Consider the following 60948-nt stretch of genomic DNA (forward strand, 5'->3'; position numbering starts at 1 on the left):
CCCCCCAGGGCCAGATCCTCACCCCAGGGGAGGCTACAGCAGCTCTGGGGTCTTTGCCGCCGCAGCACCCCCGAGTCCGCAGCCAAAAAGATTCCGCCGGCCAGACATGGTGCCAAGGCTACCCACCCCTGCCAGAACCCTCCGAGCTCCGCAGCCAGCCCTGTCCCCAAGGAAGGTGGCACAGGAGCGATCCCCTCAAACGCGACGCTCCCCTCCCTCAGGGCCCGCAGCTTTGCCTGCTCAGCAAAGGGTTAATCTTTCCTGGATTTAAACCCAGTCCTGCTGTGTCGGAGCTTAGAGCCCTCTCCTCAGCCTTGTTCTTTTGATTTTCATGGGGACGAGGGACTCTAAAGGGCTGGGGAGGGTGTGGAAGATGAGCCCCCAAATTCCTCCAGCACTCCAAGGCCGGCTCTTGCCCCCCAAAACCCCCAAGCAGCCCCGCTGTGTCCAAACCACTCCAGGAGAAGGAGCCCGGCACACCCAGGACTCCAGCCCTCTCCCGGGTGGGTATTTTATTGGGTGAGGCTGCCGGGCGGCGCAGAGGCCACCTGCAGAAAATGATGGCACAGCCCGGGGGTAAACATTTCATTAACCCGAGCAGGAAGAGGCACAAATGTCGGGAGTCAGCCCCAATATGCAGGTTCCGAGGAGCTTTGCCTCGAGAGAGGCAGCGCTGCCCTAGGGAGGAGGTTACGAACCTGGCAGGTCTGCGGGAGACTTTTAATATGCAAAGCAAAACAAAACAAAACAAAAGTTTATTTTAAGGTTTGATTTTTTTTTTTCCTTTTACTTTGGCTCCGGGGGAAAGTGGGAATATTTCAGCTTTGCTCAGTAAAACGCATCAGGTGGAAATCTTCCACCACGCACATCTTCTGACATCCTCCTCGGATCGCTTTTTGTTGTTTGTTTGTTTAAATATATATAACCCAAGAAACACCTTAAGCCTCAAGTTATCCCGGGGACAAAATTAAAATAGATGCTCTAAAACCTCTCTGGCGGCTCCAGTGGGGTGGCTGTGGGGAGGAAAGTAATAGGGGGGGTAGGGAATAAAAAAGGTGGGGGAAAAATAACAAAGGTAGGGGGGGAAAAAAAAACAACACACAACCAAAACCCTTCCATTTTCTGTGCGGTTTTAAATATCCCCAGCTGTTTCCCAAAGCTTCTCCCCCGCTCCTAGGAAGGTGCTTTGGTGTATCCACCCCACATCCCTCTCCCTTCCTTCTCGTTTTTCTCTCTCTCCTTCTTCTTCTTCTTTTTTTTTTTTTAATATCGGAGCTCTCCCTCCTTTTTAACATTTAAGAGGAAACAAGTTTAATATTCATGGCTGTTAATAGAGAAGGGCCATTATCGCCGCCCCATTGTTCTGAGCCCCGCACAATGCCGCTCGTATTTTCATGTGTATATTCCCAAAGTTCCTTCTGAGCGTTTAGTGAGCACTTTAATATTCATGGGTGTTAATAGAGAAGCCCTCAGTATATTGGCATATTGTTGGGAGGTGTACATATTGGTCTGACTTTGAATAGCCACAGTCCTCTTTTCTTTTGCTCTGTTTTGCAGGGTTGATGGGCCAGGAGTAAATGGGCATTTTTTCCCCCCCGTCTCCCCCTTACAGAGAGAACATCTTTATTCCAGTCCCAGACTTTCTGGTTTCCCATTCAGGACCCTCAGAAATAATGTCAGGCAGAAGAAAAGTGGAGCAAATCAATCTTTCATGGTCTTTTTGAGACCAATTTGACATCCATGGACTCTTCTTTTCTTTCACAGCCTACAAGGGGATGGTCAGGATCTGGACAAGGTTGGGGTCTGATGAGGGGAGACATGGGATCATAATGCAGCAAAGAGAGAAAAGAAAAGCAAAACAAGAAAAGATTGCAGGGATGGGGTGATGGAGGAAAAATGAGGGTGAATGACAGTGCAAGAAAGGAGATTAGAGCCCAGCAGCTGCTTTTTGGGGGGCGGGGGGGAGGGGGGGAGCTCTCTCCCCTCTTCCAGCCCTTCCCATGAATAGGATTTGAACAGAGCGGAGATTGATTTATAGTTATTGCAGTTGAACATTTATTGCTCTTAAAGAGTGGCGGGGAGAAAAGAGAGAAAAGGGGTTTGAAAAGCTCCTTTCTGTATTAAAGAGGTATCAAATGAAGACTGCTGAGATAATATACAGTGGCCAATGGGAATTTGATTTGCTTTAAAATTTAACTCTTGTGGGGCCGCCGCCGACGGACGGGGCTGGGAATGGGACTGGGAACGGGGCTGGGAACGGGGCCGGGCGCTGCCATCCGAAACATCCGACGTTCGTTTCTGTACCGCTGCAAACTGCCCGGTTCCACCGGAAAGATCCTCCCGGGCGCAGCTGCTGCCGCAGAATAATAAAAATAATTATTATTATTTCTGCCTTATTACGGGGTTTATTATTTATTTATTTATTTACTTATTTATTTTCTTTAAGGGGGGTCTAGGCAGGCGGGAAGTGGAGCTACGAAACAACCTGCTCGGGGAAGAGCCCTTTTCGGAGCTGAATTTTCCTGCCTATACACGGAGGTTTCTCCTCTCCGGCAGCAGAAACGCGATCGCAGCCGAGTCCCCCCAGGGCGCAGAAAGGAGCCCATTGTTAAGTGGGGTTCTAGAAATACATTTTTAGCGGTGATTGAAAGCTCCCTTCTCGTTTGAACTCGAGAAGAAAGTCCCTGGCAGGGAAGAGCATCCTCTCACCCCCCCACCCCCCCGCCTCCCTCTGCCCCAACATCTGTTTGGAGCAATCCAGGCTCTAGGGCAGAGCCGGGCTTTGCCCCCTCCCAAAGTCATTAAAAAGATATTAGTTGAGCTGAGAAAAGTCCAGCGCAGCCCCCCGGACCCGCCGTGGTGTGTGTGTCATTAAAGGCGATTTGGGATTTGCCAGAGCTAATACCAGGCGAAGGGACGCGCGGGGTCCGAGTTGAAAAGCTCCGCGTTGCCGGCCGCCCCCCGCCTGCTGCCCTGGAGCCCGAGGCCGGCGAGGCGCTGCCGGTCCGACCTCATCACCTGCCCCGAGCGCCCTGCCGAGCGCCGCGGGAAGGAAGGGGCAGCGGCGGCCGGAGCCGGGCTGCGGGCAGAGCCTCTCAGCTGCTGCGGCCGCAGCCCCCCGCACCTCCACGCCGGCTGCAAATGCCCCGGGACCCGGAGGGAAGGCGGGGATGGGAGGGGGGGGAGCGGGCAGGAGGGATCATGGCAGCCCCGCGGGTGCCGGGGAGCCGGGGCAGGAGGGATCATTGCACCCCTGCGGCTGCTGCAGGAGCCAGGCGCCTCCGAAGTTGCTAAATGTGTCATTTATTAAAGCATTCAGGGGGCTTTTCTTTGGCGTTTGCTTGCAAACTCACAAAGGCCGAGCTGCTGTTTGGGGGTCTTTTCTGATGGAAAAAGGGCTCGGAGACCCCCGGCACAAAAGAAATCCTGGCAGTGCTTTCAATGGCCGGGACTCAATGAGGGGGACCCTGTGCGCAGCGGGCGGGGGCGAGGGGCCGCCCGGTGCTGCCTGAAAGGCAGGCCTGAATGTAATGGGGAGATCTGCGTTTATTTGTTGGGATCACATTTAATTAGCTTAGTACAACCCTTGAAAGACAAAGGGACCTCAATCTGGATCCAATCTGAAGCTCGTTTGGAGAGCGAGGGCTCCTGGAAAAGTCAAAAGAGAGAAAGGAGAAAGAAAGGGGAGGCTGGGAGAGAAAGGGGCTGGGGGCCCAGCCAGGTGACTGGCACGCGTGAAACAAGGGGGCCTTTTGGGCACAAGGCAGGGCTCAAAAGGGAGGGAGGAAAATAGCCTCTTCCTCAGGTTTTACCTACTTAAACCCCCTGAAGGGGACGGAGCTGAAAAGCCTCAATGGGGGCTAAGGAGGCTACAAAGCAAACAGTGGAGCTGGAGAGGGGGCTCCGGCCCTGCCGCCGCCGCAGTTGGCAGCACTTGGTTATGGGAATGTCCCCAAATGTTACCTGCGCCCGCGAACGCTCCCGCAGGAGCAGGAGGCGTGAGGGGGACAAGGTGATGATGCTCCTGGACTGGGGAGTTCCCACCCTAACACAAGGTCCCCATGTTCCCTCCATAGAGTGAGACCCCCCCCCCCCCCCCTCCCACTGCCCCGAGCCTCCACCCAGCCGTTTGTGCCCCACACAGCACCTCTGTCCTATTGCTAGGGGTCCTGGATGGCCTGGAGCACTGAGAAGAGGTCCCCATGGGTGCATCCCCCAGTCTAGGGTAGCCCCTGGGTTCCCTGTTCCAACACAGGGCACACACAAGTGGGTGGCACGGAGGATGCGCTGCCACCTCTCCAGGGACAAAAAGGACAGAGGCTGTCCCCAAGCTGCCACATCCCCAGGATGGAGCTGAAGGCATCCTTACCCTCCCTCCAAAGCTCTGTCTGTCCCTGCTTTCCCCTGAGGGTCTGGGGACAGCAGGGGAGGGTTTGGGGTGCCCCTGAGCAGTGCTGACCCCTCGGTGGGTGCGCAGCAGCTCCGGGCAAGGGGGGGTTTGGCGTGGGGGAGCTGTGACCCTCCCCGTGAGCGCCGCAGCCCCTCGGAACCCGGCAGAATGACTGCGCAGCTCGCAGAGGATCTCCGGGGCTTTATTTGCCTCCATTTCACTCTGCGGGAGGCCCCGGAACGAGCAGAGATACTGAGTGCTCTCCCCTCTCCTCTCCCTCCCCTTCTTGCCTTTTTTTTTTTTTTTTCCTTCCTTCCCCCCCCCCCCCCCCCCCCGCCCCATTTTTAAAAACCATCACCTTCCCTGCTGCATCCGACTGCTTCAAACTGCATCCAACTGCTTGGCAGGGCTCAGGAGGCCCCCAAATGCACCCTGGTTGTGGCAAATCCTAGTGGTTTCTCCTTGGCCGCCTCTGTGGTGCTGCAGCTTGGCCAGTAGGGCCGGTGGCAGCGGCCAGCTGGATGCCAGCACCCACCGAGGCATCGCTGGCACCGCGGGGCCCTCGCTGAGCTGCTGGGAAATGCTGAGGGTAAAGCAACCTCCCAGGAGGTTCCCTGCCCGTGACCAGAAGTGATGGCTGGGGGTGAGCAACCTCCTTGGAGCAGTGGGGTGCTCCCAGGGGTCCTGGTGAGGATGGGCTGAGGGGCCATGCTCAGGCCCTTCTTGCTCTCCCTCAGCTCTGAGGTGTCTAGAGCCCAGGCCAGATGCCAAAGGTGATTCCCATGATACAGGATCCTCCTCGAGCACACAGAGCAGGAGGCAGCGAGGGGGAATTTGGACTGGAGAATCAGGAAAACCTCTGCCCCTTTTCCTGTCCTCTGGCAGTGAGCTGGGGATAGCACAGTTGTGTCCCACAACCACCTCCTGCATTCCACCACTCTCTCCAGCACCTTACCACTGTCACTTCTGTATCCCACCACCACCTCTCCCACATCCCACCACCACCTCTTCTGCAGCAGCAGATCCAGCTGCCAGACTGGGACCCATGCTGGTGAATGCTCTGAGGCACAGCCTAGAGAAGGACAGCAGCCAGGGCAGGGAGAGCTGCCAGTGAGCACCACTGCTCCCTCCTGCCCCTCTCTCTGCTCCCCATGCTGGCTGTGCTGCTCCGTGGGCTGACTGCCACAGGGGGACTGCAGGAGCCAACCTCAGGAGGTGGCAGCTAAGGCTGGGCAGAGCTGGGTCCAAGTGTCCAGCCACAGCCTCCATGGAGCACAGCTGGGCACAGCCCAGCAGTGGCAGCAGTGGTGGGTTTGGAGGAGCAGCAGCACGGGTGAGACCTCACAACCATCTATCTGTGTGTGTTCAGAAGCTACATATTCCATCTCACAAGACCTCCCTCCAACCACACTGCCTGGCACCCAGCTTACAGTAACTATTCTGCTGCTTTGATGCAATTAAATATTTAAGACTTGGAGAATTAAACCCAAGCCCCACGCCTGCTTGTCTCTTTCAATAATCGTTTTGGTTTAACTCTCCATGTCCATAATGTGCTTCGTGCTCAAAGCATGGACAATTAAAGTATTTTTGACTGTCTTAAAGTCTCTCCTCTGCTCCCAGAAGAGCCTTTGCCTGCTCAAGACACACTGAGTCCAGAGCACAGGAGAGCACCGAGGGCATGGTGAGCCCAGTCAGGTGTTTTAAGGGCTGGGGCTTTTCAGGTTGCTGCTCAGAAATAGTTTGCAGAAGGACCGCGACAAAGGTCTGCTTGGCAATGAGTCTCTGTGCCTGAAGGGTGAGGTAGGTGCCACCCAGAATGGGGGGACAGAGGTGCTCATACCCTGCCATGAAAGATGCACCACAGGACAGAACTGTGCTGTGTGGGGAGCGAAGCTGTTGTGTGCCTGAGCCAAGGCAGCAGAAGGATGGTGCTGGAAAGAAGGAATTTGGTTTGCAGAAGACAGGAAAGAGCTGGAGCCCAGGAGCCGGGGCTGGGGACCTTCTGCCAGGGCACTCAGCTGAGATGGGCTTGTCGTGATGCAGAGGCAGAGCCTTCCCTCTCCTCTGCGAGCTCCTCGCTGGCCTCTTGGGCATGGCCCCGTGCTGGGAGCTGGTCCCCTGCAAGGAGAAGGCTGCACTGTCCCCACCACCATTCATGGACCCCAAAGCCCCAGACATGCCCCAAACCATACCAGCACCTTGGGGACCTGCCCTGCTCCTTGCAATGTGCAGTTCCTGCCCTAGGGCAGATGAAATCTCCCTGCCACAAAAACTCAGTCAGTGCCTCCTGCTCCTGACTGGGGATGAAACTTGCCCTGAGCTGAGCAGGAGCCTTGGTTCCTCTTGAAGACCACAGACTTGGCTTGAAGGTACCACAGCAGCTTCGGGGACAGAAGACACAAGGAGCTGCCTACAGACCTGAGAGAGAAAGGTGAGGTGCTCTGGGGAGGGATTGACCACCACAGCAGCCCCCAGGACCCCCTGGACAGCCAGAGGCAAGGCTGGAGCAGGGTTTGGAGGACCCCAGAGCTCACCAGCTCCTTGTGAGGTGCCAAGGTGTCTCTTCACCTCCTGCCCTGCCCCTCTCCAGCCCACCACGGACTCGCATCAGAAGTAGTTTAATGGCTGTGGCCCCTCCACCCCAAGCAGGCAGCAGTAATGGAGAGCAAATTGCTGAACTTGGGAATGTTTCAAGCACTTTATCCTTGCAGGCCACCAGACTGCTGCTGAAACCCCAGCTCTGCAGGCACCATCTTAATGACAGGCCAAATTTCCAAAGGCTTGCAAACTATTTTCTTCTGCTGCCCCACCCCCACCCCCCCAATAAAAGGTTGCATCAGAAAGAGATATTTCCATAATTTATAGTGGGGGGAATCTCACAGGGGAGAGTCTCTCATCTGTACTTACAGATACATTTAAGGAAATGCATCCTCCCCCAGCCCCGCGCCATTTACGACCACTGGCACGAGCTGTAATGCTCAGAGTCTTCAATTAAGGGACACCTTTGGGTTCATTATCACACAATTGCTCCCTGTGAACCATGCCAAATGCTGTTTTGGCACAGAGCTTGGGAGATGAATTAGAAGGAAGTCTTCTCGGTAATGCCCTCTCCCAATTCCCATCAGCAGCCTTTATGCCCTCCTCAAGCCATTCTTTTTTTTTCCCCCCCTCTCCCCTCTTTCCAAGTGGCTTTTACTATCCCATCTTTCACTGTCTCTCTTGATTCTCTGGAGGTATATTTAGAGATGCTGCATCTCCTTTTCTTCCGGCTCTCAACAAGCCTCCAGCCCTCGGCTTTGCAGATGGGATCCTCTGCTCCCTCCTCCCCACCCCATCTGTGAGCCCCTGCAGCTGGCTGGGCAGCAGGCAATGGAGCAGTTTTAGGGTGGAGGAGCACAAACCTCACATTTCATCAGGAAAAGGAGCTCTGAAGGAGCTAGAGCCATAGAATCAGTGAATGATTTGGGCTGGAAGGGATCTTGACGATCAGCCAGTTCCAAGCCCCTGCCATGGGCAGGGACACCTCCCACCAGCCCAGGTTGCTCCAGGCCTCATCCAGTCTGGCCTCAAACACCTCCAGGGAGGGGACATCCACAACCTCCCTGGGCAACCTGTCTTCCCCTCCTCACTGCAAGATCTTCATCTCCAAACTTGGGCTGGCTACAACTAGAAGTTACTGCTCCAGAACAGATCTAAGGATGAGGATGGTCACAGCCACCTCTCCCACACCCTGCTCCCTGCCCTGGGCCAGTGCTGCTGCAGGGACCCTGAGAGGGGGCTGCAGGGTAGGAGGCAAATCCTGGATGTGTTCAGCCCCAAAGCTGTAGAAAAGCAACAGGTTCAGAGGATTGAATCCCCATGGCTGGAGGGGTGTCCAAGAGGCAGAGATGGGGTGCTGAGGGCTATGGCTTAGCTCCAGCCTTGGTAGAGTTAGATCATGGTTGGACTGGAGGATCCAGTTGGCTTTTCCAACTGAAACAAGCTAGAGATTCTGTGATTAAAATCAAGGACTCTGGGTCATAGATCCTCCTGGTCCCAAAAGCCACCATTCCAGCAGCTTCCTGCTGCAATCTTCCCTGCCAGGGTGCCAAGAGACACTGGGATGGGACTAGACTGGATCTCAGGAAAGAGTTCTTCACTGAAGGGTTCTCAAACATTGGAATGGTCTGCCAAGGGCAGCAGTGGAGTCCCTGTCCCTGGGGATATTCAAGGAGCCTGTGGACCTGGTGCTTAGGGCCATGGTTTAGTGGTGACCCTCCTGGGCTGAGGGTTGGACTGGATGATCTTGGAGATCTCTTCCAAGCAGATCTATTCTGTGACGTTCCCCAGGGTTTCACTAGAAGTAAGGCTCAAGCTGACTTGGTTGACCACCCTGGGTGAGAGCATCACAGAAGTGTTTTGCTTGGAAGAGAGCTTTAAGATCACTGAGTCCAAGCATGGAGCCAGCACGATCAACTCTGGTGCTGAACCATGGCCCCAGCACCATATCTACACACATGGGGACTCCACTACTGCCACAGGCAGCCTGCTCCAAGCCTTGACCACTGTCTCAGGGAAGAAACTGTTCCTCATGCCCAACCTAAACCTCCCCTGATGCAATTTGAGGCCATTTCCTCTTGCCCTACCTCTTGTTACCTGGGAGAAGAGACCCACTCCTAGCTGGGTGCAGGCTGCTTTCAGGGAGCTGTAGAGAGCAAGGAGGTCTCCCCTCAGCCTGATCATAGAATCAGTCAGGGATGGAAGGGACCACAAGGATCATCTAGCTCCAAGCCCCCTGCCATGGGCAGGGACACCTCCACACTGAACCACCCCAGCTCCCTCAGCTGCTCCTCTCCAGCCCTGTTCTCCAGACCCTTCCCCAGCCTTGCAGACCTTCTCTGGACCTGCTCCTGGTGCCAAAGGGACGAAGCTGAGCGAAGTGACCAGGAGAGGGGGGCAGAAAAGGGGCTGGCACAGGTGGGAGGTGGTGGGCAGGGAGAGAGGAACGAAGGGAGCAAAAGCAGGCAAGGACATTCTTCAGCCACAAGACAACCTTGTGGGAGTTTTATTTATACAGAGTGTAAAATGCAGCTGTCAGTCCAACACAAACACCACTGCCTGTTGGCTTGGTCATCAAACACCCTCCGCTCGCTCCTCTTGCTCTGAGACACTTCAAGCATCAAGGAAAACCAAAAGAAAAAAAAAAAACACAACAACAACAACAAAAAAAACAACAACCCAAAAGAACCTTGCCAATAAAAAACAGGAAATCTTCAGCACATTTCCAGTAGGAATGAAAAGGGGAAAAAAAAAAAAAGCTTTGATTCTGTTTTGTTTTTTTTTTTTGTCTTATTTTTTTTTCCTTTAAAAAATACATTTGGGTTATCTGTACAAGAAACAACTAAACATTGGAACAACAACCACCAACAAACAACAGCTCCCTCCCTCCAGAAAAAAATCATAAAATCATCTTATCCCTTTTATTAAATCCAAATCCTTGCATGGTTAATACTAGAAATCAGCTCTCTAAGGTCATTTGACAAATATTAGATAAGAAAACAAACAAACAAAATATGTATTTTAAATGAAATTCCTCCCTCCCCACCCACCCCCCCAAAAAAAAAAAAAAAAAAGCAAAAACAAAACCAACAGCAACACCACCTTGGAATTAAAAAATAGTTCCTAGCTTTGCTTTTTTTCCCCTCCCCCCTCTGGTTTGATTCTGTTCCACAGTGAATTTTTTTTTTTTTTTGTTAAAGGTTCATTTTAATATTAAAAAATAACAAGATTTCTATTTCTGAGAGGAGAGGACCAAAAATAAAAGTGTTTTTTTTTTTTTTTCTTTTTTCATTTTTTTTTAAACAAGCTCAGAGGTCTCAGAACCCAAAAATCCAATTGGGGAGAAAAAAAAAAACAAAACACCTTGTTAAAAAAAGTCAACATTTTTGTTGCTTTTCTCTTTTTCTTCTCTTTGTTATAGACTCTAAGAAATGATACAAACCCTACAAAATAGTTGTGTGTGTCCTGTCCCTCCCTCCCTTACCTCCCACCCCCAAACCTCTTTTTTTGTCCCCCCCTGTCCCCACCCCACAGCTCCCCAGGTCTGCAGCCCTGGGGGAGTGCAGGACTGACAAAGGTTCATCAGGACAACAGCAGAGCTTTGAAAGATTAAAACCAAAATACAAACAAAAAAAGGCAATAAAAACTAAAAAAGGAAAAATCAAAAAGACAGCCAAAGGTACAAGAAATTAGCAGTAAAACATTTAATGAATTTACATATTTAAGAATATTTAAATACTGTTTTAAATCTTTTTTTCCTCTTTATTTTTCCTCTCTTTAATTCCTCTTCCCCCCCCTTATTTTCTCCTTTTATTTTCCTTCTATCTTTTTTAGCTTCTCTTTTTTTTTTTTATCCTCCTCTTGGTTTTTTCCATCCTCTTTTTTCATCCTCCTCTTGATTTTTTCCTCCTTTTTTTTCTCCTTTTTTTTATTCTCCTCTTGGTTTTTAGCTCCTCTTGGTTTTTTTTCCTCCTCTTTTTCCCTCCTCGTTTTTTCCCTTTTTTTTTTCTCCTCCTGTTTTTTTCTCCTTTTATTTTCCTCCTGTTTTTTTCCTCCTTTTCCCCCCTCCTCTTGTTTTTTTCCTTCTCATTGTTTCCTCTTTTTTTATTTCCTCCTGGATTTTTCCCTCCTTCCACACCCCCCCCCCCTTTTTCCCCCCCACTCTTATTTAATTTTAAGATTTGTTACCTACCACCTAAGGCTTTCCAAGCCTCTCTTTCTGTTGTCACAGAACAAATTGGAGAAAAAAAAAATTGAAAGGATTAAAAACCCCCAACAAAACAATAACAAAACCCTCACCAAAACACCAACCAGACAGACAGAGGAGAAAAGATAAAACCAAACCACCAACCAAATGAAAATACCCAAACCCCAGGTGCTGAAATGTCACAGCTCTGGAGGTGCCTTTTGGTGCCTGGGAGAAAAAAAAATTCTCTGTTTTCATTTCCAAACAACAACAATGAAAAAAACCCCAAACAACAACAACAACAAAAGAATCCTGGAGGGTTTTTTTTTAAGTTTTTTTTTTTTTTAACCAAATTTGGAAAGCAAATGCCCAACGTGTCCAGCAGTTTAGTAGGTTACTAATTGCTCCTGATCCTTAGCAAAGTTCAGTAGGGATTATTCCTAGGGGTAGTGTTTCACCAACAAACAAGGGGGGAAAAAGAAAAAGTCTTCAGCAAAACGTAGCAAATCTAGAAACCTCTGTTACAAAAAAGGTTTTTCTTTTTTTCTTCCATGATGATTCCAAGGGAAAACAAAAAAAACCAAAATAAAAACGAAACAATCAAAGAAATTGCCACGAGGATCTTGTTCTACTGCTCCTGGAGAAGGGAAAAAGGAGAAGTTACGGAGAGGCTGCAGAGCCCCAGCGCTGCCTCCTCGCTCCTGCCCGGCCCAGCTTCACCTCCAAGGATGCTCCAGGCTGCTAGGGAGGACCCTGGCACCCTGAGCTCGCCTTCCAGCAGCTCCTGCCTCTCCCCACACACAGTCCCTCTTCTCCAGAAGGCCAGGCTGGCAGGCAGGGCTGCAGAAGACTCCCTTTTATCCCCTGCTTGCAGGTCACACTCGGGCAGCGCCCGAGGCAAGCACCGCTGCCCGCGCCCGGCTCGATCTCGGCAGCAGGGAGGCTGCAGCTGCCTGAGGATGCTGCTGGCTGCTCTCAGCACCTGCACCCGCAGCAGTCCTGCTCCCAGCGCTGAGCCTGACCCCACAGAGCTCCAGCATCTGCTCTGCACCTACTGCTGGCCAAGCACTGAGGCGCTGGCTCTGTGCACCCCGTGCCGGGAGATCCCTGCAGGTACCATCAGGATAAAGCCTCCTCAGCCCTCCGTGATCCGAGTGCCAGGTGAGGTTGGGTTTCCCTTGGCAGCTAGGCACTCCCATCTGCTCCAGCAGCTTTCTGTTGCCTTTGGGGACAGGCTGCTCCCTCCCCAGGCAAGGGCACAGCTCCTGTCCCAGCACTGAGCTCAGAGGAGAAAAGGCAAAGCCGGCAAGGGTGGCCCTGGGCTGCCTGATGTGCCAGGGCTGTGCCACCTCCCCAGCCTGGCACTCCTGCTACTTTAACTCCACAAACCAGCCTGGGGGTTATAAGCAAACAACCTCCCAGCCCTCTCCCAAAACCCCTGTGCAGAGAAGGCTCTGAGGTCAGGACAAGCCCTCTGTGATCACTACCCCAGCAGCTCTCTGCTTCACCACCTCAACCCAAGGCAGACCCAGGACAATGCCAACGTACCAGAATTCCCAAGGGAAGGTGCAGAGGGGTTCAGGGAACAGGGATACAGACCTGGCTGTGGGCCTGAGCCTGCCCCAGGGTCTGCCCGTAGTAGGCAGCCTGCTGTCTGTAATACTCTGCCCACGCCATGGTGTAGTCGGGCTGGGAACTGGCCTGGGAAGCAGCACTGGCAGCATGACCTGCAGCAGGAGAGGGGAGAAGGGAGAGATCAGCAGGGTGGTGACAGCAAGCCCAGGCTTAGAACCTCCTGGGGTACAGCTGAGACAGGAGCCAGCCCCCTTCCAACAGCTGCAGACAGCTCCAAGAGGGACCCTGCCTCTGCTGCCCACCTCAGAGGGGGACCCTGCCTCTGCTGTGTGGCCAGGACAGGCTCTGAGCAGGCCTGCAAGTGACAAGCTGAGAGCAGCCAGAAGGTGCTGGGACAGCACTGCCCAGCTGCAGTGGCCAAACTGCCACTGGCTGCAGAGCCCTCAGGGCTGGAGGGGACTGGAGGCCCTGCACAAAGCACAGCCAGCTCCACACATCACCCAGAGAGGCTTCCACAGCAGCCTGCTGGCAGCCACAGCTGGCTCTGGGGGACACTCTCCAGCCTCCCACACTGCATGAGGGTTAGGTGGTGCTGGTGAAACCCAACATCCACTGCAGGAGAGCAGCACCAACCTCAAGCTGAGTTGGCTCTGGGGGTCCAAGAGAACACTACTAAGCTCATTGAAGCTCAGTTTGAAGCCTACTTGCAAGAAGGCCTGAAGAGAGTCTTGCACAACTACCATGGCCCTCAAATCTCAGACCCCACTCCTGTGGCCTTCACTTCTCACAGGTTCCCCTTTCTGCAGGCACTAAAACACCTTCACTCCAGCACATCCAAGTGCTGGGGCAGGGGAGAGTCCAAGCCTTCTGGGTGCAGAGCTGGGATGTCCACACCTCCCTCAGCCACAGCCAAGGACACAAAGAACAGAAACCACAGTGATAAAAACACTGCAGAGAGAGAGAGAGATGGGCAGAGGGAGCAGGAGCCACCACTGGCAGGGACATGGGGATGGGGAGCAGACCTGTGGAGGAGAATCAGAGAATGTCAGGGGTTGGAAGGGACCTCCAGAGATCATCCAGTCCAACCCCCCTGGCAGAGCAGGGTCACCCAGGGCAGGGCACACAGGAACACATCCAGGTGGGGTTGGAAGCTCTCCAGAGGAGGAGACTCCACAACCTCTCTGGGCAGCCTGCTCCAGCACCCTACCAGCAAGGAAGTTTCTCCTCAGGTGGAGGTAGAACCTGCTGTGCTCCAGCTCCCACTCACTGCTCCTTATCCTACTGCTCAAAGAAAGCTCTTCCCAGCCCCACAGCACAGCCTGGGGGGGGGGGGGCTTTGATGTGGGGGGGAAATAATGCAGTGCAAGTGTGAAGTGGGTGGAGGGGCCAGGGCAGCAGTGTCCTGTCCAGGGGCACAGCAGAGGGTTAAAAGACTTTGACCAATGCTACAAGTCAAGACCTTTGCTGGCAGAGGTCAAGGCTGCCTCAACTGTCCACCTGCTAATGCCAACAAAGGGCCTCCCTCAATGCCTTTTCTTCTGGGAGAATTACAGTGCACAGCAGGCTGAAAGGACACACAGCTAAATGCACTGCACAGCAAAATGTTTCCCCAGCCAGTTCATTTCTTTGAGATGGGGAAGTAATTAAAACCTAAAGACATGTGTAGGGGGTGGGGGGCTGCCACTCCTCCCCTCCAGGAGGGCACTCTCTGTCCCTAGGAGGGCTGACTGCTGGGAGAAGGACTCAGGCAGCTCTGTGACAGCAGAGCTGGGAACAAACAGGCTGCAGGGGAAAGATCCTGCATGGGACTGTGTGCAAATGAAGATTCAAGTGCCAGAGCAGGCACTGCCCCAGGGATCCTCACACACCTTGGTGAGTTCCACCTGGCCTGTCTGGGCAGCACTGTGCTCAGGGAACCACAGAATGGGTTGGGTTGGAAGGGACCTCCAAGATCATCCAGGCCAACCTTCAACCCAGTACCACCATGGCCACCAAACCCTGGCCCCAAGTGCCATGGCCACAGGGGTCTGGAACAGCTGCAGGGATGGGGACTGCACCACCTCCCTGGGCAGCCTGTGCCAGTGCCTGACCACTGCCACTGCAAAGAAACTTCTCATCTCCAACCTTACCCTTCCCTGGCACCATTTCAGGCCGCTTCCTCTCCTTTTGTCACCTGATAACAGGGCAAAGAGACCAGAGTGGCACATCCAGAGTGCAAGTGCCCTGCAACACTTCCATTTCTGGACTCAGTGCTGGCAGCTTGAAGCCCAGCAGCAGCAGCAGGGCTGATCTGGGCTCAGTTCTGCCCTCCTGGGTGGCTGGGGTGGTTTACTCTTGATTTCAGAGCTGGTTACCCTGCTGGCCTCACACTGAGCACCTGGCAGCTCCCAAGAGGAGACACAGGACACTCCAGGCAGTGTGGGTGAAGCAGGGGAGCAGCCCTGCCCAGCCTTTCCTCCATGTGCTGCAGCTCCTTTCCCAGTCCCAGTCAGCCTGGGAGCTGAGCAGTGAGAGGAGCCCACAAGGAACATTTCAAAATGAAAATAAGAACAAAGAGATGGGAGGGCTCCCCCCAGACATGGCTGGCCATGGGCTTGGCAAGTGCTTGCCTGGAGCATCCTGGCAGAAGGGAGCCCAAGGCAGAAATGTTTTTGTTAGAGAAGGGGAAGCAAGGATCAAGTTTCTACACAGAAAGAGCAGAAACAGGCAGCAAAGAGCACACGAAGCATCCCAGTTTCCAGCAGCCTCCATGCTTCAAACAGCTTCTGCTGAGCTCCAACCACCACAGGACCCCAGACTGCCAGGCTGGAGGGCAGCCCAAGGACCACCTGGTGCAGCCTCTCCAGGTGATGGGGAGCTGAGCTGGCCCTGCACCCTGGCAAGCTGTCCAGTGTAGGGCAGTCCTCTGCTTGCCCTGGGAGATGATTCAGAGAGCTCCCCCCCAGGCTCCTCAGGAAGCTGCTGTGCAGTTCTGGGGTGAAGCTGTGCCCTGCAGGCAAAGCAGCAGAGGCAACACCAACCTTCCCCTCACTTACTTGGGACTTGCTGTCCAGGCTGCTGCCACGTCTGGTAGGTACTGCCCCAGCCCTGGGGCATGAAGGCCTGGGGACCACTGCAGGGGACAAGAGGGCAGAGGTTGGAGCAGACAACACCACACTTGGCAGGCTGTGTGTGAGAAGGTGGCCAGAGGAGCCCAGCTGCTGCTCATGGTGGGGAAGCCAAGGTGAGGACTCGCCACACTGCCCAGCACCGTGTGCAGCTCAGGCTTCCCTCCATGCTCACTGCACTGCAGACAGCAATTCTGGAGATGCCAATACCTGCCTGGTTTACAACTGCAGAGCTAAAATCCTTCCTGTAGTCAGGCTTAAAGGATTCAGCTTGCCCCTGGCTTCTAAATGCTCCCTCTTCAAAAGGCTCCACTGAACCACCACCTCTCCAGGGCCCTCCACCCTCCTCCCAGTGCCTTTATAGCTCCCAGCCACTCACTCCCCACAGCCCCCCCAGGAGCAGCTTACTTTTGATGAGGTGTGGCAGGTGCTTGGCTGAAGGGACTTTGGCCAAATCCTCCAGGTCCACCCATGCTGGTACCCTGCCACAGAACCCACAAATACTTCATGTCAGCTCTAAAGACAGGGTGGAGGCAGCCAGAGTGAGCAGTGAGAAAGGGGAGAAGACAGCCTTAGAGGACTGAACCCCAGCACCTGGAAGAAGTGACTGAACTGAAGTGCTCAGCACTGGCAGCACTCTGCAGCAGCTCAGCTTCCAAAGCAGCTCTGGGCAGCCCCCACAGAGGCTAGCAGGACTGTGGCACAGCTGGAGGCTTTCTTTGAGCAGCTGGGTGCTGAGGTTGGTACCAAGCCTTCTCCTCTCAGGCCCTTCAGCACAGAGGTTGCTTTGCAGCTTTCCCATGCTCCAGTTCAGTGCTTTCTGTACTTCATTTGCCCAGCAGTGCTCCAGGCTGACACTGTCAAGCTCCAACACCACAGCACTGCGCTAACTGGAAGATAAAAGCTACCCTGGATGGACTGCAGCAAGGAGCTGAGTGCTGCTTTCAGGATGATGATGATGCCAGGGTTGGGTCACCCTCTCCCAGTGGCATTATTGTCCTCACAGCATCTCCTCTGATGGCCTTCCCGTGCCTCAGTATTGCTGTTCTGCCCTCTCAGGCAGCTGCTCACTACCCTCATGTCAGCAGTCAGAACCTTCTGGGACCACAGCACAACAGAGTCCAAACCACAGAATCAGTGAATGGTTTGGGTTGGAAGGGACCTCAAAGCTCATCCAGTTCCAACCCCCTGTCATGGGCAGGGACAGCTCCCACCAGCCCAGGCTGCTCAAGGCCTCATCCAGCCTGGCCTTGAACAACCTCCCTGGGCAACCGGTCCCAGTGTCTCCCCACCCTCACTGTTAAGAAACTCTTCCTAATCCCCAGTCTCAGTCTGTCCTCCTCCAGCTTCACTCCATTCCCTTTCCTCCTATCACAGCAAACCCTTGTGAAAAGGATGCTGGAGGGCCACCAAAGCTGCAGGCAGCTGCCCCCAGCCAGCTGGTTTTGAAGCTGAGTACTGAGTGGGTCTGTTCTGTGCCATGCTCCAAGCCCAGGCCTACCTCTACCTAAAAGAGTAGAAACACCACACCTGAGAGAGAGAAGAGCAGGAGGGGTGGAACTTACCCCAACTTTCTCATCTATGAGGTGCCTGGCAAGCTCAATCTGCTGGGGAATGCCTCTGATTGTAAATATTCTTACTCCAGGGTCTGTGTTGGGAGGAGGGTTCCTCTGCAGCTCCACATGGGCTCCTGACTGCTGATTTATGCTCTTGATGTTCTCACCCCCTGCAGAGAAGGGGAATGGACAGAAGGAAGGATTTTCAGCACCTCTTTCCATACAAACCTCTCCAAGCCAGGCTGTGGGCATGGAATTTAGTTTCAGCTACCTTGTGTGCCCCTCGAGGGAGTGGGTGAGGATGGCAGCAGCCTAAGAACCCAACCAGCACCTGAGCTCATGCTGCTGCTCTGAACAGCCTCAAAAAGCAGGAGCTGAAGCTGTGAGCTGCTGCAGTGGGTTTGGGGGTCAGGGGTGGTGCTAAGAGTACAGAGAGTCCCTCTGTGGGCTCCCATCAAAATGCAGCGTGGCTGAGACACCTTCTTGACAAAGCAGATCTGAGTCCTGGGGGGTTGCAGAGCTGTTCACAGCCCTCCAGGCCAGAGAGTCACTTTCTGCCCTTCTTTTTCCCCCCCTTCCATGAGGCTTTCCCCACCCACCCCACCACCAGACATTTCATTCCACTGGGACACCAAAGCCACGAGCCACATACCTTGGAGCTTAAAGCCAAAACTCTCTCACCACCATGTGCTGTCTGAGAGCTTAGTCCCTTAGAGAAGCCTCCCCTCAGCCCAGCACAGCCAACCCTCCACACAGCTGCAGCAGTGCAGCACTCCAGGCCTTCTCTGCTGTCCCAGAGCCAGCTGTGCATGCAGTGACCATTTCTGGCTAGTTTGCCATCTGGCCAGAGCAGAGCACAGGAGTGCTTCGAGCAGGGCCAGCCACAGATCTGATTTCCTCCAGGCCTGCTGGGTCCGAGGTCTCTTAATGAAATTTGCTTAACAAAAGCCTCAGCCAGGGCTACAATGCTTCAATTCTTCTGCTGGGAGCTCACACAACTTCCAGACCAGCTCCACTCGACTGGAGAAATTCAAGGCTGGGAGCTAGGAAGGAGTTTTTACGACTTGGAAATCACAAAGCAAGAAAAAGAAACAGCAGCCAAAAGGACAGGAAGGGGAGCAAAGGAAACTGAGCAGGGAGTTCCTCCCAAGGCAAACCTCCTCCAGTTTGCTGCCATTTCCATCTCTATACACCCAGCACAACTCCAAGACAAGCTGTGGACCTTGCAGACACTTGTTGGTTTCATTGTGCTGGACTCGTGACCTCTTTAACATTTTAAAGCCTTCTCAGGGAAGGGAGGAGGAGGAGAAGTTGCCAAAGGGCAATTAACTCTTTCTAAATGAATTTTTGAAGATGGCTTGAACAAAAGCTGATCGTGTCACAGCCCTGGGCAGACAACAGGGATTGGCACTGTGCAGCCAAAAGCCAGGCCACTTATTTTCAGTCAAGCATGGGAAAGGGGTAAGATGAAGTTCCAAACCCTCAGAGCTTTGGGTTGGGTTTTTTTTTCTCTCTCCCCCCCTTGCAATGCTTTTGTCTGCTGCAGACTTGTGTGAAGCTCTGGTTTTTACAGATGGAGGTGAGCAGTGAAGCCAAAGTTTCCTAAGCAGAAACACAGGATCCTTTCAGCCAGCACACTCTGGATCAGAAGGGCTGGCAGAACCTCTGTGCTGGGTGAGAGAGGTGCACAGCCATAGGGTGCAGACTGGGCTTCTCTGTTTCCAAGAGGGGATTAAAACTTGAAGCAGTCTCATCAAACAAGTGACGAGAGACAGCCTTCAAGCCATTTCCCCACTCAGCACTAAGCTGGGGCTGCTTCCATATCAGCTCCTCCCAGACCACCTTTGCTGCAGGACCAAGTTGGCTCTCCAGGTTTGGTCAGAGGCTGCAAGCTCCCTACCTCCTGTACCAGGGCTCGGTGCCCTTGCTCCTCCTTCCCCTCCAGTCTGGCACACACTCCCAAGTGCTCCCCCCCATGCCAGCACTCCCAACCGAGCCTCAGAGCATGCAAATGAAGTGAGGCAGCCCCCAGGATGCTGCAGGGTGCCCGGAAGGAGTCCTCTGTCCCCCACTGTGAGGTGACCTGCTCGGCACATGGTGGCTGTCTCCAGAGGCATTCAGCAGCCTGCTCCATTCTTCTACCTGATGGGGGGCAGGAGTGATCCAAGAGTGGCCCCCCAGCTGGAGGTGAAATTGTAAAGCAATTAATCAAAGCTGCTAAAAGGCAGAGCTGACAAGAGCCAGGCCAGCCACGGGGGCTGGCACTGCTGCTGTGTTTATCATGGAAATCCAGCGGGGGCCCAGAGCCTGCCGTTTGTCTCCAAGCACCACCAAACACAGAAAGCTCTTGACATGTCTATGCTGCTCATCCCCACCCTGCCTCCAGCCTTTCAGAGAAGAAAAGCTGCACCCACCCACCCACCCCTCCAGAGCAAAAAGCCACCCAGAGGATTTGCAGGGAGCCCAGCACCACTCAGCAGCTGACACAGGCGCAGGCTCCCGAGCTGAGCTGTGGTGCCCACGAGAGAAGGCTTCCAGATCTTGTGCCACACAGAAACTGAGCTGAGAAACCTCCACATCTCCCTCTTTTCTCCACCTTCAGGGGCAACCCGGAGCTGGAAGCACAGCAGCAGTTACCTGGCCACATCACACAGACTACACCTGGGGGCCCAAGACACCCTTTGCTTGGGTGCTAGCCTCAGAGACGAAGCTCCACGTGGTTCCAGCACCCAGTCAGGTTTGACAGGCAAGGCTAAAAGCCAAGTCCTGTACCACAGGGAGCAGGAGGGGGGAAGGGGCAAAACTAAGCTGAAAACTGCTCAGAAACTAAAAAGGGGGAGAGAAGAGTCTACAATTGGTCACTGTTGAGAGAACCCCACTGACATCCGCTCTCCCCTGCTTGCCCCACAGGCAGCAGGAGAGGAAATGAGAAGAATCAGGTCTTGCATGAAGCCACAGAGAGCACAGCACCTCCACCCCGGGCCAGGCCCCAAAAGGCAAGGCTGCAGCCATCACTCACTTGACAAAAGTGAAGGCTGCAATAGCCTAAGAGCACAGGCACTGCAAGAACACCCATTACCAGGTGGCATTACAAAGCTGCAAGCACTCACATCACCATACAACCAGCAATTAGCCCCTCCAGAAAGCTCCTGATCTGGCTGGGCAAGGATCTTTATTTTGCTGTTGTGGAAACAAAGGTAAAAAGCTGCCCTGCACCCCCATGGTGCCAGGCCTTGCACTTGACTGCCAGGACATCCAACTCTGCTCCCTGCATTTATCTTTTCAGCACACCTTGAGTTCTGCAGTCACAAATGCTCCACTTGACTGCACTCTGAACAACAAGTGACCTTTTCTGATCCTTTATTAAGGATGACTAATGGATACAGCAATAAAGTTTCATTAGAATTGGATTTTTTTTTTTATCCCCATACACACAACTCTCACTTCTGGGCTTCAGATTTGCTTGGTTTGATTTTATTTTTTTTTTCCCTCCTTCCCCCAAAAGGACCTTCCAGTGAGCTCTAGCAGTCTGTGTGTGATGGGAAGGCTTCAAACTGAAACAAGAGTTCAGGTTTGTGGCCACGTTCCTGGCAAAGGACACCTGGAAGTGATTCAGCTACCCTGCTGGCATGCTTGTGTCCTGCTTCTGTGTCCCTTGCCACCCACCAAGGAGTTCAGGGTGCTACAAGGGCCAGACATGTGGAAGGAAGAGGGGAAAGAGGCCACAACATGTTTCATCTCCAGCCCACCTGTGCCCAGCAGGACTGCAGGAAAGTGGCTGCCACTGAAGCGTGGCACAAAGCCCTCCAGGCTCTGCCTCCTTCACCCCTGGAGCTAGGCTGTCCCTGTTCCTGCCACCTCACCTCTGCTGTGGTCACTTCAGCACCAGTGAAGGCATACAGCAATGCTCCTGCAATGAGCCAGGACGGAACAGGGCTCTCGTGACAGCTCAGGACATTAACTGAGAGGCATCAGAAGAGCTCAGGGCAACAGAGCAACTCTGCTCCTGGCTCTGCATCACCCCACATGCAGCTCATGCTCTGTGGCTAGCTGAGACTGCTGCTGCTGCTCTGGTTTCACAACTGTGCTGGGGCTGTACTGGTTCTTGAGAGGAAAGCCAGAGGACTCCTTGGCCATCTCCTCAGCATGGAGAGATTCAACAGCCTGGGGCTCCATGGCAGCAGCCTGTCTGTGCCAGGCTCAGAGGCAAGCTCAGATACAGCCCAACCCTGCTGCTTCTCTTGATTCATCAACACTTCAGGGGGGTGGCTGGAAGCAGCTTACTGTTGTTAGCATGTTGGGAGACATTCCATTTGCCCAGGTGGCACTGAGGAAATGCAGCAGGATGGGATGAGTGTTCTGCCTGTCCCTGCTAAACTGTCCTCTAAATGAATTCTCTATCAAAAGACTCCACCAAGGAACCTGCCCTTTCTCAACCAGCTGCTTGTTATAAGCTTTCCTTGACAGCTCTGCATCAAGAGCCTCTCTCACAGAGTGCCAACAAGGGCCTGGAGAGGACAATTATGAGTGAGAGCATCACAAAGCAGCCCAGCCCAGCTCCTTCCTACGCTGCATTCAGCAGCCACTACATCCCTGCAATTACAGCAAACTCCAGAGCCTGGCTGCCAGGCAGCAAGACTGTGACCATCCTGAGAGGGGAGGACTGCAGGCTCTAGCATTTAGTGTCACCAGACCCACCTTTGCCTATGACAAGGCCACACTTGTCAGCTGGCACTGTGTAGGTGATCTCCTGCATGCCCCCAGGGGCTCCAACACTCCAGTCCCCACGGCCACGACCTCTGCCTCTGGCCACAGCCAAGCTCCCGAAGCCATCTCGCTCCTTGGAAGGCAAAAAGATTTGTGTCAGAGGTTTTGCTGCTGGCCCCCATCCACAGCAGAACATTAAAAGCAGAAGAAAGCAAGGGAAGTTAAACTGCCCTGCAATCAATGGCATTGAACGAGGAAACTCTTGGGCTCCAGCTTCACTTTGAGGGTTCTGAAGCACTTTAAGGAGCTGCCAAGTGAGGTGGGTCACAGCTGCCTTCCTGACTCAGGAAGATGTTTCTGGTTTTTCAGTGCAAGCCTTTCTAGCTCCTGAAATAAACCTGGAAACAAGCAGCAACTGCTAAAGGACTTCTGATTTGTGATGGGAGCTTTCCTGAGAGCAACCAATAGATCCTGGCACTGACACACACTCAGAAGCTGCTGCTGAAGCCTTTCAAGTGCTGCTGGAATTACTCAGCTGATATGTACATTCCCCCAGACTTCCAGAAGGAACCTCTGAAGTTCAAAGGCATTCCAAGGTCATCTCTTTTGGCTAGCTGGCTTCTCAAAATCAAAGGCCATGGGCAGAGTCCATCAGGGGAGGCCTCATAAAAAATATGAAATCAAATCTTCCAACCAGACCTCAGGGCAAGGAGAGATGAAGACCTACCCCTGATGGACATCTTCTGCTCAGGTATCTGGTCTGGAATGGGCCAACATCTTCACCCCTCATCAGACAAATGGAATACAGAACCTCCCTCCTGAGCCTGCCTTGCTGCTTCACACAGCTGCTCCCTGCCCTTGCCCCATGCCATATGCTGGTGTCCTGCTCAGAGTATCACACATGTGAGCATTCATGGCCTTCCCCTGCCACTCATGGCCACTAGACCAGAGGGCTGGAGGGTGAAGAAGCATCACTGAGCACTGCTCATGCCCTGCTGTCTCAGTGTTCCTCAGTCCCCCTGAACAGAGTCACTGTGCTGTTATTGCTGGGCTCCACCCCACCAGCTCACCATTTCCAAGTAACAGCTGAACACAAGAGGCAAACATGGAGCTACCAGGAAGCCTCAAAACACTGCCTGAGCAGAGCAGCTCTTCCCACAGCTCAGCCAGCCCACATCACTTCAAAAAAAAACCAACAAAAAACCCCCAAGCCTAGCAGCAATGTCCTGGGCATTGTGTGGCCTAGCAGAGGGCAGATGCAGCGATGCTGCTCTTTGGATAGTGGCAGCCATCTGGGCAGCTGCCTGCACGCTGCCTCAGCGCCTTGTGAGCAGCACTTTGCTCCCCCAGGCCCCAGAGCCCACCTGTGCTGTGAGGATGAGCTCACTGATGATGTGTGCTGCGTGCTGACACCGATCCGGGAGCCCCATCACCTGCGCCACTCGCTCCGAGCTGATCCCATCATCTGTGGGGAGAGGTGCCAGAGCCTCAGGTGCAAGGAGCAAACATCCACCCCCCACCAAATCCTCCTGCCAGCACCACCACTGCTAGCAGCACTTCCACACAGCTACCCCAGGAGCTGCCCCTCTTCCCTCCACCTTCGGCCCCCTCTTCTGTGGGCTCAAAGGAGACAAACCGCAGCCCCCGCTGCAGAGGGAACAACATTCAAGAGGTGACACTTTGAAATGTCCAAAGAGCCATAACAGAGCCTGGAATCATTTTAAGAGGACAAAGGCAGCTTTGAGAGGTGATCAGACAGCCAAGGACCCAGAGAAAGTTAATTGGAATTAATCAACTCCTGATCCCCAAAGGCTTTAAGGTCCTGAAGGAGAATTCTTCCAGAGGAAAACAGAAAGGTGTTGTTATTCTGGTGTTGATCCACTATGTTACCACTCCAGACACGTTTTCATCTTTGCTGTGTGCAGTTTTACTCTCCGAAAACCAGAAAAGTGCCCAAGGAGGCAGCACCTCAGATTTAAACAGGTTTCAGAAAGAGACACAAAGCAGCTTTATCCGAGGGGAGCCTTGCTGCTGGAGCCTCAGCTCAAATTCCCTTTAGCCATCCCAAAGTGGAGCACTGGGCAGACAGGAAGAGCTCTCCATCCTCACACAAACCTGGTTTAAATTGAATCCTAACTCCAGCATCATTCTGAATCTTTTTGATCATTTCTCCATTTCTTCCTATCACAATTCCAACAGCAAACCTGGGCACAGAGACCTGATGGGAAAGGCAAAGCAGTGTGAAAGCTCAGAGAACTGGACTGGGTTCCTGGGATGTCCCAAGGAGATGCTCTCAGCTGAGGACAGGCCATCTTAGGCAGCTCCAGGCTACAGAACCAAACCAAACAGGTGGCCACCAAGTCCCTTCCCCACTCAGTGAAGTCTGCACTGCAAGAGTGCAGCTTAGAGACACTCAGAGAAGCGCCAGCGGGGAGTCCAGCAGAACTCCTCCTCTCTGCTGGCAAAAGAACACAAAATGCATTTAGAAATCAGCTGGCAGGTTACAGTTTGATGCCTTCCCCCCACTGCCCATCCCACAGGGAGGTTAGCAGGGTACTGGTGAAGGAACACATACCTCTATGCTGCCTCCTCCCATCCTAGCACTGAAATCACTGCGTACGCCTCGGAAGTCTGCCTGCTCTTTCTCTCGGATGATCTCCAGAACCATTTCCCTTGCTTGCTACATGGGGAAAGAAGTTACAGTTAGCTTCAAAGTCTCCTGCTGGCCAGCTTGGAGGTAGGGCCTCAATGGTGCCTCGTGGTCAGGCTTCCCCAAGTGATCTCCACCTGCACAAGGGAAGCGGTGCTCTGACTGAGATCCTTCTCTCACACTCACTGGGGAGCTCTTCGTGGTGGCATCTTCCAGGGCTGGCAAACCTGCCAGGGCTGTCAGGTGGCAGCTCCCTCTGTGCAACTCCTCAGAGCTGCACTGCAGTATCTGAAGGGGACCTACAGGAAGGCTGGGGAGGGGCTTTTGAGAAGGGGCTGTGGGGATAGGATGAGAGGCAATGGTTTGAAACTGGAGCAGGGCTTTAGGTTTAGGTTGGGCATCAGGAAGATGCTCTGCACAGTGAAACACTGGAACAGGCTGCCCAGAGGTGGTACAGGCCCTGGGGACATCCAAGGACAAACTTGGTGGGGACCTGAGCAACCTGTTCTAGTTGGAGGTATCCCTGCTGACTGCAGGGGAGTTGGATAAGATGACCTTTGAGGGTCCCTTCCAACCTGATGCATTCTCTGATTCCTTCAGTTTTTCTTCAGGCCCTTTAGCATTTCCAGCACCTTGAATTTGTGCAGGTTTTCAGTTAAAGCTGGTGAGGGCCCTTTCCTACTGGGCAGAATTGAAACCAACAGTAAGGTAGAAGCTGTGGTGGCACAGCAGAGCTGGTGTCTGCCAAGAGGACCTACCAAGGAAGTAGGTGGGCAGTGGGGAGCTTATTGCCACTCAAAGAAGTGAAGGCCAAGTCTGCAGCAATCCAGCAAGGTTTGCTGAGACAAATGAATGTTCTTCCTACCAACTTGCAGCCCTCAAGGCCATGCACAAGCTTCCACATAGCTCAGCTAGTGAAGGTGTAGCCTGGAAACAAGCCAACAGCTGCCACCTTTCACAGAAACCCTGCCCCTCAAACCCAGAGCCTCTGTTTCTGGCTATTACCAGCCAAGCATCTGACACTTTGGCTCCACCTCCAAGCTGGAGGGACTCCTTGCATTTTTTTTAAACACACTTTCCATGCCCCTGTTGTATTTTTTACAGAAAGAAACAACTGGAGACATTTCAGAGCTGCCAGAACAGAAATAAGGGCAATGAAGAGATTTCACAGAATCGTAAAGGCTGGAAAAGACCTCTCAGATCATCAGGTCCAACCATCAACCCAAGACCACCACAGCCACTAAACCATTTTGTTGGGATGTTAAACACTGCTGCAGCATCCAGAGAATCCCAAACCCAAGGATCCACCAAGTTCCTTCAGTGCTTTCTCAGTGATCTCAAAGATCTTGTGCAGTCTCCAGGACAGCTTGGCAGGGCTCATGGCACAGAAGATGGGACAACAGCACATCTTGCATGGCAGATGCCACCTGAGAAGCAGCAGCCCTTGAAGTATGACTGGATTAAGAGTTGCAATACTGCCACTGAAGTCCTTTTTGCACATCCACACCTCCACAGCAAGTAGAAGACTCATGGAAAAAAAAATTCTATCCAAAGGCCTTCTTGCAATTAGAGGCCTGAAAAGCACAACCCAGCCCTGAGCACCATCAGCTGCTGCAGCAATTTCTGATCAGGGAGACCTTCTGAAACAGAACTATTTTTATTAGCCAGGAATGCTAAGCTCCATTTAAGTGCTTAGCAAGGTATGAGAAGCACTTGCTGAGAAGTGGAACGTGCCAGAGCTCAGCTTTAATTCCCTGCAATCTCCCAGGCCCCAGCTGCTGCTGGGTTTTGTTTTTGTTCTTTTTTTTTTTTTTTTTTTTTTGCTTTGAGGAGCAGGCAGGAGCAGATGAGTGGAAGCCTGCCCCAGGGAGGCTGAGGTGCCAGTCACTAAGCAAACCCCTTGGTTTCAGGAGTTGTTGTGGCATTTGGTTTTCAATGCCCTGCGTCAGTTGGCTGTCTGAGGTAGGGAACCTTCCCCAGCACCTTCTCAGAGGTGTGATGAAGTGAAGGATGTTTTGCTATACAGACTGCAAAGAGTTTTCAAAGCTACTTTCTCCAAACCCTCCCTCCTCAGCTCTTGTCCTACCATGTCTAAAATCCATGTGGACCGAGCTCCTGGCTTACACTGCCAACAAGCCACCACTTGCTCTCCTCTGGTGTTTCAACTCCCTCTGCTCACACAGAACAAAAACCCAGCAAGGCCCAGGACGTGGAGAGTCGGAACTGCCTCTATCAGGTGCTCAAGCTTCAGTGTTTATCTCAGCTCTCTGGGGCAGCTGCCTGTGTTTGTTACATACCTGCACTTTAAAGGCATCTCCAGTGATCCGGAGAGGTTTGTCTGCTCCAGTAGGCAAAGGACCATCCTGGATCATGATCATTTTCACTCCTGTTCGCTCCTGAAGGGAAAGCACAGAGCACTTGGCTGACCTTCAGACAAGGGACCAGCTTTTTGTTACTCAGCATCACCTAGGGCACAGAAGCAGCTTTACAGAACTCTGCTTGAGCACATACTGACTGCCAGTGAAGGACTGCCCAGAAGTCTGCTGCTGCTGAAGCTCTCAAGTGGCTGAACCTCTTGCAAAGAGAACCCCTCTACCTCAGCAGCTGCTTCTTCAGCCCTTTCCACAATCTGTACCTGTCTGAAGTGATCAGCTTTAAAACTGTGGCATTAAGTTCTGAAGTGACCAACCTTAAAGCTATGGCATTGAGTTCTGAGGTGACCAACCTTAAAGCTATGGCATTGAGTTCTGAGGTGACCAACCTTAAAGCTATGGCATTGAGTTCTGAGGTGACCAACCTTAAAGCTATGGCATTGAATTCTGAGGTGACCAACCTTAAAGTTATGGCATTGAGTTCTAAAGGGATCAGCCTTAAAACTGTGGCATTGAGTTCTGAACTGACCAGCCTTAAAGCTATTGGATGATAGAGGCCTAGTCAGGGCACTTAAATCCCTACACGTTTAGCCCTGACCCCTCTACTCTTTAAGAAAAATCTTGTACCAGATGAAGGAATCAAGAATGTTTTGGAGCACAGATCTATACACAACACTTGCAAGTGGAAAGGGGTGGGATGGGTTAAAAAACAAACAAACAAAAGGCAGAGGCCAGCTTTAGCAGAGAGCAGCAACAAAAAGAGAAGCAGAGGACTCTACAACAGCAGGGCTGGCATGAAAACTTAGACCAGACTCAGCCTTGTCTTGGCTACAGGGATCACCTCCTGAAGAGCAGGCACCAAAGGACAGCTAAAGCTAACTCCAGTACCGGAGGTTCCACCTCAACATGAGGAGGAATTTCTTCACTGTGAGGGTCACAGAGCCCTGAAGCAGGCTCCCCAGAACGGTTGTGGAGTCTCCTTCTCTGGAGACTTTCAAGCCCCATCTGGATGCCTTCCTGCGTGACCTGCGCTGGATTCTATGCTCCTGCTCTGGCAGGGGGGTTGGACTCGAAGATCTCCAGAGGTCCCTTCCAACCCCTTATATCCTGTGATGGCAACAGGAGTTCCTTTCCCAGTCCTGCCACGACTCTGCCACACAGCCCAGGGGGGAAGTTGTTTGACCAGCAGGTTGGAGTCCGGCGCTCCGAAGGCAGAAGGGTGGAGCCCCTGCTGGAGGAGGGGAGAGCGCCGGAGGCTCCGGGTGCTGCGGGGAAGAGAGCCCTGAGGGGATGCCTCTTGCGCACCTGCAGCTGTTTAATTGTTTCACCTCCTTTGCCGATGACCAGCCCCACTTTGGACGCCGGGATCAAGAGCTCCTGCACGGTGCTGTTGCCATCGACGTCGTTGTGGAAGCCAGGTCCGTTCCGGCAGCGATCTACAATCTGCCCCAGCAGCCGCTTGGCTTGGCTTGGGAAAAGAACCAGGGGGAAACAACTATTAGACAACACTGCCCCGTGGGAGCCAGAGACCAGGAACCATCGGAATGGGAGAGGAGAAGAAGTGGAAAGATGGAGGAAACCAGAGTTAGCACAATGGTTGCGTTTTGGTGTGGGTTTTTTTTTTTTCTGTTTTAAAACTCTTGGAGATTTTCTCCCCTCTCCCCTAAGAGTGGGGAGGCACTGGAACAGGTTGCCCAGGGAGGTTGAGGATGTCCCCTCCCTGGAGGCGGTTCAAGGCCAGGTTGGATGAGGCCCTTCAGCAACCTGCTCTAGTAGGAGGTGTCCCTGCCCATGGCAGGGGGGTTGGAACTGGGTGATCTTTAAGGTCCCTTCCAACCCAAACCATTATGTGACTCTATGATTGCTTCTAAGCAGTTTGACTTTTGGAAAGGGAAGAGAGAAGGAAGAGCAGCAGCAGGCTCTGACCTCTTTGGAAGGCTGAGCTACAGCATCCAGGGTGCTCATTCTGCATGAAGATGCTCTAGGTCCTCCACTTTAACATCCATAGAACCTGGGGTAAAACTCAAGCTCTGCTCTCTTTCCTGCTCAGGACTAAACCCCCACTGCTCTGAGACTAACACAGCACAGGGCTTAACCTTGCTCTGCTCTGCCTGCTCTTACCAGCAGCACCAGGACACTGTTCTAACACAGCCTCTGCCCCAAGCAGTAGGTGCTGGAGCTACACCGCAAAGCGAGGCAAGGATACTGCAGCAGCAACCAGTGAGAGACTGAGGTCTTCTACTCCTGGTGAGAAGAGACACACAAAGAAGCATTTGGGAGATTAAAGATCCCTTCTCTAAAATCTTTAGTACATCAGAGGTAACTGGCAGGCTTTCCCTTCATCTTGATGATTCCTGTTAGCAACACAGCCCTTTCCTGCCCTTCTCAGAGGAGGTGGAAAAAAGCCACCAGCTCCCTGTTTACTCTAAAGCAGCACTTTCCCCTCTCTTCACACCAAGCCGCACCAGGCACCCCAAGAGGGCTGACCTCTCTCTGGTGACCTGATGGAGCAATGCAAAGTCATCCCTTGTCAGCAGCTCCAGGGCTGGAGATCTGAGGGGGCACACAGGTCAGGGCACTGCTTTCTCCCAAAGCTCCCACTGCTCCCAAAGCAAGTCAAAGGTGGAGTTTCCGGAAGCCCTCTTTGAATATTCTGTGAGAGCTTGCACAGGGGTTTGTCTGCTCTGCTCCCACAGGGGCTGCTCATCTACCTTTATAATTTGCATGAAGTTATTTTAGTGACAGTACAGAGACCACACCAGTTAATACACAACATCTTTCAGAGAAGGGAATGAAGCCTATCAGGTTGCCATTGGATAGAAGTAAGGGAAACCCTGCTCACAAAACCCTTCACAAAGGAGTCTGACATCTGGACTGGTTTCCTTAATTCATTTTCTTTTTTTTTTTTTCCCCTACAAGGAGCCTGAAACAAACTGTTCAAACAAGAAACTTGACAAGCAGAAAAATACACCAAATTTCCCCTAATTTTCCATGTCCTCAACACCCTGTTCTGCTTCACAAATATTCTCACTTAAAGAAAAAAAAAATACATATCAAAAAAGGAAGCTATTTATTTACATTGTCTTTCAAGGCAGCTTTGGATATGACTACATTTAAGTGCTTATTGCAGAAGGATGAAGTCTTAACTACACCTCTCCCCCATTTTCCCCCAACTCCACCTCACCAGGTCTCCCAGCTTTTGATTGTTTTGCTCCTGTGCTGAAATATCCTTTGCTAAAGAGGGGGGGGGGGGAAGCACTTCAGTATCAGCAAGAAGTCAGTGCCTGCCCTGTAATGTGAGCTTGCCAATTACATTTATTCTGGCTCACTGCTTGCAGCGTTATGGTAGAAATCAGGAGATCTAAGCACCCTTAAATCTCTTTAGGGATGGAAGGATGATGAGTGCCTTCTCTTTAGAGAGACAAATCTTTGTGCCCATGTATTTTTATGTATTTTTTGTTTTTCCACTAGCAAATGCAACTCAAAGATTTCCAGATGGATTTTAAAAAACCCACCTACCCAAAGGCTGGGGAGAGAAAGAGCAGCTCCATATGTTAAGTGTGTTCCTGTAAGCCTGAGGATCCTGGATCCAGTTCCAGCAGGAGGTCCTCAACTGGTTTGTGAGAGTCTCAAACTCAGCTCCTGGGAAGGGGGAGGGAGGAAACACTGTCCCTAAAGTTTCTATAGGTCTAGAGAGTAGAAATCCCTGCTGGCTGGCCACGTGTCTCTACCATGCAGGGATCAGAACGCAAGGCTTTGGTTCAGTCTTTGGCTTGCTGGCAGCAGTGCAGAGGCAAGCACACCCCTGGGCTTCATGCTGCTCTGCCACAACACCAATACCTCCAGAACAACCTGGAGTGGCACCAACAGGCTTTGAAGGCCTCATGCAGCCCTTCTCCAGCTGGAAGGATGCTCATCTCAATAGGAGTAGGGAAGCAAAGGGGAGAAGAGAGGTGCCCTTCAACAGCTGAGCTCAGTACCCTGGAAAGCTGCAGTCAGAAAACTGCATCCTAGGTGCCCTAAGAGCAACCTGGCCCTGAGGAGGGGAATTCCACTGAAATTTCTGCAGAGGGTTCACACTGCAACTCGAATAAAGCCTTAGGGGTGCACAGTTTAAAGCATCAGACCAAGAGGTTCTATGCTCCAGAGACCCTCAAGTTTCTCTAGGCCAGCACTTGCTGGTGTGGCTAACCAGGCAGCACCACTGACAGAGCACAGCATCAGGGAGAAGAGAGAGGAGGAAGGAGGAGAGCAACGAAAGCAGAACTCACTCAATGCTCTCTGGCGTCCCGGTGAGCACGCATGGCCTCTCGGGCATCCCACCACTGTCTGCAGAGGAAGCAAGGAGGAAGCTTTTAACACATGGAGTTAGGAGATAGTGCCTGATAGTTCTGAAGCAGCTGCTAAGAGAAGCACTCCCCCTCTCCACACTCATTAATGAGCTCAAAAACATCCAGGGTCAACATATTTGAAATTTCCTGGATGTCTGCATTCTTTCAAACCCCAAAAGGAGGGGCAAGAACTTGGCTCATGCTCAGCAGCAGCTTCCTGCACAGCTCCAAACAGGCTCTACCAGACAACAAATGGCCAATCCATGGCCTTTGCATGCCAGCCAAGCTGCACAAAGAGCTGCTGCTGCCCTCCTGAAAGACCTTCGGCCAGGAGCTGGAGCTGACCAGACTCGGAGACAAACCCCAGAGCTGAGCACTGGTGCCACCAGGAGAAACTCAACAGGTCCAGGTACAGCATGGATTGTCCATTTGCTCTGTGCTCATCTCCTGATTAATGACACTTCCTTGATTGTTTCATTCCCCAACCCACCTGCCAAACCTGTTTGCTCTGCCAGCCAGGAGGTCAGCCCCACAGCAGCTCTCCCATGCCTAGCACATCCTGGGTTAAGGGTGCTGACAGGTGTGCTGAGCACCTGCTCTAATGGACACAAGACCCTTCCACATGGAAACCTGTTCACCCACCACACCCAGAGCCTCTTACCTGGAGCAATTTGAATTTTGCATCCAGACTCTGCCTGAATCCTTGAGATCTGTTCTCCTCCCCTGCCGATGACTGCAACGAGTTCAACAAGCATCAGAACACCACTTTGCCAAGCAACTGCAGAGCACCTTCCCCCTCTTTACTCTGCTGCAGCTATCTATAAAGGAACAGTTGGGATTCCAGGATTGCAGAAGAGGCTGCCACAGCATGACCAAATTTACCATCAAACACTGCCAAACGTTAATCTGTTTGCTTGGGGGAGGAAAAAAACCCCAAATCCCACGAGGCCTGTCTGGCACTGGAGTGGAAATAGAGCATGCAGGAAATCAGGTGTTAGCAGAGTCATGGAATCATAGAATGATTGGGTTGGAAGGGACCTTAAAGGTTATCTAGTTCCAAGCCCCTGCCATGGCCAGGGCCATCTCCCACTACAGCAATGATTTAAATGTATTTTGTTCAGCCTGACCAAGAAACCACTTCTTTGGGGTACCAAAAAAAGGTAAAGACCTTTGCTTTTCATACTTTAAAATTTCTGTTTTACTGCCCCTCTTCCATGGATGTGATGTTTGGCTGCTCTGCATTCACACACTGAAATGCCCCATCAGCCTGCAGTGAAAAAAAAAAAACCCAGCTCCTGGAGTCAGCACAGGAGTGTTCCACAACCAGACACTGCAAGGAGAGATGAGGCCAGCACCATCCCCATCCCACCCAGGCTGCACAGAGAGCACAACTGACAGGTCAAACAGGTCCTCCTGCCTCAGGATGCTCCCACAGAGGCAGCTCTCAGCTGTGGGTGTTGCCACTCTCCTGCATCTCTCTGCCCCCAAACCAGGATTAGATTGAGCACAGCGATGCTGCACCAGCAGAGCGTGGGAGCTGCCCTCTCACAGAGCTACAGCAGCCCTCCAGCATCCACAGCTTCAGACTGCACTGGGTTGGAAGGGACCCTGAAAGGTCATCTTGTCCAACACTCCTGCAGGCAGCAGGAACAGCTCCAGCTGGAACAGGCTGCCCAGGACCAGATTTTGAATGTGCCCAGGGATGGAGCCTCAACCCCATCCCTGGGCAACCTGTTCCAGTGTCACCACCCTCACTGTGCAGAGCTTCCTCCTGAGGTCCAACCTAAATCTACTCTGCTCCAGTTTCAAACCATTGCCCCTCCTCCTCCTGTCACCACAGGCCCATCTGAACAGTCCTTTCCCAACCTTCCTGCAGGTCCCCTTCAGGTACTGAAATGCAGCTCTAAGGTCTGCCTGGAGCATTCTCTCCCTCAACTCTCCTAGTCTGCCCTTGTAGCAGCAGTGCTCCAGTCCTCTGATCATCTTCATGGCTCTCTCTGAACTTGCTCCAGCCAGGTCCATGTCCCTCTAGTGATAGAAGTCCCACAGCTGGACACTCAGGTGAGGCCTGAGCAGAGCAGAGGGGCAGAATTCCCTCTTTCCACCTGCTGTCCACACTTCTGATGAGGCCCAGGTGCCACTGACCTTCTGGGCTGCAAGTGCCCATTGCTGGCTCACATCCACCTCACTGGACTGATAAATGAGGAGGTCTGGCAGGGCCAAAGGGAGTGTTTCCTCTGCAGGAATTTCAGTTACAGTTTTGTAGTGGCTTCAGAGCCAGGCCAGAACTTCCTGCACCCAGGGGTAATTATCACAGCTGTTATTTGCCTCTTCCCTCTCCATGTATCAAAGTGGAAGAGAGAGAGAGGCAGCAGTGGAAGAGCCTCAGCAATCACTGCAGTAGCAGAGCAGCAGGAGGTGTCATTGAAAGGAAGAGTGATGATCATCAAGAGGAAGAGAGAAATTAGGATCAGGCTTGAAAGAGAACAGCAGCAGGAATGCAAATGCAGGAAGGGTCCTCAGCTGAGCACTGCTGGCTGTGCTCTCCTGCAGCAGTTAGCAGGGATCTCAAATTCTCTTTAACTTGCTTTGACTCCACTCTTATTTTAACATTTCAGTGTTGGTTTCCTCCCTCAGCTCTCACAGTTCTGCATGCTGAAGGGAAGTAAAATGTTTTAGTGAGGGAAAATAAATCCACTTGTGACTCAGGTGCTGTTTGAGTGGGAATTTCAAGGAGAGAATCACTCTCAGCAGCCTGTACCAGAGTCCTGTTCTTACTTCTAGGCCATGGAGCTTTTCCATGCAGCTTGCACCTGGAATTTAAACCCAGATCATCTGGGCCCCCCCAAGACAGCATTAGCAAAGCTTATCCAAGGCCAGTAAGCACAAAAACCTGTGAGCAGGTCAGAACCAGCAGCATTCCTGCACAGAAAGCACATGAAGAGACACTGAAAGCATCCAAGGTACTTACTAAATCCAACCATTTTATCAGGCACTTTGAACTCTTCTGTTACGACAGCCCTGGAAAATAGGAAAAAAAAAAAAAAAAAAAAAAAGAGGGGGAGGATAAAACCAATCAAAGAATCATCACAAAGAACAGCCTGGAGACAACCATGGCCCTGCCCTGGACACCAGGCAGAGCAGAAGGCTTCTGTACACACAGGTGAACACCACAGCACGGTCCAACCCATTTGCTTTGGAAGGGACCTCCCATGGGCACCTCACTTCTCCTGTGCTGGAAACATTTCTACTCTCCTCTCCACTGCTTTCAGTGGAGCTGATGGAAGAACCTCTTTTGGTCATTCTTGCTCCAGACATTTCCCAGAATAACTGAAATGTCTTTATTATTCAGCCCAGAGCTTCCAAGGCCCCACCTCTGCCACTGCTTTGGGCTATGCTCCTGCCCAGACACTAACCAAAGCCAATCCTAAAGCCCTTGGGTGGGAAAAGCCCTCCAAGATCATCCAGTCCCCAGGAGGCTGTGGACATCTTCAAAATCCACCTGGATGTGCTCCTGTGTGACCTGCCCAAAGTGGTTCTGCTTGGCAGGGGGGTTAGACCCAATCTCTGAAGGTCCCTTCCAAGCACTAACATTCTGTGAGTCCAACCTTCAACCCAACACCACCAAACCATGTCCCCAGGTGCCATGGCCACATGGTTCTTCAACACCTCCAGTGATGAGGACTCCACCACCTCCCTGGGCAGCCTGTTCCAATCCCTGACCACTCCTGCAGCAAAGAAGTTTTTCTAATTTCCAACCTAAATCTCCCCTGGCACAATTTCAGGCCATCACCTGATACTAGGGAGAAGAGACCAACCCCTAGCTCACTGCAGGAGGTTCCTGTGGGATTCCCCCTCCAATGCTCACAGGGTTTTACTGGGTTGGGGTTTTTTTTGCCTTGTCCTTATTACTCTTTTCCTTGGAATTTACAAAAGATGCCTTCAACCATCCTTTGAAGCCTTCACTATCTCCAGACTTCCATATCTGCTGCTCTTTGGACTTTTTCAATGTCTCCCTGCCCCAAAACACAGTACCCAAAGCTATTTCTTAAGACCTGACCACAGCCAAGTAGAAAGGAATTCACTTGGACTGGGTTTTTTCAGCTGAGTCATTTCTATCTTGTAGCAAATACAACACTGAGTATGGAATTTGCAACCTCCACCTCTTGAGGTGTGCAGGACACAATCTGTTCAGCAACTCAAGAGCAAGGAAATTTCTGCATAACAAAATCAGTGGAGGTTTTGTGGTGAGGTGCATCAAAATCTTCCCACTTTTTGCTTTAGATCACTTAGGGGAGGTGTAGAACCCAAGCCAGAACTTCACCAGCTGCAGATGGAGGCTTCTCCCCTGTCCTGTTCTCCAGGTTCAGAATCACTCTTGGTTTGCCCTACAATAGACCCAGCCTGTTGTCCAAGTGTCCTGTCCTGGAGGAATGGACAAAGCTGCCAGCCCAGCAGAAAACCAACCACCAAATCCAGGCTTCAGGTTCCTAGTTGAGAGGCTTCCTTAGGTTGGAAGGGACCTTGGAGAACATCTACTCTAATCTCCACAGGTAGGGAGGTTGGAGTAGATGATCTTGAAGGTCCCTTCTAATCTAAGCCATTCTGATTGGCAGTGAGGTTGGAGCAGACAATCTCTCAGGTCCCTTCCAACCTTCTATGATTGATTCTCTGATTGATTTGGCAGCCCAAGGGATTCTTTGCCTGAACATCACTCCTGGAGAAGAGAGGTGGCAGGCAGCAGCAGAGGAGACAACTCTGCCTACACCTTCCTGTGCTGCCCTAGCTGGGATCATAGAATCATTAAGGTTGGAAAAGCCTTTTAAGATCATCAAGTCCAACCTTCTGCCCAACACCTCCATGACCACAAGACCACACCCCAGAGTGCCACATCTACTTGTTTCTTGAACACCTCCAAGGATGGTGACTCCACCACCAGCCTGGGCAGCTGGGCTTCAACCCAGCCATTAAGAACTGAAGTCCACAACCTTCATGCAGACCACTTGGTCCTTTCTGCTGAGGCCCCAACAAAGCAGCTGGTGATGACAAATGCATTATTAGCCCCAAGTGGAATCCAGCTGCAGAAATGTCCTCCTCTTGCTACTCCAACCAAGACAGACATCTGCTTGACACCAGGATTTGAGGGAAATGGAGAATGTCACATGTGATGCATGATAATTCAAACATGCTTCAGTGTCCTTCAACCACCTCTGACTAAGGAGTCAGCCCAGGTCAGATTACACCAACAAAGCTAAGTTATAGTAACAAACCCAACAATCATTTAAAAAACAACCAACCAACCAAAAAACCCCAAACAAACCCACAAAACCCCCTCCAAACCCAAACAGCCCCAATCCCATCTCTCTGCCCACTGAATACTTCCAATAGGTGTTACAATGCCAGAGACTGTTACTTATTTTTTTTCTTCCAGGGCAGGGGAAGAGAGGAGAGAGAATTTCTTCTTCCTGGTCCTGCAGATTAACAGGAGCCAAATCCCAGTTTCCCATCAACTCTTTTCTTCATCACAACAAACAAGCTTAAAAGGTTAGCAGAAAGCCCAGCCTGGGAGAAAACCCAAGCTGACAGTTTCTCCACATTCTCAACCTCTGACTTCCTAACACTACTACAGATGGTGGATCAATAAACAATTAGAACTGATCAATAAATAATAAAACATAACCCACTGCTTACCTTTGATGTACCAGGGCCCCTAACTGGTTACCTACTGTGGCAGAGAGAGAAAAAAGGACAAAAAAATCAAAGCATTAGCACGGATAAACTAACTTCATCCCCACAGAAAGAGTTCTTACCATTTCATCAGGGGAAAAAAAAAAAAAGAGAGAGAGAAAGAGAAAGAAAAGCAAAACAGTAATTTAGGTTCAGTGGCTGAAATGAATGCCTTATGCAGGAGAAAACAGGAGGGGATTTCGTGATCAGCACACAGCACAGCCCAGGGTCCAGCTGAACACAGGATAGGGAATTGATCTGTGTCTCCCCATGCTGAGAGTCATGGGAGAAAATCCTGCCTGCCCAAAGCCAAATCCCTACAACTAAGCTTCCCCACCACCCCCTTTCCCAAATTAAGCTCAAAGTAGTAAAAAAGGGAAAAAAGCAAAGGGGAAGCAGAGGGGGGAAAAAAGCAAAGGGGAAGCAGAGGGGGGAAAAAAGCAAAGGGGAAGCAGAGGGGGGAAAAAAGCAAAGGGGAAGCAGAGGGGGGAAAAAAGCAAAGGGGAAGCAGAGGGGGGAAAAAAGCAAAGGGGAAGCAGAGGGGGGAAAAAAGCAAAGGGGAAGCAGAGGGGGGAAAAAAGCAAAGGGGAAGCAGAGGGGGGAAAAAAGCAAAGGGGAAGCAGAGGGGGGAAAAAAGCAAAGGGGAAGCAGAGGGGGAAAAAAGCAAAGGGGAAGCAGAGGGGGGAAAAAAGCAAAGGGGAAGCAGAGGGGGGAAAAAAGCAAAGGGGAAGCAGAGGGGGGAAAAAAGCAAAGGGGAAGCAGAGGGGGGAAAAAAGCAAAGGGGAAGCAGAGGGGGGAAAAAAGCAAAGGGGAAGCAGAGGGGGGAAAAAAGCAAAGGGGAAGCAGAGGGGGGAAAAAAGCAAAGGGAAGCAGAGGGGGAAAAAAGCAAAGGGGAAGCAGAGGGGGGAAAAAAGCAAAGGGGAAGCAGAGGGGGGAAAAAAGCAAAGGGGAAGCAGAGGGGGGAAAAAAGCAAAGGGGAAGCAGAGGGGGGAAAAAAGCAAAGGGAAGCAGAGGGGGAAAAAAGCAAAGGGAAGCAGAGGGGGAAAAAAGCAAAGGGGAAGCAGAGGGGGGAAAAAAGCAAAGGGGAAGCAGAGGGGGGAAAAAAGCAAAGGGGAAGCAGAGGGGGGAAAAAAGCAAAGGGGAAGCAGAGGGGGGAAAAAAGCAAAGGGGAAGCAGAGGGGGGAAAAAAGCAAAGGGGAAGCAGAGGGGGGAAAAAAGCAAAGGGGAAGCAGAGGGGGGAAAAAAGCAAAGGGGAAGCAGAGGGGGGAAAAAAGCAAAGGGGAAGCAGAGGGGGGAAAAAAGCAAAGGGGAAGCAGAGGGGGGAAAAAAGCAAAGGGGAAGCAGAGGGGGGAAAAAAGCAAAGGGGAAGCAGAGGGGGGAAAAAAGCAAAGGGGAAGCAGAGGGGGGAAAAAAGCAAAGGGGAAGCAGAGGGGGAAAAAAGCAAAGGGGAAGCAGAGGGGGGAAAAAAGCAAAGGGGAAGCAGAGGGGGGAAAAAAGCAAAGGGGAAGCAGAGGGGGGAAAAAAGCAAAGGGGAAGCAGAGGGGGGAAAAAAGCAAAGGGGAAGCAGAGGGGGGAAAAAAGCAAAGGGGAAGCAGAGGGGGGAAAAAAGCAAAGGGGAAGCAGAGGGGGGAAAAAAGCAAAGGGGAAGCAGAGGGGGGAAAAAAGCAAAGGGGAAGCAGAGGGGGGAAAAAAGCAAAGGGGAAGCAGAGGGGGGAAAAAAGCAAAGGGGAAGCAGAGGGGGAAAAAAGCAAAGGGGAAGCAGAGGGGGGAAAAAAGCAAAGGGGAAGCAGAGGGGGGAAAAAAGCAAAGGGGAAGCAGAGGGGGGAAAAAAGCAAAGGGGAAGCAGAGGGGGGAAAAAAGCAAAGGGGAAGCAGAGGGGGGAAAAAAGCAAAGGGGAAGCAGAGGGGGGAAAAAAGCAAAGGGGAAGCAGAGGGGGGAAAAAAGCAAAGGGGAAGCAGAGGGGGGAAAAAAGCAAAGGGGAAGCAGAGGGGGGAAAAAAGCAAAGGGGAAGCAGAGGGGGGAAAAAAGCAAAGGGGAAGCAGAGGGGGGAAAAAAGCAAAGGGGAAGCAGAGGGGGGAAAAAAGCAAAGGGGAAGCAGAGGGGGGAAAAAAGCAAAGGGGAAGCAGAGGGGGGAAAAAAGCAAAGGGGAAGCAGAGGGGGGAAAAAAGCAAAGGGAAGCAGAGGGGGAAAAAAGCAAAGGGGAAGCAGAGGGGGGAAAAAAGCAAAGGGGAAGCAGAGGGGGGAAAAAAGCAAAGGGGAAGCAGAGGGGGGAAAAAAGCAAAGGGGAAGCAGAGGGGGGAAAAAAGCAAAGGGGAAGCAGAGGGGGGAAAAAAGCAAAGGGGAAGCAGAGGGGGGAAAAAAGCAAAGGGAAGCAGAGGGGGAAAAAAGCAAAGGGGAAGCAGAGGGGGGAAAAAAGCAAAGGGGAAGCAGAGGGGGGAAAAAAGCAAAGGGGAAGCAGAGGGGGGAAAAAAGCAAAGGGGAAGCAGAGGGGGGAAAAAAGCAAAGGGGAAGCAGAGGGGGGAAAAAAGCAAAGGGGAAGCAGAGGGGGGAAAAAAGCAAAGGGGAAGCAGAGGGGGGAAAAAAGCAAAGGGGAAGCAGAGGGGGGAAAAAAGCAAAGGGGAAGCAGAGGGGGGAAAAAAGCAAAGGGGAAGCAGAGGGGGGAAAAAAGCAAAGGGGAAGCAGAGGGGGGAAAAAAGCAAAGGGGAAGCAGAGGGGGGAAAAAAGCAAAGGGGAAGCAGAGGGGGGAAAAAAGCAAAGGGGAAGCAGAGGGGGGAAAAAAGCAAAGGGGAAGCAGAGGGGGGAAAAAAGCAAAGGGGAAGCAGAGGGGGGAAAAAAGCAAAGGGGAAGCAGAGGGGGGAAAAAAGCAAAGGGGAAGCAGAGGGGGGAAAAAAGCAAAGGGGAAGCAGAGGGGGGAAAAAAGCAAAGGGGAAGCAGAGGGGGGAAAAAAGCAAAGGGGAAGCAGAGGGGGGAAAAAAGCAAAGGGGAAGCAGAGGGGGGAAAAAAGCAAAGGGGAAGCAGAGGGGGAAAAAAGCAAGGGAAGCAGAGGGGGAAAAAGCAAAGGGGAAGCAGAGGGGGAAAAAAGCAAAGGGAAGCAGAGGGGGGAAAAAGCAAAGGGGAAGCAGAGGGGGGAAAAAAGCAAAGGGGAAGCAGAGGGGGGAAAAAAGCAAAGGGGAAGCAGAGGGGGGAAAAAGGGGGAAAAAAGGAGAAAAGAGGAAGAAAAAAAAGAGGAAAGGGGGGGGAAGGAACAAAAAAGGGGGGGAAAAAAGGGGAGGGAAGGGAGCAAAGAGAAATTTCAAGCAGCCTGCTGTGCATTAACTCCCCTGAAGAAAAGCTGGGCAGGGATTGAGTGGAGGCTAAAAGCATTCAGGCCCCCCAGCACCTACTTCTGTCTGTGTCTCTCAGCTGTGCTCCATGGAGCCCACCTACACGGAGACCTGTCAAAGGAGAAGGGCTGGTCAGTAACCTTGTGGCACCCCCCCAGTGATGCAGAGAGGACAACAGAAGTCTCCCTGCTGCACATTCCAGGCATATCTGGGCTGAGCTGCTCCCTCTCCAGCTGATTTCTCTCTCCAACTCAACCTCACCAAGCTGAAATCTTTCTTCCTGGTGTTAATGGGGGGGGAAAAAAAATATATTCTTTGAGCATAAACTGCTGCAAAGTGTGGACACAAGGCCCTGCTGGGCTTCCTAAAACTGGACTTTGCCTGCAGCACAGCAGCTCAAAACCAGACCACTTGGTGCTAACAACCAGTTGAGGGATTATATTGCATGCCTGGAGGGTGCAAGGAATGAAACAAATTAAAGTGGCCAATAGATGAGCTGTGAGAATACAGCTGCTGCCTCCAACTACCTTGCAGCAACCTGAAAGGTTAACTCTTCACCTGAAAGGTTGCTGCAAGGTAGTTGGAGGCAGCAGCTGTACTCCTCTGAGCTGGGCAATCAGCTGGCAGAGCCAAGAGGAGGATGCATGCCACACTCTCTCCATCTGCCAGCAAAATGCAGAAAATTTGTGGCCAAACACTTGACTCAAAGCAGCCAAAGGGATTCTCAGTGTTGTGTTTGTGCTGCCTGTCAATCCCCCCTCCCCCCAGCAGCCCAGCACCCAAATACTGACAGCAGCTTTGGGGTTATTGCTCTCCCCCAGCCCAGTGATGAGGCACCTGCTGTGCTATTGACTCCCTCAGATTTGGTTTTGCATATTCTCAGCCTGTAGAGGAAAAAAACAACAAACACCAAACTCTAATTTGGGACCTCTGAAGAGTGCTGCTGGAAATGGTGGGTGATGGAATGGGGAATATTTGCTCTGATTGATAAGCTGCAGCCACAGAGCTGGGCAAACACAGCCACGTTCAGAGTCAGAGACTTGTTTGGGTTGGAAAAGCCTTCTAAGATCATCCAGCCCAACCATCAACCACCATAGCCACTGGGGTCAGTTTTGGGCCCTTCACTCCAAGAAGGGCTGGAGCAGGGTCCAGAAGGCCAAAAAAGCTGGGGAAGGGTCTGGAGAACAGGGCTGGTGAGGAGCAGCTGAGGGACCTGGGGTTGTTTAATGTGGAGAAGAGGAGGCTGAGGGGAGACCTCATTGCTCTCTATGGCTACCTGAAAGGAGGCTGCAGTGAGGTGGAGTTGGTCTCTTCTCTCTAGTCTCAGGTGACAGGAGAGGATATGGCCTGAAGTTGTGCCAGGGGAGGTTTGGGTTGGAGATCAAGAACAATTTCTTTGCTGCAAGAGTGGTCAGGGATTGGCACAGACTGCCCAGGGAGGAGGAAGAGTCCCTGGAGGTGTTGAAGAACCCTGTGGCCATAGTTTGGTGGCCATGGAGCTGTTGGGTTGAAGGGTAGGCTGGATGATCTCCGAAGGCTTTTCCAACCCAAACAGTTCTATGGTTCTATAAAAAGCAAGGACATGGCCCTTGGTTCCCTCACCCAAAGGTCTGTTTGTGCTCCACATCCCCACTCTGCTCTGAAGGGGAGGCAGGGCTGGGGCACACCATGCTTGCTGCAGCACTGCAGGCTGCTGTTCTGTTCCACCACCTCCCTCTCCACACCAGGGAGGGGGCTGAACTCCAACAAGCCACGCAGATATCTCCCCTTTTTACACCTATTGAGACCAATTTAACTGTAACTGCAGTCATTTGACTGCCAATAAGGAAAAATACTGAATAAAATCAGCACTATTTCATTTTAATGGCACCTGCTGCTTGCTAACTCCTCACTCTGCTTCAGGCTTCACCTTAACTGAATTCTACCTAACAGACACTCAAAACAAAGGTGGATTTTTCTTCTTGTTTTCCACCTCATAAAACAGAGCAGTGCCTCCCACTAAATTAATGTGCATGATGGGAATAGCAAATCTCATCAAGAGTATCTTTGCAGCCAGAATGAACTCAGAGTGATGCAGCTCCTGGAGGGCACTGGAACAGAGCTGGCGCAGACGTATGAAAAGCAAAACAGGATCAGAGAATCATCATAGAATGGAATCATAGAATGGTTTGGGTTGGAAGGGACCTCCAAAGCTCAGCCAGTAGAGCAGCTTGCTCACAGCCTTGCTGAGCCTGACCTTGAACATCTCCAAGGCTGAGGCCTCAACTGCCTCCTTGGGCAACCTGTTGCAGTGTTCCAGCACCCTCATGGTGCAGAACTTGTTCCTAAGATCCAGTCTGAATCTGCTCCTCTCTCATTTCAAACCATTACCCCTGGCTCTACCACTGCAGGCCTTTGGGATCAGTCCCTCTGCAGCCTTCTTGTGGCCCCCTTCAGGTCCTGGAAGGCTGCTCTAAGATCTCCCTGGAGCCTTCTCTTCTCCAGGCTGAACAACCCTAACTCTCCCAGCCTGGTCCTGTAGCAGAGGTGCTCCAGCCCCCTGATCACCTCCTTGGCCTCCTCTGGACCCTCTGAGCAGTCTTCTTTCCAGCAGTGTCCCTGCTTCCTTTAAGGCTGTTTCTTTAAGGATTATTTAGCATTAAATAAACTTATTAAATTGTGCTGCTAATTAGAGGGACTTATTAATCGGACTAGAGGCCAGGAGCAGCTTTTGGCCATTAACAGGAGAGCTGGGAGCAGTGAGCCACAAGCAAGATGCCACCAGGTCTCTCTGCAGCTCAGATTAACCTCATGTCTAGCACTCACCTTGGCTGAGAAACATTAACTGCTCCAAGAGTCACAGAAATGCTGACTGGGACTTGCTGGGAGCAGTGCAAATAATCACACTCCTCCCTTCCCCCACCTCCCCCATCTCCTCCTTGCACTGCAGCTACCTGCAGGGCTACTTTAAAGTTCCTTCCAGAAAGGAGAAATAAAAGCAAGCAGGATAAAATCAAGAGCAATAATCAGTCTGCAGCTCCATCTAAGAGCAACAGGCCAGGTCACCAGGGCCAGCCCCAGCAGCTCTTCATTCTAGATGGAGCTCATGTTAAGGGAAGTGCAGAAGGCACTCAGACACTCTTGCTTTCCAATGCTGTGACAAATCTATTTCTCCTGAAGATGCACTAAAAGCAGCTGAATTTGTTTTGACCAGCACACTGTCACCCTGTCTTAAGCCTCCTTCTTAGGCTGCCATCAATCAGCCTCCCCCAGCAGCTGTTTACAGCCATGGACAGGCAGAATGAGATTTTCCTGAGAGACAGACACTTTTCTTGTCACCTTAAGTACTTCCCCTGAACCCAATTTTTCCAGGAGTATTAGGAACAGAAGTAATTTTCTCAGAGCTGCAGAGGGCTGAGGAAGCAGCCAGCCCTGTACCCAGCTGTAAACACTCAGTATATGGAGGTAAACAATCAGATTTACCACCAGATTTGTTTCTGAGCAGCAGAACAGACCCAGAGCCCAGCACTCTAACATTTTCATAGCACTGCAACAACAGAAATTATCATTTCTTGACAACAAGGCTCCCAGCTGTGCTGCAGAGACAAGCAGAAAAGGGAGAGGTGTGGGCATGCAACCCCAACCCCCCTTGGTCACAGCTGAGAGAACTAAACCTCCCCCAGAGGGAAAGAGCCTTCTCTCATCTCAGGGTGCTGGCAGGGGCAGCTGCCACAAGCTGCATGAGAGCCTTGTGATGCCAGGGCAGTGAGAGCAAGGGATGGATCCCAGCAAGCACTGCAAGAAGCACTCAGCTGCAGCAGCTCCTTTGCCAGGCTGCAGATGTGGGGGTGAGGCTGAAGGGCAGTGCAGGAGGATGAGGTGGTTAGAGGGGGAACTCATCACACTGCTGTGTTTCTGCACAGGACCTACTAAAGCCAGCAGAAACAAAGCCCAAGGTGACCAAGGCTGGAAGAAGAGACAAGCCCTGCTCCTGCCTGCCAATTCCTGCTTCAAAACAGCTCTTCCACCACTTCTCCTCACAGAACCAGGAAAAGGGGCTGGAAAAATAGCTTAAAATCATGACTCCAACCATTAACTCACCACCAAGCCTGCTGCTAAACCATGGCCCTCAGCACCACATCTCCACTGCTTTTAAACCCCTCCAGGGATGATAATTCAACCACTGCCCTGGACAGCCTGTTCCAACGCTTGATGACCTTTTAGGGGAAGAAATTGTTCCTCATGTTCAACCTAAACCTCCCCTGGTGCAAAGATCTCACAGATGAGATTTTTGGGAAGGGAACTGGACAAAGTTCAAGAAACTACAGATGTGTGTGAACAACCCAAGGGCAAACACAGCCAGTGATCTACTTTAAAATCAGTTGTGGACAAGGCCCAGTGCTGGGCTAGAGGGTGAGCAAGCACCTAGGGAAGCCTTGACACCCACAGAAGAGCTGCCAAAACAGGGGGCAGCAGCACAGCCACACTTTGAGTCAACACAAACAAGGCTCAGTCAGCAGCAGGCCTCACCAGTAAAAGTTTAAGTCCAAAGTCTAACCTGTGCTGCCATCAAGCCCTATGACCATTTCACGTGGCAGAAGCTCCTCTCAAACCATTTTGTCAGGAGGTTGCTTTCTCACTTCAGTTTGAGCAAGCAGTGACAGGAGCAGGCAGGACCAATGTTAGGAATGAGCTGTTCCTATAAGGCTGCTTCTGCTCTTCTGCAGGCTACCCCAGAGCTAAGCTATTCAGACAGAGCCCCAAGGTGCTCAGCAGTCTTCACAGAATGGTAGGGGCTGGAAGGGACCTTCAGAGATCACCCAGTTCAACCCCCCTGCCAGAGCAGGGTCACCCAGGAACACATCCAGGTGGGTTTGGAAAGGCTCCAGTGAAGGAGACTCCACAACCTCTCTGGGCAGCCTGCTCCAGGCCTCCAGCAGTGAAAAAGTTTTCCCTTATGCTCCTGTGGAACCTCCTCTGCTCCAGCTTGCAGAGGATAATTATGGGAAAAGTTGAGCTTAATGCAGGAAGTTTCCTTCCAACCTGCATCAATATACAGCAACACCTCTTCTCTTTAAAATCCATGGCAAAGCCTCTTGCCAGGGATTCAGCTCCTTGTGCTCAGACCACAGCTACATGTGGAATGCTGTCCCTGTACACTGCCTGCTCTCCAAAAACAAGAGTCAGCAGGGAAGAATCCTAGAATGGCTCAGGCTGGAAGGGACCTCAGAGGTCATCTGCACCAAATCTCCCCACCATGCCCAGGGACACCTCTCAACCAGACTCAGCTGCTCAGGGCCTCATCCAGCCTGGTCTTGAACACCCCCAGGCAGGAGGCAGCCACAGCCTCCCTGGGCAGCCTGTGCCAGACTCTCACCACCCTCACACTGAAGAACTTCTTCCTCAGCTCCAGTCTAACCCTGCTCTGCCTCAGCTCCATACCATCCCCCCTAGGCCTGTCTCTAAACACCCTCAGGAAAAGTTCCTCTGCAGCCTTCCTGCAGGATCCCTTCAGGTAGTAGAAGGCAGCTCTGAGGTCCCCCTGGAGTCTTCTCTTCTCCAGGCTGCACACCCCCAGCTCACAGCAGAGCTGCTCCAGCCCTGTCCTGTGTACATCTGGTATCCACACACAGGCTCCAGCTGCAATAAGCTCATCCTCCTCCTGTTCCCTCCCTCCAACACCACAGAACAAGATTTAAATCCATTTGCAATTCCCAAGGCTCATGACCCATGAAAGAATTTCTTCACAGGAGCCCTGAGTTACCAGAGAAGTGCCCAGAGCACCCTGTCTGCACCCAGCAAGGTGCATGGTTGGCTGTGCTTGCAGCACACAGCACTGAGCCACCCCCCAGCTCACCTCCATCATCCAGGGGCCGTTTCTGCACTCCATAACCGTAGACTGATGGGTCCACAAGTGTGGTAGAATTATTCAAGTGAGGAATATCTCCAATTTTAGCAGCAATCTGCAAAAGAAGAGGGGATGATAAAAGCTTGCTTAGCACACCTGGAGTTTCAGCCACCACAGCTAAACACTCTCCCTCACTCCAGCCCAAGCTCCCCTCAGCTACTCCCCACAAAGGTGGCTTTCTCTCAGTGCTTCATTTGGAAGGGAACCAATTTTCTGCTTGCTTTTAATATTTGTCTCATTGAGCTCACATTCAGCCAGTTCCTCTTCCTGCCCATAAGCAGCTATTCAGTGCCTGGAACCCAGGTTCAGGTTTGTTGACTCCATGCACTGCTGTGACAAGCTAAGTCTTGCAAAGAGGAGAGCCCAGACGAGCTCCCAGCTCTGTCCTGGAGGAACTGCCAGCAGCACAGTGTGGAGGAGGGCTCCAGGCTCCCTCCTGCACACCCAGACAGATGGAAATGCAGAGCTGCACATCAGTGGAGGGAGCAGAGGGAAAAGATGGAAACACCCAGCACAGAGACAGGTTTGGGAAGTCCTTGTCAGAGGCTGGATCACCCTATAGGGAGAAGCAGCCAGTGGGCAAAGAAGCCCAGAATGAGTTTCCATTTCCTGCAGCAGTCAAGGCAGCATGGGCATGGCTACCACTGCCTGTGCCCCTGCTGCCATCCCCAGCAGAGGGGGAGCCACCATTCTCTGCCAAGCCAGGATGCCAGGAAGTGTCTGAAGGGAAGAGGAGGCAGCCAGGTGCTGCAGTAAGGGGACTGAGGTGAGCAATTCAGCTGGGTGAGAGACACCTGAACACCTCCTAAGCAAAGTGCTGGGTGGGTGGCAGCAGGATGGGACCAGGCTTTTGCCAGTGGTGCCCAGTGACAGGACAAGGGGTAACGGGCACAAATTAGAACATCAGAAGTTCCACCTGAACATGAGGAGGAACTTCTGTAATTTAAGGATGATGGAGCCCTGGAGCAGGCTGCCCAGAGAGGTGGTGGAGTCTCTATCTCTAGAGACAATCAAACCCAGCCTGGATTTGTTCCCGTGTGACCTTCTCCAGGTACCCCTGCTTTGGCAGGGGGGTTGGGCTCAATGATCTCCAGAGGCCCCTCCCAACCCCTTCCACTCTGTGACTCTGTGAAGTGTAAGGCTAAGCCTCTCTCTAATGACATTTGGGAGCCATACCACAGAGGGATGCTGACAGGGGAGAGCTCTTTCACCTGCTCCCCCAGCTCAGGAGTGTAATCCCACTCTAGTAACAGCCTGCTGCATTCCTTCAGTGCTGCACCCCACTTTATACTCCCTCAGGGACAGGCAAGCTGCAGCCTCCCAGCACCCTTTGCCCACATCAAGTCCCTGGCTATAATAAGCAGCAGAACAGAGCAGTTCCAGTAACAAATATAAAGCCCAAGGTCTCCAGCAAACAGAAAGCTACCAAAGAGGACCTTTAGCAGCAGTCTGACCTCACTCTGCTCTGAGACTGCACCAAAGAATAAGCAACAGGAAGAGATGAAAGAGCATTTTACACAGGACTGAAATGAAGGGAAGGGCAGGTGACAAATGGAGCTGAAGGTGTTTGTAAAGCCTTTCTGTTGCAGTACAACTCAAACACCTCCAGCATCTCTGGTCACTGACACCACAGGCTGGGCAGTTGTTTATTCCACTGCAGCAAGATTCAGAACCACAGGGTACTGGGGAAAAAAAAGAAAAAAAAAAAAGCTATTTGAAATAATCTTGAAAGATTGAGGGCACTGCTTTTAGACAGAGAATAGCAAACATTCTCTGCAGTGCCTTGCATGAAAAGGGCTCCAAGTTGTGAGCATTCTCCTCTCAAAGCCCATTCTGTCCTGTCCTCTTTTAGAAAGTCAACAACTTCCTTGTGCCACAAGTGCCAGGAGCAAGGGAATTAAAAAAAACAAAACCAAAAAAAATCTTCCTGCAGGAGCAGCACAGTGATCACACAGTGAAGCTTTGATGACAACCACCTTGGACATCAACATTCCCAACCAAGAAGCAAGCCCCCAGAAATCTAATTGACCAACACACCTCACTCACTCCACAGCAGGCAGTGCCAGGTGAGGGCTTGCACCGCATCTGTGGGTCCAGCCCTTTGCCCACAGGCTTTGCCCCTCAGTTTGGGATGCAGAGAAGTTTAAGGTACAAAGAGCAGAGAAGTTGAACTCCTTCAGTGGTGGAAAGTGAAAACATCTGTGTCTAGTGTATATATACACAAATGTGTATTCTTTAACAGTCTCTTAACAGCTTTCACATCATTCAGATTCATAGAACAGTTTGGGTTGGAAGGAACCTTAAAGTTCCAACCCCCTGCCATGGGCAGGGACGCCTCCCACCAGCCCAGGTTGCTCAAGGCCTGATCCAGCCTGGCCTTGAACAGCTCCAGGTGACATCCACAACCTCCCTGGGCAACCTATTGCAGTGTGTCCCCACCCTCTCCTCAAGCTTCAAGCCACTGCCATGCCAAAGGGAACAGTGTCAGGTATGCCACACCCTGGCACGTTTTGGGACCGCTGATGCCCTCTGAGCTCTCCTGCTGTCAGCAGTTGCCTGAAGAAGTGTCAGTGCTGGGTGAGAGTTTGGAGCGCCAATCACACTCCACACGTTGAAGGGAAAGAAAAGGAACTGTCTGGAGGCAGCAGAAGCTGCCTGCAAAAGGAAGCTGGCATGAAGCACAAAGGTGGGCATGAGCAGATCACCAGCACCAAGGCTTTGCAAACTCCCACTCATGCTTAGCACACAGTTATCACCCTGGCACAGTCCTCCAAGTAAAGGGCAAAACAAGCCAGCCAAAGCAATTTGTCCATTATCAGCTTTGGGGATAATTTCCTAGGGTTTTGTTCCCTCCTCTCTTTAAATCTGCCCACTTATCTCTGAAGCCTCCCAGCTGGCACCAGATGACAGGCAGCCAACCGGCCAGCACCTCACTGCAGCAGGAAAAAAAACACCTGGAAAAGCAAGAGCTCAGCTTTGGAAGTAGATGGAGAAGATCCAATCCATCCTAATTCCTTACAGTCAACTTCCAACGGGGGGACCTCAGTTTTTTACTACAGGTTCAGCAGGGAGATAAGCAGGAAAGCCAGAACACAGCAAAAGTAAGCAGAGCTAACCCTTATCTGACTGAATGACCTTGAGTCATGTGCTGCTGCCCACTGCTTTTGTTCCCCTCTATGCTACTCTTCATTTTTTGCCTTTTTATTTTCCCCTGATCTCAACACAGTCATTTCACTAAGCTCTGAAAAAAGCATCACTACCACAGACACTGCTCCTGCACCTGCTTCCCCCCCCCCTAAAAAAAGCTCTCCAACAACCACTCGAAAAAGACACAGCACAAACCTGAGCTACAAATTGCTATGTTAAAAAGAGAGTAACTCCCAAAGTGGTGTGAGGGCTACCTGCTCTCCCGACCCATGGCAGGGTCCAGTAAGAACAGCCCAGGTCTGAAGAGGCAATCAGTAAGTGCTGCAAATACAAACTGTACTGAGAACAAACTGCCCAGGACAACAGGAGAGGGTAAGAACCATGCAAGAGGCTGTTCTGCAAGAACAAGGCTCAAGGACAGTCAGATGGAATCCAGGTTTGGCCAAAGCAGAGGCAGCTCTGCTTATTTCCTGATCCCACTACTCAAAAAGTGCAGCAAAGCTCCTCTCTTACCTCCCCCCCACCCTAAAATACCACAGGAGAAAACCCACCCTGCCTAGGAGCAGCCAACAGCTCAGCCACCACCTACGACCCAGGAACTCAACCACTCCAGGAGTGGTGCAGAAGATGCAGGACAGAGCTCCAGCACTTACTTGGAAAAAAAAAAAAGGCATTTTTTGATACATCTCAGATATTTAAGAGTCCACAAAAGATGCAAACAAGTCCAAAAGCAAGGTCCAAGTGATTTCTTTCAGAGCTATCCCAGCTTCCCTGCTTGTGCCACCTCACATCCCAGCGACTCTGAGGAATGCAGTCACTGTGATTATCAGGGAGGTCTTCCCTCTCCTGAATTCTTCAGTTATTAATAGCTAGGCACAGTGCTCCACAGCCTGCTAGCAGTGTTATGGCTCTCAGGAGAGTTGAATTCACTCAATTTGATCACTACTCTTAAGTTAGGATTCAACTTGGAGTCAAGCCAGGGATGCCAAACCAACCCACATATAGGAACTACAACTGAATTCTCTCCCTCATCCCTGAAGTCCTTTCCTTCCCCTCCCTCATCCCTGAAGTCCTTTCCTTCCCTCATCCCCCCAAGGCCAAGCTAGCACCCAGAACGCTTCCAGGAGTGGCCAGGAGCATTAAAAATCTGGCATCTAGGTACCAGCTCAGTATGACTCAGACAAACACAACATTAAATGTGCTCAGTGAAAGCTCTGCCATCACCTCCAGAACACCTTTGGGTTTAACTCCATCCTCATCCCCACCTGAGTCACAGCCAGCAAGTTCCCCCACAGACTGCTTGGGTAGTGAGGTCAATCTCCACCTGCTGAGCAAAGGACACCTTCTCCATTCATGTTTGGTAGCAAAGCACCAGTGAGAACTTAGCCCTGCAGGAAAAGATACCTCCCCCCTTACAACATCTCTACAGAACCAGGTTAAATCAAGGCCTTTTGCAAGGGGCAGGAGGATATTTTAGCACCTGCCAACAAGTCTTTGTGAGCAGCAATGGAAAAAAAACCCACAAAACTAAATCAGATTCACAGGCAGCACACAACTCACTGCAGAAAAATGTAGGCCACTGTGCTCCCAGGAACATGGGCAGAGCAGATGTTTTTCAACACTCTTGTGCACGGAAGGTAGCAGGAAGGCTGCTAGGCTGCAGCTGACAGCTTGGAAGGTTCTAAAATCCTCCAGTGCAGACTAACTCAAGCTGTAAGTGTACAGAAACCCCAAAGATTCTTTCAGGAACAATGACCTTAACAGCCACAGCAGGGCAAGGGAGCACAGCTGGCTTACAGAATTAGGCAAAGAGGTCAAGGGAGCTTCTCCTCCCCCTCTGTCTGCCCTGGTGAGGCCACATCTGGACTACTGGGAGCAGCTGTGGGTTCCATGCTTCAAGAGGGACAGGGACTTGCTGGAGAGGGTAGAGTAAAGGGCTACAAAGATGTTAAGAGGATTGGAACACCTCTGATGAAGAGAGGCTGAGAGAATTGGAGCCTTTTAACCTGAGGAGGAGCAGCCTGAAGGGGGATCTGATCAATGCTGATCAATACTTCAAGGGTGGCTGGCAGCAGGATGGGGCCAGTCTGCTTTCAGTGGTGCCCAGTGACAGCACAAGGGGTAATGGGCACAAACTGGAACATCAGAAGCTCATCTGAACACAAGGAGGAACTTCTGGGAGCAGGCTGCCCAGAGAGGTGGTGGAGTCTCCATCTCTGGAGCCATTCCAAACCCACCTGAATGTGTTCGTGTACACCCCCCTCCAGGTGACCCTGCCTTGGCAGAGGGCTGGACCCAGTCTCTAGAGGACCCTTCCAAGCCTCAGCACTCTTCGATTAGCTAATGCTCCATCTCCTCCATGCGCAGGGCCTGCCACATTCCCCTTACAAAGATGATGACAGCAACCACACCCCACCAGTGCAAACCAGTTGTCAGTCAGCACTCTGCTTTAGCATCCCAGGGCACCCCTCTTTCACATCTCACCTGCTGCTGGGTTCCCACTGGGTCACTCTCAACATCCTCACAAAATAACTTCAACAGGCTGCAAGAGAGCAGCAAAGGATGATTTTCTTCTGCACCACCAGCATGCTCCAAGCTTGCTCAGCTGCTGGCAGGTGATCACACTGCAGAGCAAGGCCATCAGTAACAGACAACCAGGTGAAGCCAACCAGCTGCAACACTTCTTGGTTTCATTTCACTAAGCAGGGAGCTAACCCTGGGCTAACAGCAAAGCTTTCAGACATCCCACACCACCGAGGCCACAGCACTCTGACAGCCACCCAAAGCAACCTGGGTACTCATCCAGGAGGCAGCAAATACACAACCTGCCTGCTGCTGAGACAGAAATAATGACCCAAGAGCAGACTAGCTGGGGAGCTCCTCTGGGAAGGTGGAGGTTGTTGAATCAGCAGCAAGCACCTCTGTATGAGAGGCTGAAGAGCACACAGAACACAGACTTGCTGCCACACTGATGGAGGAGTGAGCCACAAGTGATACTAAACCACTTAAGTCCCATCAGAGTATCATTCTGATGGGTCTTAGGGTCCAGCTTAGCTCCTTCAGAAGTTTCTCAGTAAGATGAAAACAGTGAGTCTGGGCAATGCAAGGAGATTTCTCCTACCTGGCCTGCAATGTGGGAAAGAATAAAGTCAGGGTGGTTAAGAACCAGCTGGGCTGTGGCCCTGGTGCTCAGCTGTGTGACATCTCACACAGGTCCAGTCACTAAGCACACGTATAGCCTGTTCAGAGCTGGAATAGACACCCACAACAGACCCAGAGCAACTGATGCACTGAACAGCCACAAGCTCTGTGCCATCAGCAGCAGCTTCCAGTTTCTGGAGCCACTTTCCAGGAACTGAGGAGCATGCAAACACCTGGAATGTCCCATACAGATGACAAGGTGCTGGTTTCTGCAGGTCTGGGCATTTTCACAGGATGTTTCCATTTTAGCACCTTGCAAACTCAGAGGTTCCTTTAGGGAGGGCTTCACTCCCCCACTCTCTCTCCTTCCCTGCAGGGAATGCAAAGCTGCCCCTCTGCCAGGGTTCCTATCGATCAACCTAACTCACAATTAAGGCCTCGTTTTAAAAAAACCCGAATTAACCTTGAGTTCACACCCACCCACTGCAAAAGTGCAAAGCGACAGCTTGGCAGACGAGAGCTCCCGCCGGCTGCAGACCGCCTCCCTCCCCGCAGAGCGGGGTTTCTGCCGTGTCACAAGCCCCCAGAGCTCCCTAGAGGACCCGCCAGCTCTGTCATCCCGGGAGGGGGGCAGCGAGGCCGGGGCCGTCCCCCTCCCGGTGGCTCCGCGCCCCGCCTCAGCCCCGCGGCCTAGCAGCGCCCCGCGGCCTCCTCCCGCCCCCGGCCCGCCCCGCCGGCCGGCGCCTACCTGCCGGACCCGGTGCAGAGTGTCGACAAACCCCTCGGACTTGATCCCCACGGGCGCTGCGCTTTGCCCCTGCGCCAGCTCCGCCATGACACGCGCCCCGCGCCCGCCCGCCGCCGCTCCGCCCGGGGCCCCGCACCCGGAAAGGGAAAAAGCCCCCCGCTTCCGCCGGAAGTGCGCCCGGAGGGGCGGGGCTAAAGGGGGGCTCGCGCCGCTCGTCACGGGCGCTCACGTGCCAGGGAGAGGGCGCGCGGGGCGGGGGCAGCCTCAGGACACGCCCCCCCGGGACCCGCCGCCGGCAGCCGCGGGAATTGGCGGGGGGGAAGTGGGGAGGGTGCGAGGGTTTGGGGTCAGCAGCGGCCGCGGCCCTGCCGGACCCTGCCGGACCCTGCCAGCCCATCCCATGCCAACCCAGCCCCGGCCGGACCCTGCCGTCCTGTCCCTGCTGGTGCCATCCCATGCCAGGCTGTACCATCCCCTCTGCCCTGCTGTGGTGGTGGCTGCAGAGCTGCCCCACCAGCAGCCCCCATTTCCCACCTTCGGTGGAAACGCATCGTCCCACAATGCCCATTTTCTGCCTGGTTTTGGACATGTTTGAACACCACGTTTCTGCCTGGCGTGGCTACGTCTGGATGCTGCCATGGTGCCAAGGACATGTTGCATGAAGCTCCTGGACACGAGGTGCTGGCATGCTCCAGAATCACCAGGAACTGAGGCACCCAGGGGTGCCCGGGCACCCTCCATTCCCTGGGCTCTCTTCATCCCCATCCAGCCCTGCAGTGTGACTGAGCCTCGGTCACCCCTCTCCCACTGCAGCGGAGCAGCAGGAGGCTGGGATGATGCAAGGACCAGTTAGTCAAGGACTCATGCAAAGGACATGCAAAGCCTGTCATGGCCTGGGGGATCTGGGCAATGCTGGTGCTTTTCTGAGGATGTCCCATGAGGGCTGCCACCAAACTGCTGCCTGTACCCTCCTCAGGTGGGGTCCATGATTTGGGGTTGAGCACTCATGTATCCTCCAGGAAATGAAAGCATGGTGGCATGGGGAAGACAAGGGCTTCAACTCTGCCAGCTGGGTCCCCAGAAAGGAGGGGGACACTGGTGGGACCCCAGATCCCACAGTCACCCCTCTTCCCAGTCTGGCAGCATGGGGAACCTTGACCTAAAATTCCCCCAGCCCAGGTGGAGATGCATCAACAGGGGAGAGATGGCATCTCCCAAATCACAGCCAGCTCCTGGCACGGCTGGTTTGCACACCCAGTCTGGAATGGCTCAAGTTTTGCTTATCCCAGAGCCTCTTTCCCAAGGCCACCCTCTATTAAACTCCAGCTATGACCCAGGTTCTGTTGAGTTCCTTCTCCACTTGTTCCTTCTCCTCTCTTTCCTTCTCTGCTCTTCCCTTCCCAACTCTTCCCTTCTCCTCTCTTCCCTTCTCCCCTCTTTCTTTCTCAGCTTTTTCCTGCTCATCTCTTCCTTGCTCTTTCCAGTTTGATGCATCTCATTTTGTGCCCACAGGAGTGGGCAGGAACAGCTGGGGCCTGTGAAGATCTCTGGTGGCTCTGCTTCCTCCTGGGGATGTGCAGGCTGCTGCCATCACCCACATCCCAGCAGTGGGCTCACTGCTCACCAGCCTCTCCTCCCCTCAGGAGCCCAGATCACTTTCCTGAGCAAAGGGCCCATTTGTCTTGGGAGAAATTACATTAGGAGCCCATGGGGGAGGGATTTTGATATGCTCTATATCTCCCCATCCACCTCATCATCTTCCAGCCATGGTGGAGGCAACTCCTCCATCCATGCCCAGGGCTTTGCTGCTTCCTCTCTTGCAGCCAGCCTGAAGACTTGGTTGGATTTGGGAACTTTTTCCATTTCTAGCCCTGGCTGGGAAGACCCAACAGGCTCAGCACCAACTGCCCCCTTTCCCAGGCAGGTCCTGGTTGGGGGGGATCTCCCCAACAGCCCCACCTGGCTCTCAGAATGTGTCAGTGTGAGCTGAAATTCCACACCCCACACCCCCCCCCCCCCCCGACAATAACCAGGCTAGCTCAGTCTGGAAGCAAGCAAAAAGACAGTTTTAAACCATCACACAGGGGTTCCTTGCCCTGAGCAAGACTGACCCCATGGCCTTCCAACTGCAAAGTGGCTGCAGAGTGACCAAATCTGCAGCCCAAAGCTCCCAGTGCTGGGACACTGGCAAAGAGAAGCCACAGCCTCTGCTGCCAGGACCAGGGCTGGTGAGAGCTGAGTTTTGGCAGCCTCAAGCCCTGGCAAGAGAGGGAGGAACCTCCTTGGTGTTGGCTGGACCAGGACCAGGAGACCAGGCTATCAGTAGGGTGATGGTGAACCCTGGTGCAAGGACAGCTGGGAGGGAGCCTGGTGAGAAGAACCATAGAATTTTTTGGGTTGGAAAAGCTCTCTGAGCTCATCCAGTCCAACTACCAACCCAACACCACCACAGCCACTAAACCCTGTCCCAAAGTGCCATGGCCACACCTCCAGGGATGGTGACTCCACCACCTCCCTGGGCAGCCTGTGCCAATCCCAAGTAGACAGCAGGCAGCAAAGAAGGAAATTACAAACCTTAAATATTTCCAGAAAAAAATGTATGTTCTCAATGGGGAAAAATGGGGAAAAAAAGGTGGGGGGGAAGCACAGAGAGGGGAGATTGTAGGGCTCCATCACCTGCCCCCCAGACACACACCTTCAGATGCCTGGAATCAGTGGAGCCAGCTGAGCATCTCCTCTGCTGGCCATGGTTTGCTGAGGTGCTTCAAAAAGGAGGAGGAAGGGAAAGGGAAAAAAAAAAACCACAACAAAAAACCACCCAAAAAAACCCAACCCAGAGGAGAAGAAGAAAAGGGAAAGTGGTTTGGTGTGGCATGGGGGAGGCGCAGGGAGGCGATGGGGGGGTAGGTTTCAAGTGATCCAAGGCATAATTCCAGCTTCTTGGATTGCAAAAGCTCCTCTTACCTAAAGGGCCTGCTGCCTTTATTTTTATCCAAATGGCTCAATTACTGCAAAGCCCCACAGAGAAAATTATGGATGTTTGCCTCTATTTTTCTCCCCTTGTCTTGACAACTGTAGATATTTTGTTTTCCTTCTTTCCATCTCCTTTTCTTCTTCTTCTTTTTTTGGTTTTGTTTTTTTGTTTTTTTTCCTCCATCTCTCTCTCCCTTTTCTTTTTTTTTCTTCTTCTTTTTTTCCTTTTTCTCTCTCTGGGGGCTGCTGGAAGGTGGCTGAGAAGCAGGATGGGGAGATGTAGAGGCCCCAAGGTGAGGGGCAGGGGTGCTGGCACGCAGGGGTCCTACCACCATCAGGCAGCTTGGTCACCCCCCCAGCTCCCCTCGTGCCTCTGACCCCTTGAGTCCCCTTCATCCCTGCGTCCCCCACCCTTCTCCCTTCCTCCAGCCCTCTCTCCCTCTCTTCTCCCCCCACCTCCATTCTCTCCTTCCCCCTGATCCCTTGCCCACCGCCCCCTCCTCGTGCCTCTCAAAGCCACCATAATAGCAGCTTGTTTGGCACTTCAGTCGGGCTCAATGAGAAAATTCCCCACTCTCCCTCTTTTTGCCTCGGTTATTTCCAAACCCTGCAATAGCTCCTTTGCGTGGGGCTGCGGGAAGTGCCCATTTCTCGACGTTTTTCTTTGGCTTGTGTTTGTCATCCTCTGAATTACCACCCCGGGGAGTCCAGTCAGCCCGGCACCCGGCCCTGCTATCCACGCCTCTCCTGCTCCTTCAGATCATGGAGGGAGAAATTAGTTATTTATTTCGAGCACCACTCCAGGGCCCTTCCCCTCACAAGGGTTTGTTTTGATCCCCCTGCTGCAGAAGGAGGCTCGGTGGAGAGTGCTGGTGGGGATGGCAGGGCGAGGGCAGGGATGTCCCAGGAGAGGTGGGAGCGTGGAGACCCCCGGACAACACCTGGTTTGTGAGAGGGGTCCTCACCACAGTGCATCATAGGATGCTAGGGGCTGGGAGGGACCTCTGGAAATCATGCAGTCCAACCTCCCTGCCAGAGCAGGGTCAGCCAGGGCAGGTCACACAGGAACACATCCAGGTGAGTTTGGAATCTTTCCAGAGAAGGAGACTCCACAACCTTCCTGGGCAGCCTGCTCCAGGCCTCCAGCACCCTCACAGTAAAGAAGTTTCTCCTCATGTTGAAGTGGAACCTCCTGGCTTCCAGTTTGTGTCTGTTGCCACTGAGATGCTTCTCTGAGGCTCCTCCTGGAGCAGATGTGCTCTGCAGGCCCTGAGAGTTCCCAGGTGATGTTGTCCCATCAGGAAGCAGGATGGTTCATGGGTTTATCCCTAGCTCAGATGTGCCATGGTGGGATGGATCCTGAGACTGGGAGAACATCCCACCCCAAGGGGGCCGTGACTGCAGCAGGAAGGGCTGAAAGACTGGGCAGATTGGGTGGCTGGAGGGGAAAAGCTCTACTCCAGCCCAGCCTTGGTCCTCCCACCCCAGTCCCTCCACACAGCAGTGCCAGCCCTGCATGGGCAGCTGGGGCTTTGGACAAGGGCAGGGCAAACTGGGAAATGCTCTTGAGCTCAGAGACAGTCCCAGAGACAGGAGATGGAAAAGATGCTGCCAGTCCAGAGGACACTGATCCTTGAAGGTCCCAACCCACCCCCACTCCTCCCCAACCAAGGCAAGGAGTCAGTGAGCCCCATCTCTGAGCCTGCCAGTGCCAGTGCAGACCAGGCTGGCACCACTGCTGCCCTGGCAGTGGGCATGCTGCCAATGCCCCTGTGCCCCCCTCCCTGCAGAGGCACCGTGGGCAGCGCTGAGCTGCCAGGGAAGGTGCCCAGGGAACTGCAGCTTTAAAGGAAGCAGAGGAGCAGCGGGAGGAAGGCAGGGCAGAGTGGGCCCGGTGGGCAGCGCTGCTCTTTAAGTGCAGGGGAGAAGCGAGCAGGAGGAATTACAGGAGCGGTGACGGTGCCCTGACAGCTGCCATTTCCCACCGCCGGCTCCTAATGGAGTCCTAATGTAGTGGTGAGCTCTGCCTGACAGCCAGCCCCAGCCAGGGCTCCTCTTTGTGCTGGTGACAGATGGGACAGTCCTGCCGCAAACCTGTAATCCTCCGATCCCTGCCGCCGCTGCCTCGCCTTAACCCCTTCTTCCCCCAGCCCCAGCTCTCTGCCAGGTGTGTGGCTGATGCGGGGCATCCAACCTGCCCCCTGGGCACCCTCCGTGCTGTAACAGGTCTGGCAGCAAAGGAAGGTGCTGGGAAGAGGAGCTCCCATGGCGTGGCTGGCTGGCAGCATGGCAGGGGCTCAGCCTGGGCACCAAACCCGGCTGCAGGCGGCAGGGCTCCAGGACCCGCCCTGGCCAGGCTCCCCACGGCATTTAAGCAGGCAGGTGGGTGTGGGCAGGTGAGCGTGGGCAGATGTGCTCTGCAGCATGGCACCCACCGGGAGGGCTCTGGGCTGCCTGCCCACCACAGCACCCACCAGGAGCCTCCTGCTGCCGCTGGCTGCCAGCTCTGGCACTCAGCCTCCTTGCCAGCCTCAATCAGCCCCGAACCAGAGTGAGATGTGACAGGTTAAAGCAAAGAGGTGTGACAGCTTCCCCCACCAACGCCAGGCTGCCTCAGCTACGTGCAGCTCTTCTGCTCCCCACCAGCAGGAAAACCTGCCAGGAAAAAGAAATGTGACTACTGCAGGGGCTTGTCTGTCTGCTGCAGGGGGGGGAAGGCTGGGCACACTCGGGTACCCTTTGAGATGGAGGGGTGGGCAGAGGGATGCTCCCACCCCTGGGATACTATAGGGGACATTAACCACCTGCTGATCTCTTTCCCCCCATCCTAAAGGATCTTCGGGGAGTGATTTTTGGATGCTTCTCCCTTAGGCAAAGTTCCAAGCCCCTTGCCTCCTCCCCAGCACGGAGTGTCTCTCCTTTTCACACTCTCTGCCCTCCACCACGTGTCTAGGTCTCCACCCCCAGCAGTGAAACCCACTGGCATCCTCCCTGATGCCAGGGTGCTCTCCCCTTGGTATGGGGCAGCAGGTTCTGCTCAGGCTTTTGGCACAGAGCCATCACCCAGGAGCACAGGCACTGAGCAAAAAGCTGGTGGCCTAGAGGGGTCTCAGCACCCTCCCCATGTCCCTCCCTGAGCTCCCATCCCACCAGCAGGACTCCTTTCTGCTTTCCTGCCCGGGCAGGAGTTGGCAGGTAGGACAGAGAGCTCCGGGCAGCTCTGCCAGGTCCATCTGCTCCTCCATCCCACTGCAGAGCAAGGTCCTCACTTCAGGGGGGGTTGGACAAGATGACCTCTGAGGGTCCCTTCCAAGCCGATGTATTCTGTCCTGAGCTGAGCCCCTCCCCTGTCTCTGTGACCATCCTCTCTGGCTGATCCAGAGCTCCCCAGAATCACAGGGAACAGAAATATCCCCACCCCACATCCCTGCCCCACCAACCCCTGGGGAGCTGCTGAGCCCCTGGGGCAGATGCTGAGCCCCCGGGGCAGATGCTGAGCCGCTGGGTGGATGCTGAGGCTGCCGGCAGCAGCGTCGGAGCCCCCTGGGCAGGGGAGCTGGGCGCGGCCTGCCCGGGTCCTCAGCACAATTAGCCAACAAGTGGCTGTTTTGTGAGGGATTGTTGCTGATGTGTTTTAAGTGGCTTTCTGAGTGGAAAATGTGAGGCACTGGAGAGGCTGGGGGACAAAGCAGGGGATGCATTAGGGTTTATTGGTCTGCTTCACACACATCTGACATCACTCCATGAGCAAGTTCTTCCTGGCTTTGGGGAAAATGAGAAATAAAGCAAGAAAAAAAGGGGCTGAGGGTACAGAAGCAGGGAGGTGGGGGAGGGCGGGGGGCACGAGTGATTCAAGGAGGCAAGTGGGGGCTTAATAGCAGAAGACACTGGAGTGAACTGTGTCAACCAGATGGGACCCGGGTGCCGCAGGAGGAGAGGGGAATTAGCCGAGGCAGGCTTTGTTCCCGCAGAAAGCAGAGCCCTCTCCCCCCAGGAGCTGCCTACGTGGGATAGAATGCAGCCCCTTTCAGCTGCTAAGCTGGCCAAGGACAAAAGTCACCGATAAATAGGCAGAGGGCGAGGCCGGCAGCAGGCAGAGGCACTGCCGGCCGCAGCCTTCTCCTCGGGCTGCCCACACGCTGCCACGCTCCTGCCCCAGCCCCTGGGCACCGTGGTGGGGCTGGGGGTGATGCCATCAGGCAGGGCTGGGAGCAGGAGAGGTGTGAGCATGGAGTCACAGACTGGTTTGGGTGGGAAGGGACCTTCAAAGCGCTGCCAGTCCAACTCCCTGCAGCCAGCAGGCACATTGCACTAGAGCAGGTTGCTCAGAGCCTCACCCAACCATTGTCTGGGTGGGAAAAGCCTGCCAAGATCATCCAGCCCAAGCATCCACCTAACACCACCATGGCCATCAAACCATGGCCCCAAGGCCCATGGCCACACCTGGCCTGGAATGGTTCCAAGGATGGGATCTCTACCAGCTCTCTGTGCAGCCTGGGCCAGGCTCTCACCACCCTCCCTGCTTTTGGAGGCATGGTGCCTCCAGCAAGGCTGTTGGCAGCCTGCATGGCCTGCAAGGGCTGTCCACAT

General features: G+C 52.8%; 1 protein-coding gene across 1 annotated transcript; it reads right to left on the reverse strand.

Annotated features, from left to right (window-relative positions):
- Positions 1-11696: 11696 nt before the first annotated feature.
- On the reverse strand, positions 11697-53472 carry FUBP3 (far upstream element binding protein 3). The gene is made up of 17 exons (XM_054393274.1): positions 53386-53472; positions 46299-46404; positions 37104-37137; positions 34384-34433; positions 32074-32145; positions 31353-31410; positions 28387-28549; positions 27007-27105; positions 24635-24739; positions 24175-24277; positions 23424-23524; positions 22051-22192; positions 17362-17522; positions 16205-16278; positions 15725-15801; positions 12714-12841; positions 11697-11751 (listed from the first exon to the last, which is right to left on the reverse strand). Exons 1-17 carry the CDS (start codon positions 53470-53472, stop codon positions 11743-11745), a joined length of 1569 nt encoding a protein of 522 aa, XP_054249249.1. The 3' UTR covers positions 11697-11742.
- Between the last annotated feature and the right edge of the window lie 7476 nt (positions 53473-60948).

This window comes from Indicator indicator, chromosome 28 (assembly GCF_027791375.1).
Source record: "Indicator indicator isolate 239-I01 chromosome 28, UM_Iind_1.1, whole genome shotgun sequence".
Classification (NCBI taxonomy): Eukaryota; Metazoa; Chordata; class Aves; order Piciformes; family Indicatoridae; genus Indicator; species Indicator indicator.

Coding starts and splice junctions, on each gene's coding strand:
- FUBP3 (XM_054393274.1), bottom strand. CDS start 53,472: ATGGCGGAGCTGGCGCAGGGGCAAAGCGCAGCGCCCGTGGGGATCAAG. Junction 37,138..46,298: donor ACGGCCCCTGGATGATGGAG/GTGAGCTGGGGG, acceptor TCTCTGCCACAG/TAGGTAACCAGTTAGGGGCC. Junction 28,550..31,352: donor GGGACGCCAGAGAGCATTGA/GTGAGTTCTGCT, acceptor TCTTTTCCCAAG/CCAAGCCAAGCGGCTGCTGG.